The sequence below is a fragment of the Phyllostomus hastatus genome, unplaced genomic scaffold (assembly GCF_019186645.2).
Source record: "Phyllostomus hastatus isolate PE091 unplaced genomic scaffold, TTU_PhHast_1.1 phas_contig_1, whole genome shotgun sequence".
In the NCBI taxonomy this organism is placed as follows: domain Eukaryota; kingdom Metazoa; phylum Chordata; class Mammalia; order Chiroptera; family Phyllostomidae; genus Phyllostomus; species Phyllostomus hastatus.
Window position 1 is genome coordinate 17,743,096 of NW_025333498.1, and position 72,089 is coordinate 17,815,184.

Here is a 72,089-nt window from a genome sequence, read left to right on the forward strand (position 1 = left end):
AAGGTGGCGGGGTGGATGCCTGGTCAGGACACATGCCAAAATTAACCCATGGATACATAAATAAGTGGAACAACAAATCCATGTTTCAATGTTTCTCTCTCTCTCTCTCTCTCTCTCTCTCTCTCTCTCTCTCTCTCCTCCCCTCCCCTTTCTCTCTCAAATCAATTTTTAAAAAGAAACAAATGGAATAAAATATGAGCCTAATCAAATTCTTTCCCTAGAATACCAGGCCCAGGTTAATCTTATAAATGTGTCCACAACCCACGTGCTCCAAATGGATCTCCCCAGCATATCCTGTGCTGCGGGGTAGGGGCAATGAGGAAACTCTCTAGCACTTGACCCTACCACACGGCTCCTGAGTTTGGGGTGGCAAAGAGCCAACTCTATGTACTCTAAACATCGATATCTTTGACCTCTGGGAGGGCTGTGGGTACAGGTTTTTAACTTCTCTTGGAATTCTCATGGGAAAATTTCCTTCAATTGTGCGTGCAGTTTATAATAACACTAGTGAGAGAAACGCACATGCATCTTTGAGAAAAGTTAGTCCCTGTAAGTCCTATCAGTTTCAGGAAACAGATTTTCTATATTGGTAGGCATAGGAGTAGTCTCCCTTAGGGAAAAGACAGACTTCAAATTTACCGCTTTGTCAGCATTCGAAGAACAGGATATGGGACTCGAGGCTTCTCAGTGTGGCTGCACAGTTGGTGTTTGGAACAAATAAACTACAAAGTGCAAGCTGACCTGCCATATGTGGAGGTGTTGCTTGATGCAGACAAAGTAGAAGAATGTTCATTCTGGGATATTGTTTATCCTGAATCAGGCCTAGTACTTGCTCTTCTGGTCTCTTCTGCACCCTCACTCAGGTACAAGGGCAGTGCCATGCCTCCGCATGCCTTTACTTTGTCTATCCCATGCCCCCAAAGTCCATCTATGGGAGGATGAGCGCTGGGCGTCTTCACATTGCCACACAGCAATAAGCTCACCAGCTGCCCTGGGCAATGGTAATGATACTCCCCGTGCACCAAATTTCCATGATCTGCACGACATGCCAGGGCCTGTCGGCTGAGGGCTTTACAGATGATATTACTTGGTCCCTTGCAACTCAGAGAGACAGACTGACCCAGTTTCAAACTCAGGTCTGTCTGCCCCCGGGGTCACATGCTTTTACACAGTGACTGTGGGGCCACTGCTTCCCTTCAGTCCCTTTGACCGTCCATCAGTTTCCACCGGCTCTAAGCGCTCTCCCACCCAGGAATGCAGCTTCCTGTGCATCAAATGCTCCTCTACCCTCCCCCACCTTCCTCTCATCATTTCCCTCCTCTTTCCTATCCTTTGATTTTCAGCTTCAATATCACTTCTCCAAATCAGTCAGGCTTCTCCCTCCCCGGCGCTTATCCCAGATGCTGGGTGTTAGTTTGCACTTGTGTTTATTCAGCGTCTGCACTGCTGCTCTCACATTGGAGCCTGGGGCCTGGAAGGTGCCTGGCACACACTAGGGCTTATTAACACCTGATGAATGAATGAATGAGTGGCCAAGGAAGACTTAAGCAAGGCAGACACTGAGAATAACACTGCAGCTTGGACTGAGTCCTCTACAAATTGCTTCTAGTTTAGCCACATGTGATTTTAATTGTGAAGAAAACTCACAATTATCATTTACTCTTTCCTTCAAAAACCATTTCCTGAGCATGTATCAGTGCTTCAATCAACCTGCCTGAGGAGCTCCTGCCTCCCTTCTGCTCCGGCCTCCCCTGCACAGCCCTCAGCTCCCCAGCCTCGCCACTGCGGCACCAGCCTCTCCAAAGAGGGCTGTTGACCTTCCCTGGACGGTGAAATTCCGGCCTCACGTCCCACAGGGCAGCCATCTTTCCTAGGTTTTCCTGGTGAAATGCAAGGCTGCTCACCATTTTTACTGTTAATGTGACTCAGTCCCACCACTAAGTACAATATTACTCATTAGTTTCATGTACAATGATCATATTATAGTGGTATAATACACTGTGACAATCTTGATACTTTAGTCTGACAAGCCAACAAACCTGACAATCTCATTTTAAGGCATCTGCAATTTAAGGGAAAAATGTACACTCTAATGTCATCGCGCCCTCCCCACGAGAGGAGGGGTCGAACCCACTTGGAGTACGACATTCTGAGATGCTGTCAGAATTCTTAAAGTTAAACAAAAATCCTCTTGGTGTTACAAGTGAGGAGACAATAGCAGCCACCACCTGAATAGATAGCTGTCACTTCAGACGACAGGTTGCCTGCTGCTCAGACATGTTGCTTTCTGAGGGGGACGCGATGCTGAGGCTTCGCAGGAGTTTCTGCAGGCGACCAGATTCCAGCTGCCGGTGGGTGGGAGGCCCTCACCTCCTCGACCAGCCGGCCAGCTGTGGTTCTGCCTGGGAAACAAAGGCTGCCTTGTGAACTGACAGTGTAGCCCTGTCATGGGGTAAGGCTGCTATCCCGCATCAATATTAATGCAGAAAACTGTAGTATGAAGCTGTGTTGAATCATATCTTGTCAAGGTTTAATGTTACCACTTAACTCCGTGAATGTATTTTTTAAAAACTCTGCCTGCCCTCAAATCAATATATTCTGACTTTTTACTTATAGGCTCTCAATCAAAATTAATTATAATAGCCTAGCTCTATGCTATAAATAGAAGAGCAAAAATCCTAGCCGGTTCTGAGCCTTCAGCAAAGGAATAAACCAAACCCCCCAGGAGCTTGGAAAAACCATCAGCTGAGCTTGCATTAGAGCAGGCACCAAGCTCAGCGGCTGGTGTTCAAAGTGTGAGCCGAAACTGCACCTCCGTGGTCAGAGAGGAGCCCCCAGACTTGAAGGGCCGTGTGTGTCTGGAATCATTTCCCAGCCTTAATAAGAAGCTCTGTCTTTCCCCGGCATCGGATTAGTGCTCCTCTGTGACCCCAGCACGCTGCCGGCAACTCCGAGGCACTAAGATGACGCTCACCTTTGGGGAAAAGAATGCTCTAATCTTGGTCCTGTTCCAAGAGTACCACCCTGGTCGCCTGTCCTTGGTCTTGTTTTCTAGTTTGCTTTTGTGGTCTGGGTACACTGATCCTTTCCTGCCTGGGTGAGAGAGCTGTGCGGGGCCTGTGGGGCTCCCTCCCTCGCCTCCTCATCTGGGGAGCAGGCTTTCTCAACCCCCAGTCCTTCTTCACAGGTAGGAAGCACATCACAACTCATTAGTAATTTACTGCTACAGTAATTTTTATAATTACTGCCAGGAGGCCTCATTAAATTTGATCTAATGAATAAATATTGTATTTTTCAACGTGATTACCAGAACAGCTTAAGCTGAGTGCCATAAACAATTATTTTCCTCACTACTCAGGATGTTGGTGACTATTGATTTTTATTTCAGAAAGAATTTTACCGTAGTAATACCAATAAAAATGACTTCAGGAATAGACAATATACCCCATGTCAATTCACAAGCAGCATGCGGCCCCAGGAAGCAGCCGAAGGGGAAGGCTGGATGTCAGAAGGAAAGAAAAATCAGCCTGGAATGAAGGTCTGCTGAGAGTCTGGGGACAAGGGAGGCGAGGTAGGGACAGGCTGGTGCTGTTCCGGCTTGTCATGAGCCGAGATCAAGCTTGTGACTCTGAACATGGTGGTAGCGAGCTCCAGGTAGGAACAATAATGCTGGCAGTTGATTTTTTTCCTGCATTTTTGTAAAATAGAGTCACTAAATTCTGCTCAGTTAGAAATAGCCAAAGTAAAACATGAAAATTGGACTATAACAGGAGTCTCACACCAAACCTGAGTTATGCTCTTGTGCTTCTTCACTTCCCCGAACCTGTGCTTTCCTGCTTTCTCTTTTTTTAGCCTCTAATGTCGGGTAATGGACTTTCACCTCTTAACTAGTGAGATGGGTATTTCCCTACATCTTCTGGTTTTTACTGCACTTAGCATTCCATCCTCTTCATACCTAAGCTACTGTGAAATATGAAGGGATTCTCTGATTTTTTTCTCTTCCTCTAACCAAAGCAGCACTTTGCTGCCCCAGGTGACCCTGACTCCCCCGGCCCATCTCTCCTCAGACCTCTCTTCCACCCCAGAGCAGTCACCCTCAGCCCTGGCTGCGTATCAGAATCACACAGGAACTTTTGAGACATGCTGATGCCTATGCCCTGCCCCACGGATTCTGAGTTAAGTGATCTAGGATGGGGACCGCAGCAACTATTCTTTTTTGAACTCATCCAGTGACTCTTATGTGTAGCCAAGGTTTGATCCTACTGCCCTGGAAGGTAAGTAAGTGAAATCAGGGGGTCGATAAGATGGGAGCCAGAGCTCCAGGCCCAAGACAACCAGAACTGGCCCGAGGGTAGTTGTTATAGGCTGAATTGTCCTCTCAAAATTCATGTTGCAGTCCTGAGCCCCCTGTACCTTGAAATACCACTGTATCTGGAAACAGGGCCCTTGAGGAATGAGGTAAAATGATGTCATATGACTGGGCTCTAATCCAATATGACTGGTGCCCTCTAGAGAAGAGGAGATTTGGGCACAGACAGGCACAAAAGGAAGACCCTGTGAAGACACAGTGAGAAGGTAGCATCTGCAAGCCAAGGAGAGAGGCCTCAGAAGACATCAATCCTGCCAGTGCCTTGATGTAAGATTTCTGGTCCAGAATTGTGAGAAAATACAGTTCTGTTGTGCAAACCACCCAGTCTGTGGTACCTTGTTATGGCAGCCCCAGCAAACGGGCCTGGTGGCTAAAAGCAGAGATTCTGAAGGTAGGCAGAGCTAGGTTCAAACCCAGTCTATCACTTACCAGTTGTACAGGGTAGGCAAAAGTATGTTTACAGTGGACTTGGCTGGGTGGCTCAGTTTGTTGCAGTGTTGTCCCATACACCAAAAGGTTGTGGGTTCCATCCCTAGTCAGAGCACACACCTAGGTTACAGGTTTGACCCCTGCTGGGGCATGTATGGGAGGCAACTGATGGATGTTTCTCTCTCTCCCTCTCTCTTCCTTCACCTCTCTCTAAAATCAATAAATGTATCCTTAGATGAGGATAAAAAAAAGTAGGTTTACAATTGTGAGTACATGAAAAACAGAGTTAATAAAGCTATTATAATAATCAAAACCTGCATGTCTTTTTTTAAATTTTGGTTAAGATTATATTTATTTATTTTTAGAAAGGAAAGGAGGGAGAAAGAGAAGGAGAGAAACATCAATGTGTGGTTGCCTTTCACACATCCCCTGCTGGGGCCCTGGCCTGCAACCCAGGCATGTGTCCTGACTGGGAATCGAACTGCCAGCCCTTGGGTTTGCAGGCCAGCACTCAATCCATTGAGCCACATCAGCCAGGGCTGCATGTCTTTTTCCATATGAACGACAGTAAACCTAGTTTTGCCCATCCCTGTATATGCCTTGATATTCTGGTGATCTACACTATGTATTGAATTACCTCAAAACTTAGTGGCATGAAGCAACTCTTTATCATGGGTTCTGTGGGTCAGGAATTTGGACAGGGCATAATAGAGACTATTTGTCTCTGTTCTGAAATGTCTGGGGCCTCGGCTGGAAAACTGGAAGGATGACTGGCTCTATGGCTGGAATCTAGAATCACCAGACAGCTTGTTTTCACACGTTTGCTGATTGATACAAGCAACTGGCCAGGACCTAAGTCGGCACTATTAGCCAAAAAAGGCTACATGTGGCCTCTTCATGGAGCCTGGGCTTCCTCACTACATGGGGTTAGATTCCACGGGCAAGAAGCCACAGAAAGAGAGACACTAAGAAGCTGTTCCACCTTTTAAAACCCAGCCTCACAAGCCGTGCAGCAGCAATATTGACGCAGCGTTCTATTGGTTGAGGCAGGCAATTAGGCTTCCCAGGCTCAAGGAGAAAGGAAGTAGACTCCAAGGCAAGGGGGAATGGCAGCGTTCTGGAAAAGTGAGGGGACCCAAAATACTGTTGTGGCCATGTTTTGGGAAATGCTATCTGTCACACTTGGGCAAGTTTCTTAACCTCTTTGAACCTCTGTTTCCTCATCCTTAAATTAGAATAATGTAAACTGACTCCTTTGGTTGTTATAAGGATTAACAGGGCAACTTGAGAGCAGAGCCCCTGGCACGTAGTTAAGTGCTCAGGAAATTCAAGTTGCTCTCAATACCTGGGGCCAATGTGCTTATTCTGGTCAGGCTTTGAGGGGTGATGAGAAAGACGGGGGGAAAGGATCAGGGGGTCAAAAGATAGTGTGTAAAATAAATAAATCAAGAAGTGTCAGGAAAGAAATATTCAGAATACGGGGGCTATTCCTCAAAAGCAATAAAAACTTGAGTTAAAATTGTTGTCCCCTGGTAAGCAGGACTGGGGCCCTAAGATTCTAGAAAAGTGGAGGGGGGGGGAAGACATTTGTGCTTTTGATTATGAATCCTTCAGAACTATTTGATTGTTTTAACCAAATGCATGTGATACTTTAACTTTAAAAAAGAAAAAGAAGGACCCATAAAAAGGATATGTCAAAGGTGGCTGTCCCAAATAAATGTAAAGAAATTACTACTATTTCTTATTTTTGTAGTGTATTTAAATTCATGCTTTCTAACAGTTACTGTAATTTAGATGTAAATAAAAAGGTTAAAATTATATAGAAAGTATGATATCAGTAATATTAACAATACTCAGGTTCAGCACTTATGAGTAACCCAGTTCTTAACTGTGGTTATCTGTGAGTAGAAGGATTATGGGTGATTTTAATTATGAAATTCAAACTTTTTAAATTTTTTTAAAGATTTTATTTATTTATTTTTAGAGAGGGAAGGGAGGGAGAAAAAGAGAAACATCAATGTGTGGTTGCTGGGGGCCGTGGCCTGCAACCCAGGCATGTGCCCTGACTGGGAATTGAATCTGTGATGATTTGGTTCGCAGCCCTTGCTATATCCACTGAGCTATGCCAGCCAGGGGTCTGAAATTCAAATTTTTCATAATAAGTAATCAAAGATATTTTATAACCATCAAAAATATATCAAATAAAATACATAAAAATTTTATAATAATGAATATAAGCTTATATCTCATCCTCTTTTGTCTCCTCCCCGACATCTCAGTCAGCACTTTTTTATTGTTTATTTTTTGTTTATTTTTATTTTTTTAATTCAGTCAGCATTTTCAAATGAAGTATTATCTGTGTTTAATTTAAGAGCAGGAACTTCTCGTTAATCAGGAAGTGTTGAAATACTCGTGTTGAAATGCTCGTATCAAGATGAGTAAGACTAAGGAGGGTGATAATGTCTTTTAGCATTTGGAAAGGCTGAGGATCAGAAAGCAACTGTTACCCCAAAGAATTACAAAAAGTTCTCAAGGATTCACTGGTATGAAAACAGTTTCCTTAAAAACAATAATAACTTCAATATACAAAAATGAGTTTTATTTCTATATATAAGCAATAAACAATCTGAAATAAAAATTAAGAAAACCTAATGCACAAAAATAAACTAATAAGCAAAACAGAACCACAGATGTGGAAACATGGAACAGACTAACAGTGACCAGAGGGGAGGGGGAGGAGGACAATGGTGAAAAGGAGGAGAAGCAACTAGTCAAAGAGCATGCACGAATGACCATGGACATGGACAGCAGGGTGGGAATTGACTGTGGGGGGGCGGGGACGGGGCGGGGGGTGAAGGAGGGCCAAGAGGTAAAAATTGGGACAGCTATAATAGAATAACAATTTAAAAATCTTAAAAAAAAAGAAAAGAAAAGAATTTCAGTTACAATATCATCGAAAATGGGGAGGTGGGTGTGGATAAATTTAACCAGGAAGATGTAAGACTTGTACACTAGAAACTACAAAACATTGTTAAAGGAAATTAAAGACCTAAATAAATGGAAAGACATCCTGTATTCATGGGAAGACATAATGTTGTTAATATGTCAGTACTTCCCAAATTGAACTGCAGATTCACTGTAATCCTTATCAAAATTCCAACTTCCACTTTTGCAGAAATGGATGAGATGATCCTAAAATTTACATGGAATTACAAAGTACGCTGAATAGTCAAAAGAATCTTTAAAAAGAAGAAAGTCAGAAGGATCACATTTCCCAATTTCACAACTTATTACAAAACTGTGGTAATCAAAACAGTGAGGAACTGGCGTGAGACTAGACATAAAGATCAATGGAATAGAACTGAGAGTCCATAAATAAACACATACTTTATGGTTAATTGATTTTCTTTTTTTTTTAAGATTTTATTTACTTATTTTTAGAGAGGGGAAAGAAGGGAGAAAGAGAGGGAGAGAAACATTGATGTGAGAGAGACAAACATCAATTGGTTGCCTCTTACACGTCCCCAACCATAGAACCAAACCCACAACCAAGGCATGTACCCTGAGTGGGTATCGAACCAGAGAACTTTTAGTGTGCAGGACAATGCCCAACTCACTGAGCCACACCAGTCAGGGCTAATTGATTTTCAACAAGGGTGCCAAGATTATTCAATCCAATGGAGAAAAAAAGAGAGTATTTTCAACAAATGGTACTGGGACAATTAAATATTCATTTGCAAAAGAATGAGGTTGGATCCTTACCTTACACTATATATAAATTAATCATTGACCTAAATGTAAGAGTTACAACTGTAAAACTTGTAAAAGAAAAACATAGGAATAAATCTTCATGACGTTGGATTTGTCAATGGATTTTTGGATGTAACACCAAAAGCAACAACAAAAACATTGATAAATTGGACTCTATTAAAATAAACTTTTGTGCACCAGAGAAGACAAGCAAATGAAAAGACAGTCTGTCAGTTACTCAAACAATTAAAAATAGTTATTATATGACCCAGCAATTCCACCTACGTATGTATCAAATGGAATTGAAAGGAGGTGTCCAGACAAAAACTTGTAAACAAATGTTCATAGCAGCACTATTCACAATAGCCAAGGGTGAAAACAACCAAAATATCTACCAACTGATGATGGATAAATTGTGGTATACCCATAACAGAACATTATTTGGCCATAAAAAGGAATGAAGTACTGGTATCTACTACAAAGAGGAACCTTGAAAACATTATCCTAAGTGAAAGAAACCAGATACAAAAAGCCACATATTGTATGTTTACAAATGTCCAGAACAGGCAAATCCTTAGAGACTGAAATCCATAGGGGAGAGAGAAAAAGGGAAGTTAGTATTTAATGAGTATCTGGCTTCTTTTGGGGGTCATGAAAATGTTCTGGAGCTACATAGTGGTGCTGGTGGCAAAGCTTTGTGAATATACTTGAAGCCACAGAATTATATATATGGTAAATTTTGTTATACAAATTTTACTTCAATTTTTTAAGTTAAGAAACAAAATATCAAAAAACTAAGCCATAGGCAAAGAACTGGCAAGCTTGACATGGATTATTTTCAAAACCCAGTTCCTCGCTAAAGCAAACTAACTTGCAGTGGAAACTCTCCCTCACCAGAAGCAGCTCTCCAGTTCTTGAGTCCCATGTCTTGCTTTGCTGAGATCAATTAATAGAGTTCTTGGTGTCTGCCCTAATCATCACACAGACAGATAAAATACAGTTAATATCCTTTACTCCCTCCCCAACACTGAAAAACAAGATAAATGGAATCTATCTCCATAATTTTACTTAGTCATTTATTTCAGTAGCATCTGTTTATCATGATTTACAAGAATTTGGCTGGCAACAAGAGTTGCAGGAAGCATTTGCATAAAGGAATTTTATTTACATATTTTCCTCCTTAAGCACTATGGATACTCAAAATGATCATGCCTTGGAAATTCAGGCTAGTTCTAGTGATGATTATTACTTTTTTAAAAGCCATACTGGATCGTCTCCAAGAAGTGAAAAACATTTACAGCTATTCAATTTAGAAGACAAACTTGAGAATCAGTCTATTAAAGAATGTGTAATCAAATAAAAATAAGAGAAAACTGAAATACTGGTTCCCGCTGATATGGCTTGCTTACTAAGTGTGTGAGAAAAAGATTTCGGCTTCCTTGGCACAAGCTTACAGAACAGTCTGTCCTTGGGCGTTTGAGTAAGAGAGAAAACCACTTTCCACAATATCTTTTCCTCTAAAACTTTAAATCTTAGGTCCAGGATAATATATGTGAGTATAATTTATTATTCTTTCTATGGTCATATCAACTATGTGTCTCTCCCATATACTGTATATAATATAGTTAAGTTAAAAAAAGGCATAATAGAGAAAATTATGTAGCATGTATGATGCTGCCATTTATGAAAAGGAAAGAGGAGGGTACAAATATATACACACATTTTCTTACAGTTTTTGAAAATCAAAGTATAAGTCAAAAAATTTAAATGTTCACCTATGGACGGGGAGAAGGATCAGGGTGGAAGGATGGAAATATCATCTAGACTTCTCTAAAAAAATCTTATCCATAAGCTTCACTTTGGAAATATGTAACTGTTTTACATCATTATAAAGCAAAAGTGAATTCTAACTTTTAAAAAAGCAGTCTTTAAAATCAAATGCAAAATACAACAAATGAAACTAACATCACATCAAGTTGGTAACTTAACCACATAGAAAGGAACAGTTTGAAATGATTTTAGAAACAGTAATTTATACCAAAGGACTTACACTAATGACTAAAACAAAAAAATTCTAAACTATTTTCTGTAATAATACTAATATTTTAATAATGATATTAGTATTATTTTGAAGCCATCTACATGCATATATAGTAATATTAATATATTTAGATATAAACACTATTATATAATTGCTTATATATAAGCATATTTATGTAAGTTGTATATAGGTACAGGGGTCTAACACAAATAAGATCCCTTTTTTATTAAAAAATCTCATTGCAAAATCATAAGCAAGTAATTCTGTGACATGATATCACACTCAAGCACATCATATGACATTTTTGGTGAAATGTTCAAATTAAACCTATAAATTATTATACCCATTTTATTACCCTACCAACCACACTCAAGTAGGCATTACTTCTGCTGGGCCTGTAATATAAAATACACAGAAAGATAATATACATGAAAGAAATGTTTTGAAAACAAAACACTTTGGAGAAATGGTTGATTCCAGTTTGAGGCATAAAATGCATACACTGAGCCTGGAATATTTTGTCTTAACAGAAACAAAGGAAACCATCAAAGACTCCTAGGGACATATCAGAAGGATGCAAGAGACTACATGAAGAGGCTCCCATTCGGCCAAAACTGGCTCTCAGTAATAATAACAACTGGGACTTCTGGCCAAGATGGAGGTGTAGGTAGATACACTTTGCCTCCTCGCACAACAGAAGGACAACAACAAATTTAAAAACAAACAAAAAAAAATAACTGGAACTGCCAGAAAATTAAACTGTATGGAATTATGACAACCAAGAATGTCAAAGAAGAAACATTCATCCAGACCAGTAGGGGGGTGGAAACAGGCAGCAGGGGTGCAGAGGACACACAGTAAGGCAAAGACTGGAGGACCGGGGCAGGCGAGGCAGTGGCTGGCAGAGCAGGTGGTCCCACATTTGTGTGTGGATAAACCAGAGGAACAACTGGGGAGCAAGACAGACAGCACAACCCAGGGTTCCAGCGTGGGGAAATAAAGCCTCAAAACTTCTGGCTGTGAAATTCTGTGGGGGTTGCGGCAGTGGGAGAGACTCTCAGCCTACTGGAGAGTTCCTTGGAGAGACTCACAAGGTCCTAGAACTTACACAAACCCACCCACCCAGGAATCAGCACCAGAAGGGTCCAATTTGCTTGTGGGTAATCGGGAAAGTGACTGAAAGCTGGCTGAGAGCTGAGCAAGTGGCATTGTTCCCTCTCAGACCCCTCCCCCATATATAGCACTACAACGCAGTGACCTGGGTTGCCTCATCCTGGAGAATACCTAAGGCTCTGCCCCTTACTACATAACACAAGTGCCTAGACAAAGAAATATGGCCCAAATGAAAAAACAGATGAAAGCTCCAGAAAAAATACAATTAAGTGAGAAAGAGATAGCCAACCTATCAGATGCACAGTTCAAAACACTGGTAATCAGGATGCTCACAAAAATGGTTGAGTATGGTCACAAAATAGAGGAAAAACTGAAGGCTATGAAAAGTGAAATAAAGGAAAATGTACAGGGAACCAACAGTGATGGGAAGGAAACCAGGACTTAAATAAATGGTTTGGAGCAGAAGGAAGAAATAAACATTCAACCAGAACCAAATTAAAACAAACAAACAAAAAAAAAAAACAAAACAAGAATTGTGAGGAGAGGGTCAGGAACCTCCAGCATAACTTTAAATGTTCCAACATTCAAATCCTTGGGGCACCAGAAGGAGAAAAGGAAGAGCAAGAAAACTTATTTGAATAGATAATGAAGAACTTCCCCAAACTGACAAAGGAAATAGACTTTCAGGAAGTCCTGGAAGCTCAGAGAGTCCCAAAGAAGTTGGACCCACCTGGCTGGCATAGCTCAGTCGATTGAGCTCAGGCTGTGAACCAAAGTGTCACAGGTTCGATTCCCAGTCAGGGTACATGCCTGGGTTGCAGGCCATGACCCCCAGCAACTGCACATTGATGTCTCTCTCTCTCTCTCTCTCTCTCTCTCTCTCTCTCTCTCTCTCTCTCTCTCTCCCTTCCCTCTCTAAAAATAAATAAATAAAATCTTAAAAAAAAAAAGAAGTTGGACCCAAAGAAGCACACACCAAGGCACATCATAATTACATTACCCAAGATGAAAGATAAGGAGAGAATATTAAAAGCAGCAAGAGAAAAGGAGCTGATCACCTACAAAGGAGTTCCCATAAGACTATCATCTGATCTCTCAAAAGAAATCTTACAGGCAAGAAGGGACTGGAAAGAAGTATTCAAAGTCATGAAGGCAAGGACCTACATCCAAGATTACTCTATCAAGCAAAGCTATCATATAGAATGGAAAGGCAGGTAAAGCGCTTCCCAGATAAAGTCAGGTTAAAGGAGTTCATCATCAACAAGCCCTTATTATATGTTAAAGGGATTTATCTAAGAAAAAGAAGATAAAAAATATGAACAGTAAAATGACAACAAACTCACAACTATGAACAACCAAACCTAACAAAAACAAAAATGAACTAAGCAAACAACTAGAACAAGAACAGATTCACAGAAATGGAGATCACATGGAGGGTTATCAGAGGGGGGAGAATGGGGGAAACAGTACAGGAAATAAGAGCATAAATGGTAGGCACAAAATAGACAGGGGGGAGGTTAAGAATAGTATGGGAAATGGAGAAGCTAAAGAACTTGTATGTATGACCCATGGACATGATCTAAGGTGGGGGATGCTGGTGGCAGAGGGGGTACAGGGCACAGGGGAATAAAGGGGAGAAAAAAGTGAGATAACTATAATAGCATAATCAATAAAATATCTTTTAAAAATAAAAAAAATAGTCTGAATCTATTAAAAAAAGAAATTGCTACACAATATTCTCTAGCATGAATACACATCAGTTTATTTATTCATCTCTGATTGATGAACATTTTATCTCCCAAATTTCATTATTGCAAATAGGTTGCAATGACTATTCTTGCATATACTTCATTAAGCACACGAGCAAGGATTGTTGGGTAGACACAACGTAAGAAATTAAAGATTCATAGAGTATGTATATTTACATTTATTGGAGTCTGTCAACTTGATCTGTAGAGGAAAGTTGGACTCACTAACAGCCACTCACATTATTATACACCCACAAACAGCCTGTTGAAACCATTGTCTTGACATTGTCAAATATTGTGTAAAGAATTCTGATGCACTTCTCAAGTTCCTTAGCAATACTAAACATTTTACAGTCATTGGGCATTTGTGTTTTCTTCTTTTAATTACATCTTCATGTCCTTTTCTTTAAATCATTAATATTTTACTTAACTTTTTGATACTCCTTATACTCGAGATAGTAATTCTTTGTCTATTACAAATGTTATAAATGTTTTTTCCCAGTGTCTCACTTGTCTTTTTTATAGTATCTTTTATTGTGCCCAAGTGTTTTATTTTGATGGAATAAAATGATCGATTTTTAACTGAAAAAAAAAAATAACAACTGCAATGGACTAGAACAAACCAAATATTTGAAAAATCCCAGAGTTAATATGATACTTTAGGGAAAAAACCTCGATAGGCACCATTAAAGGATAGTAGAAAATGTATTTTTTTAAAATTCTGAAAACCGGGGGGGAAATGAGTCCTTAATATGTCTTTTCTGTACAAGTTCTATTTAGGATAAGTAAATAGTTGATGAGGGGAAGTTTCCAGCTGATTAAGGAAGAGGGAAAGAATTTTCAGGAAATGTTCACCAATGGCCATAGAAACACAAACAGGGAGAGAAGAGAACAGTAGGAGTCTTCGGACGTCAGCACATAGCACTATGGGTGGAGGGTTGTTGCTGCATGTGAATGGGACTGAGCTTCCAGATCTAAAATGACACCATGGAGTTGCAATTCATAAATTGTGGGAAACTGTACAGGAAAAATGACTGCTTTTTCAACAAATGAACTGCAAGGGGTGTAGGGTGGGGGGGGGAAGGAGTGAAAACCAATTAATTAAAAGAGAATTGCAAGGAAAGAAGGGAGGGCGGAGGGAGGGAGAAAAAAAAGAAAAAGAAAGAGCAAGCCCATCAGTAAATGAATGGATCAAAAAACCATGGTACATTTACACAATGGAATTCTATGCAGCAGAAAGAAGGAGCTCCTACCCAAGCTCCATGAAGGAGCTTGGATGGATATGGAGAACATTATGCTGAGTGAAATAAGCCAGGCGGTAAGGGACAAACACCATATGATCTCACCTATAAGCGGAACCCAATCAACAAAACAAGCAAGCAAGAAAAATACACAGAAACATTGAAATAAAGAGCAAACTGACAGTAAACAGAGGAAAGGGGGAGAGGGATAATAGGGAAGGGACATCAAGGAACACGTATAAAGGACACATGGACAAGCCAAAGGGGGTAGGTAGGTTTGAGGGGGCAGAATGGGATGGGTGGAGCAGGGGGACATGGTGGAGTGAAAATGGAGACAACTATACTTGAACAACAATCAAAAAAGGCAAGACAAGAAAAGAAGAAGAAATTGAGACTCCTAAATTCAAATAAAACAACTATATGAATAGAGAGTGAGGAGAGTAGGATAGTGAAAATTTGAATAGTGACTAAATATTTGATATTAAGGAGCTTTTGTTAATTTCAGTAGGTGTAATAATGATATTTTGATTATGGTTTTCAAGTCATCATTTTTTAGAAATACTGAAGTGGTATGAATGTCATAATGTCTGAGATTTTCTTCAAAATAACTTAATGTGTCGGGCAGTAAAGGGGTACAGATGAAACAGTATAGACCACGAGTTGGTCACTGCTGAAGTTAGTAATTGGCACATGGCTGGGGGTGGGAGGTGGGGACGTGTGGAGGCTTTTCTCTTTAAAAAAGATTCTTCTGAGGTCACTTTCCATTGGGCAGCAGAGTCAGGCTGGAGTTGTGAGGGTCGGGGGCACCATGGGGGCCACTGGCAACGCTGAGCAGCAGTGGGGACCCAGCTGGGCAGAGATCAAGGGTTCCTGAGAGCTAGGAACCCTTGGAACATAATATAAAGCACTGGCAGGTGCAGCAATGGGGCCCCCTTTCACAGATGATGAGTTTCATAGATCCTGCCATTTCCACGGACTTCTCCTGAACTGTGCCGCAGCCCACCATCAATGAGGACATGCAGACTGTCCCTAACAAGTACCTGAAGTTCTTCCAGAAGGCAGCACTGAATGTGCAAGACAACCCCGGGGAAGATGTGGATGCAGAGGCACTGATCCAGGAGGCCCATTGGAGCTGCCTGGAGCAGTCTCAACTACTTTTCCAGATGGAGAAAAAGTTACACCCAGATTGACCCATGAGCTTCCCAGGATAAAGCATGGTCAGCAGGCAGAAGAGGAACACACCCACCCAAGAAACCCAATTCCCAAAATGAGAAAGGGACAGCCTCCTAGACATATTTCGTCAGATGGCAGGGCAGCCACCGGCATAGTGTGGAAATCAAAATCCTGGAAACCAATCAACCAAGAAGGCCCCAAGTGGGACCTGGCTCAGCTGAGTGAATCTACCACCTTTGCATTGGAATCTCCAGCCAACAAAGCCCTGGGGATGAAGAATCTACATCAAGCACCCATACCTCTTCGAGTATGCAGCTGACCCCCAGGACAAGACTGGGTGGTCAGGCAGCATCACATGTAGGCAACGAGGGAAGATGGGCTACCTCCTCATTGAGGAGGACACCTGGGACCTTGCTGCCAGCAATGACTTCAGAGGATGCTTGGACCTTAAGTTAGAGGAGCTGAAATCCTCCTTCCTACCCAGTTGGATGGTTGAGAAAATGCAAAAGCACATGGAGACACAATGGAGAGAATGAGCATTGTGCTGTTGAAGCCGGGTCCCCTGGCTACACTGAGCAGCCCTCCCCCAAGACCCTCTCACCCACATGGCGGAGGCCACCTCTGAGACTGCTCCTGGGTGGATGACAGTGGCATTAAGCTGTGCTAGTTTGTGGCGACTCACTAAAGAGCACCGTCAGAATGCCATGTAGTTCTATATTTGTAAAGTTATTAGGGTAAGAAGTAATTAAACAGTTTGTAATAAAAGTTTAAAAAAAGAACTTCTATACACTAAATTTTTGTCACCAAAATTTTCCCCCAACAAATGGATAACTCTTGGAGCTACTACATGTAAAATGATCTCTGTGTAGCTCATTTCTAGCTCAGTAATATAAATGAGAATAGAGGTATTCCTTTATAGTTAATATGACGAACTAAATTGTATTTTCCCGTTGAAAACTATATTAGAAATACATTTTTAAGGAATTGACCATGGCAGGTTCATAGCAGGCTAGGCATTAGATCACAAAGACAGGCTTACACCTCATGAATCAGTATCTTCAGTGTTGGGATCTACCATTATTTCTCCTTCACCATGTTATATCTCTACCCAAATCCTAGGAACTTCCCTACCCAGGACAATCAACTTATTTTTGCTAAATATTTAATAAACATTTGTTGAGTATCCACTATATGATAAGAGTCTTTAGACCAAAGATAGTCTTGCTTTCAAGGACTTCATGGTCTAATGAGGGGAAAAAGCTAAAATAAACTATAAGTGGCAGATATATGTGTCATGATCAAGGTATGTAACCAGATCTATCAGAATACCTTAGAAGGTCCTGGCTGGGTAGCTCAGTTGGTTAGAGCATCATCCCAATACCTCAAGGTTGCAGGTTCAATCTTCAGTCAGGGCACATACAAGAATCAACCAATGAATGCATAAATAAGTGAACAATACATTGAAGTTTTTCTCTCTGTGTCTCTCAAAATTAATAAATTAAAAAAAGAAATCCTCAGAAGAGTGTTTGGCTCTTACATGTCTCTTCTCAGGCTACGAGATAAGCTCTTGAGTCTTCAGAAATTACTTAACTTCTTTGAGTCACCTCATCTCTAAAATCCCTACTATGAAGGACTAACATACACTGTGCCATAGGAGGTGCCCAACTAACTCGCTTCCCTTCTTTGTCAAATATTTATAATGTTGGATTGAGCACTGCTGCAGTCATGCATTATCAGCAGGTACTTTCATCTGACAATGAACTTCCAAAAAATTCAAGTCACAGGATTACATAAAATAATGTTTATTTGGCCAGCTATGCCATTTGTAATCTTACAGGATGAGCCCACCTACAGTGAGACATGCCTCCCATTTTGCCTTCTAGTTAAGTAGCCCCCCTCCTCTCCCTCCAACCTTGGGCTGCAGCCAAGTTCACCTAGAACTCTGGGCAGCTTAGGTCTAGAGACCAGGCTCACATGCTGGAAAATCCCAGCCTTACCTTCCTCCATCCCTGTAATTAAGACTTACTGCACTTTCTAGAAATCTATTTTAACCCAAGATTTAGGCACAATACTAATTACAGCATTACTCATAAAAGCAAGAGACTGTTAACAATCCAGATACCCCAAGATTGGAAATTATTTAAGTAAATTATGAACCGTCCACATAAACAAATACCATATAGCCATTTAAAGTGTTTTGACATTCTTCATGCTACAGAAGTTGAACATTGTGCCCTGGCTGGTGTAGCTCAGTGGACTGAGTGCAGGCCTTCGAACCAAAAGGGTCACTGGTTTGATTCCCAGTCAGGGGTATATGCCTGGGTTGTGGGCCAGGACCTCAGCTGGGGGCATGTGAGGGGCAACTACACAATAAAGTTCCTCTCCCTCTCTTTCTCCTTCCCTTCCCCTCGCTATAAAAAATAAACAAAATCTTTTTTTAAAAAATTTGTACATTGTACATATAATATAAATGCTACCATGTAAAATAAAATGCAGGGGAGATTGATAAAACCCAAATGTTAGGGACTTTAACCTTAAATGGTGTTTCCTTTGTTTTTCGCTTTTTCCTCCAAACAAGTCTTGCATCATCTGCATGGATCAAGTCCTCTACCTGGGACATGTCAATTTCTCTGCGACCAACCCATTCCTTACACATCCCCAAGCAAAGATCTCCAGCGGCCCACTGCCACTCCAAACTTTAGACCCTCCTCCATTCACTCATAGCAACACCACCTTTGAAGATCTTGCCCTCCTCTTAGCCTCCCCACTCCTTCCTCAACTTTGTAGCTAATCTAAGGAGTATTCTCCTACCCACAGGACTTCCCTGCCCCAGTTAAAAAGCCTAAGGGGTTTCCAACGTCTGTGCTGATTATCCAATACCGGTTTCCTACTAGCCAAGCCTCAGTCCCTCCTGACCACTCAGCCCTCGGCCCCCTCCCAGCCTTGCCTGTCTTCCCACTCAACAGCATTTCTACAGCTCTCCAGCCAGGCTTGCTCCACACCCAAGCCCCGCCCCGTGTTCCTGACTCGTATGGCAGGCAAGTTCTGGTTAGTTTAAAAAAAAAAACCTGCCGCGGCTGGCGTAGCTCAGTGGATTGAGCACGGTCTGCGAACCAAAGTGTCGCAGGTTCAATTCCCAGTCAGGGAACATGCCTGGGTTGCAGGCCACGGCCCCCAGCAACTGCACATTGATGTCTCTCTCTCTCTCTCTCTCTCTCCCCCCCCCCTCTCTTCCCTCTCTAAAAAATAAATAAATAAAATCTTAACAAAAAAATAGAACTGGGTCCTGGAATTGTCACCTCCCTGAATTAAAAAAAAAAAAACAACTAACAAAACCATAACATATTAGTTTATCTCTGCCACTCTATATAACATCTGACAGTTGTTACCTTCTCTGGACTTATTCCATCTTTCAGACATTATCCCAGAAATGTGTGGTTAACATTAATAGAACAACTACTGTGACTTTCCTCTCAACATGTAACTCTCCAGCCCGGCTGCAAGGTACTCAACTCCTGCATTCCTCTGGTCTGCAAGTAACCAGCTATCTACCTCACCTGGAGCCATCAGGAGCTCCCTCTTCTTCGTTCCAAAAATAAAACACAGTGGACAGGGCCAAGTGTGGTGACTGGTGGGGGAACTAAATGGTAATGGGAAACAAACAGAATAAAGATTAAAAAATTTAAAAACAAACACAAACCCTTCCTACAGCAGCCTCTACTGCCTTTGGCCCTCTTCATTATGAAATTACCAAAATTATAGTTTCTATTTTATTTCTCAAACCCATAGTAATGGTGATAAAAGTAGACACCGTATCAACCTCAGAGAATCCGGGTGGAGACAAGTACAAAGGCAATTATTAGTTGTTTTGGAGCATGACCGCCATGATGCTAACTTCTCACATCTAATTGTCAGAACTTTTGAGCTCTCTCAACTCCGAGGTTGGTGTGTGGAGCTCTGCAGTGGGGTGTGTGGAGTAAAGCAAGGGGCTCCCACGGCCAAGGCTGGGACTGAGCAAGCGAGCTGCAGTTTCCTCCTCAGCTGGGAGTCATTACAGAATCCTTGGGCCCATCAATGCTGGAAAATGCTTGGTAATGACAAAATCCCAATTACTTTCCCTCTCTTCATGTCTACTCAGGTTGTTTATAGGTTTATGTCTTAGTTCCACCACTAGATTGTAAACCCTGTAAGAGTAAAGGCCCTGGGAGTCAACTGTTACTAATCAGTATTTCTAATGAAAACCACTATTAGTTTCAGTAGCAAAATACAGTACCTCCACAATGTTCCAAACCACCACCAATTTTGAATAATCCTACAGACTTAAGCTTCCCAATTATATACCTAAAAATTTTGGTTAAGATTCCAGTTTATGAAGATATCCAATTCTTTTAGATTTATACAGAATATGAAACTTTAAATGACTGTGTACTGGGTAAACAAGGTTTCTCCTGTAACTCTAGAGCAGGCCATGCTGCCTGTCACATTTTTTTTACAACCTTCCGAAAATATAAAATAAAAACATCCTTAGTTCATGCAGCAGGCTGCAGTTTGCCAGCCCTGTTCTAAAGTACTGGGTTAGGAGCTTTCAGACCATGCCTTGGTCTTCTTAGTCCTGGAATAAGGTTCAAAACAGTGTGCCTTTAATAAATATTTGAATGGTTGATAAAAGCAAGCTAGGTATGGTGAAATTGCCATTAGTTCTTTGGTTGGCAAATGCTAAAGGAAACACTGCAACACTTCATGGGGACATAGTATTTCCCATCCGGTGACCTGGCTGTCTTGGTTGATTTTCTGATCATTGCCACTAGTCATGTAGCTGAGCTCAGCCCTGTTCAAAAGAGCTGGTCTTTGACCTTCTGATCTTCAGAAACTTAACACAAAAGGGAGACCCTAGAAAAAGGCAGAAATGGTCTGCTATTTAGCTATGAGAAAAATCAGAATTGAGTACAGTAAGATTGAGTGTTAAAGATTTAAAAGGCAGACAATCTAGAACAAAAGGTTTTATTATCAAAATAAAAACTTTGTATAAAAGCATTACAGATCAAAAGCTCTATTTACATTTATTGATCCAAGGTCCAATCCTGCATCTAACACTGAACAGAATCAGCAACGGGATGCACATGCAAGGGAAAATGGACAAACACCTAAGACTCCACCTCTACCGTTAGCCATTTCGTGATTAATGCAAAGGGTGGGGGAGGGGGAGACGATACACACAATCTGCCCAGAAACTTAAGGGGGCAGAGATGTCAAGTTAACAAACCGGAAAGTCACCCATCTCCAAAAAGGCACTTCTCATTGTTCTAAAAGTGCTTAAAACCTGAACACGAATGCCTGCCTAGCTTATTTCTTCAAGAAAGCAAAAACTGCAAATTGTAGGTTAATATTGGTATCAATTTTCCATGCAAAATGATCAAGAATTTATTTTAAATACCTTACATTTATGAACGGAAATAAACTTGGCAAACTACCATTACACCAAAGTTTTATACCGTGAATTCAGACCCGCCTACATCTGAAGCCTCGCCATCCTGACTCCCTCGACTGTCTCTTCTCTGACGACAGCCAATCCTGTGCTGCCCACAATCCTGTGGGTCATCACGGTGGGAGCCCAATGCACCACCCAACTGCATGGTGGGAAAAATCAGCAACTAAATCTCTGCAACGACAACTTGTGCAATAAACACAAGACATGGAATATTCTCACGACAGGTGTCCAAATCCACATGCCCCCCTTTCCAACAATTACCTCATCTTTCCACATGCCTTAAGACCTTTCCACCTCGATTCTGTTAAAAATGTCAACTAGTGTGACAACTGTGCCTGCTGTTTTTGTAGAGACCAGTTAGAGGGCTGGTCTCAGTAGATGTCTTTAGTAACACCACTACTGTGTCTCTAAGTGCTTGGTTTTATAGGTGAATTCCAGGGCTGTTTCAACACCAATTAAATCAAACATGATTTCACAAGACTGTCATTTAAAAAGAATTCAGAAACTAGATGGAGAGAGAGACCCCCCTGTAAAAAGAGGGAGAGAGTTTGGGATGAGGGGCAGGGAGAAGCAAAGGAGAAACAGCAAGAGGGCAAAGTGTAGCTAGCAATAGACTTCTGGGTTGCTTGGAAACTCATCTAATGAGATTAGCTGGATTTGAGTTTCCTATAAAGCAGACTGATCATCAGAATTCTTAACTCAGGTTTCCACCACAGGACAAAATGGAAAACTCGAACAAGGAAGACTGGTGTGGTGGAAGGCAGGCAGTAGATCTTCTAGGTATCATGCTTGCATCTCAAACTCGTGCTTCAAACTGAAAAAAGAAAAAGGAATGCATCAGGATATCATTTTCAAACTAAGAAGCCTCTTTTGAAAGCCTAATGCACTCTTTAAAAAATGTTTTTATTGCCCTGGTCAGGTGCTCAGTTGGTTAGAGCGTCGTCCTAATACACTGAGGTTGCAGGTTTGATCCCTGGTCGGGGCATGTACAAGAATAAACCAGTTGAGTGCATAAATAAGGGGAACAAACTGATGCTTCTCTCTCTCTCTCTCTCTCTCTCTCTCTCTCTCTCTCAAAAAGGAAGTTTTTATTGAGTTATAACATGTTTTAAAATAACACATTAAGTGTGCAACTTGAATTTTTATACACATACACACATGCAGGTCACCATCACCCAGATGAAGATGTAAAATGTTTCCAACATTCCAGAAGACTCTCCACGTACCCCTTTTCCGGTCAAAACCTGCACCTCCACCCAGAGATAACCACTACTCTGACTTACACCATCCTTTTAATAAAACACATAAATGAACATGAGACTGAGTGTGGAAAAGAGAAAAACCCACCATTACCTTTTCAGGTAAGCATGCACATTCCCAAAGCCATGGTACTTGGCCAAGTACACGAGGACCCCAGTCGCACACCGCCCATCTCGCTGACGGCAGAAACTGCAGTTGCAGATTCTTCGACAAGGAGGGCAGTGCCAGTTCTAAGGGGCAATGTGAAAGGCACAATTAAATCCAACCTACTCCCTCCCTCTCCTGCTCCTGCTTAAACTCTAAGATGGGTATCATCCATTGCTTTTAAATCTTGATTTTTTTTAATTAAAAAAAATCTTAACATGGTTAATGTCCATTAGTTATGCCTAACATTCCCTTAGGAAATCCAGCACAGAAAGTCTCACAGCAATTACCAGACTGAACGATGAATCCGATTCCCCTGAACAGTAAGGTACCAAGCACTGTGGAAGGGGCTCACACCTCCCAACCAACATTATGAATTCCCCTGCTTTTCAGGGAATGAAAGCGCCACGACACTAAGGGCTCAACCCTTTCGCCGATGGCATCTTTCTGGCCCCATCAGCTGGTGCCTGACCTTCAAGCCCATAGAACCACCCCTGGAAGGCACCTACTGGGTCCAGCAGAGCATCCTTGACCTCTTCTCCGTAACGGTTTCGAAGGCAGGGACCACAGAACTGGCCTCGGACACCCCAGCACTCTGGGTTTCTGCAGTTCGTTTTGGTATCAATGGTTTTCTGGCGGCACTGATGACAAGTAGACCCCTACAAATAAAAAACAGCATGGCTTTCTGTAAAGAAAAATGGCATATTTAAAGACTGTCCCTTATGGATACAATCTGACACATTTAATCTTATTTCATAACTTATGTACACATGTACATGCCAAGGCATACAAAGTATCTCAAGCATGGTGGTTTCACCAGATTGGCAGACTCAGTATTATCAAAACTACCTTTCTTCAAGTAAAGACCTTATCAGGCAGAAACCCCGGCCCCAAGTCCTTTGTCTTCAGCACACCATGTCCCCAGCACCCATCGAGGCAGACACACAACACTGACACACAGTAAATGCATGCTGGATGAATCAATTTCTAAATTAAGAGAAAAGATTTAACACTGCAGAAGACTGGTTTAGATCGTCGGCCAGCCTCTAAGGACAGAAGCCACTGCTCCTCTCCCACAGACCTTCGCATCATCAGACATAAGGCAGAGGCTTTTACCAATGAGCGGCTGTATATCTTCTCCCGAGAATTGTTGCAGATGTTGTCCAGCTCCTCCTCGGTAATTTCTTCCACCGGGCGAATTACGTGCGGCAGGGTCATGGATCCGGGGCGGCGACCTCTACGCACATCGTCTTCCTGCAAAACCGCAAGCACGGAACAGCGCTCTCACTGGCCCTTCCCAGCTCTGAATCTCAGACACCTGGTTTATGGTTCCTTCAGGGAATTCAATCTGGAAATCTTTCTTATGGAGAGGAGGCAAGTCCAAAGTTTACAAGACACTAACATGGAAATGATTCCTCCAACTATGACAAACCAATGAAAAAGAAAATTTCAACTTCCTCACCTGCTAACAAAATCCATCAAATATTCCAGACATTCACAACTTGGAGGCACAAGAAAATCATGTATAGGAGAAAACTTAAAAATGTAGTGAGTGTGGTAAAATCTTTAGACAGAGTTCCAATCTACTCAACATGAGAAATTCTATAGTGGAGCAAAACCTTCCAAATGTAGTGTGTGTGTCAAAGCTTATACCCGATTTGCAAGGCTTACTGAGCATCAGAGTACTGAATAGAAACATCATCAACCTAATTTATATGACAATGCTTTTATTCAAAGCTCAAGCTTTGGGGCTCATCAAAGAATTCAAACAGAAAGCAACCTTACACATATGATGGAGATAAAACTTATAATGCAAGTGCTCAAGCCTTACTCAACATCAAAGACTATCGTGGAGAGAGACCATATACTAGGTTGGCAAAAAATTTCATATGGCTTTTTTCATAAAATAAAAGACATGTTTTTCATTTTCACCAATAACTACTGATTTGGATTTTTTGAGTATGTTGGCTATCTCCCATGTGGTATAATGTTGATTATTCTCAATTAATGTCTCAATTTGATTGCTATCAACTTCAGCTGGTCTGCCTGACTGTGGAGCATTGTCCAGCAAGAAATCTCCAGCATGAAACTTCACAAACCACCTTTGATATGTTTGATCAGTCACAGCACCTTCTCCACACACAGCACAAATCTTTTTTGCGTTTCAGTTGTTTCACCTTTCTTGAAATAATAAAGCATAATATGCCGAAAATGTTGCTTATTTTCTTTCATCTTCACTATTAAAATGGCTACACAAAAATTCACCAATTTTGGTAAGTGTTTTTTTTTAATGCATGCTGATAGGACAGCTGTCACCATACAAACTAACAAAGTGTTTTGAATGAAGTTAAAGACAACTAAGCACTACTAGAGTATTGTACAGAAGAAAACAAACTTTTTGGCCAACACAATACAACTCACGCATGTGGCAAAGCCTGTACGAGGGCTCATACCTCACTTGGTATCAGAATATACATCTTTGAGGGAGAATATACACAAATGGTGAGGCTAATCCAAAGTTTATGCCTCATGGAACATAACAGAATTCTTACTAGGGAGAAACCTTACAAAGGTATTAAGTGTGACCAGCTTTATCAAAAATGTACAACTGTGGTCACAACAGAATTCATATAAGATGGAAACCATACAAATGTGTCAGGACCTTTAGCAATGACTTGGATATATATACCAAAGAATTCCTACTGGACAGAAACATTACAAAGGCAAAATAAAATGATAAGTTTAATTATTCTCTCAATGAACAACACAAGAAAATTCATACTAGGGAGCACCAAGTCTATTACTTTTCACCAACATTGGATGTTAAATTCCAGGGAGAATTAAAGGTAAAATTATTTAAAACTCAGGAGAATGCTGTGTCAATGGAGCAAGGAGAGCTGGGTATGGAAAGGTCTAATTATCTTCAGTTTATAAAATGTTTTGGTTTTTACTCAATCATTTGAGGTTTCTTGAAAAGGCTACATTGTTATTGATGGCATGGAAAAGAAAAAACCCATCAAGCGCTGGCCAGTGCAGGTCAGTTGGAGTATCGCTCAGTGGCCGAGCGGTTGTGGGTTCGATCCCCAGTCCAGGCACGTGTGGGAGGCAACCAATCGGTGTTTTCTCTCTCACACTGATGTTTCTCTCTCTCCCTTCCTCTCTCTAAAAAAGCAGTGAAAAGATGACTCTGGATAAGGATAAAAAAATTTTTTAAATCATCAAATAAGTTGGTGTGACATTAACAATTCTGAATGGGTTGAGAAGAATGTTTAATGCGAATCATTTGGAGTTGAGGCTGGTGCATACTTGTGTTGTGTATGTGACACTTAGCCCCCAGAAGACGAAAAACAGAGGAGCCAGCATGAATGTGTTCCAGAACTCACGTTCATGTAGCCGTCCATGGTTTTCCTCTTTCTCACCAACATGTACTTGTCCTCCTCTTCCTCCTCCTCCTCCTCCTCCTCCGTGGGTAGGGTGCTAACGGACCCAAGGATCCGGGACCTTGACCTGGTAAGAGGACGCCCTCTCCGGTCAGGGTTTCTCCTAAGAGTAACACCTGGGAAGGTACGCCTTCGGGGTGTCTTCGACCGCTAAACAAAACACACATTACAGAACCCATTTATGCCAGAATGAAGAAAAGTGGCACCTTCTCCTTATGTACGTTTTTAAGTAAAAGCAGAGCTCCAGTTTCTAATCCTCTCTGTGCTTTCTACAGCGCATAGAAAACGAGCCCCCCAAAACAATATGGCCCTTGAGCTTTTGCTTTTGTGACACCAAGCCCAGTTTCTCTCAAGCTGAGAAATACTTTACTCATTCATCTACATAATAAAGATATAAGAACAAATCTCATTTTCCACAACAACCTTTTTCTATGACACCTCGAGCCCTGGCACATACTCACTGTTTCTACATTGCACAAGAGAGAAATGTTTGTGCGGCTGTCCTTCTTCCGCTCCTGCTCACTTCTTCCCTTTCTCTCCTCAAGGAGGGATGGGGAAAGAAGGGCTTGGCTTTTGTACCACAGCAGACACATCAAACTCCCTGAGTTGCATCAGCTTAGTTCCTCAGGATATAATCACACACATGCATTAGGCTATGACTTGGCTAAAAAAATCTTTTTTCCTTCTCAAATTTTAAAAACATCTGTTACTACGCATCTACCAAGACAAAGCAATGTGCTAATGCTGGGAATACAGAAAAAATGTTTTCCTATCTTTATTCCTTGCCCTTAAGAGGTTCGGTCTAGTGAGAAAGAGAAATAACGGAACAAAAAGGGGGTGAGACTGCACGAACACGGCTCAGGGAGGCCACACCTTCCCCAGGACACAAGGAGACGCTCCCAGAGGCTACCCGAAGGTTTCTTCTACTTCCTCTGTGTCTGTAAGACCACACGAAATCAGGAGACTGGATTTTCTCAAACATTGTAACAAATCTTCTTTACACCTGCCCAAAATATTACTGCTGAACGAGCGAGGATTTGCACTTACGGAACTGGGGCCTGGGAAGGAATGCCGTCCAGGGAACGAGCCCGGCAAACTTTCTAATTCCGACATCAGTTTTGCAAGCTAAAGAGGGAGGAAGTGAGGCAGAAATTATTGGTTTAGAATAACTGCTGAAAATGAGGAACTTCTGGAAATTGCGGTAGTACATCTAAAAGAGTCTCCGATTTCCCCTACACATTTACCAAAACTTTAACAGATTTTTTTTTAAAAAAGTCAGGCCCCTACGCCCTGGGTGGCTCCCGGTGGCCCCTCCCACCCTTACCCTCGGCCTCCCCGGCGCCGCACAGTCCCTGCTGGCCACAGGCTGACCACCCCTCCCTGCCCCGCCCATGAGGTCCCCCATTTTCCCACGGCCGCCTCCCCCAGGCATGGCGCAGGGCCTCGCCTCACTATGGCAGCAGCACTGCACAGCACGCTCGACCTCATGCTCAGGGCCAAAGCTGACGGCGAGACCATTCTTAAAGGGCTCCAGTCCATTTTCCAGGAGCAGGGAATGACCGACTCGGTGCATACCTGGCAGGACCATGGCCATTTAGCGACCTACATAAACAAAAATGGCAGCTTTGCCAATTTAAGAATTTACCCACATGGACTGGTGTTGCTGGACCTTCAGAGTTACGACGGTGATGCAGAAGGCAAAGAAGCTGAAAGTCTTTTGAACAAAGTAGAAGAAAAGAATGAAAGAACTGAGTCAGGACAGTACTGGGCGGGTGAAGCGGTTACCGCCCACAGTTTGAGGAGGGTCCATTGATAGGTACTGGCCCACTGCTGATGGCCACATGGTTGAATACGACATACATGAAGTGGTGTATGATGAAGATTCACCTTATCGGAACATTAAAATTCTGCACTCGAAGCAGTTTGGAAATATTCTCATCCTTAGTGGGGATGTCAACCTTGCGGAGTGATCTGGCATATACCCTGGCTATCATGGGCAGTGGCGAAGAAGACTACACTGGCAAAGACGTGCTGATTCTGGGAGGCAGAGATGGGGGCATTTTATGAGAAATAGTCAAACTGAAACCAAAGATGGTCACCATGGTACAGATAGACCAAATGGTGATTGATGGATGCAAGAAATACATGCGGAAAACGTGTGGTGACGTCTTAAACAATCTTAAAGGAGACTGCTATCAGGTTCTAGTAGAGGACTGTATTCCAGTACTGAAGAGGTACGCCAAAGGAGGGAGAGTTTGATTATGTGATTAATGATTTGACAGCTGTTCCAATCTCCATATCTCCGAAAGAAGATTCCACATGGGAGTTCCTCAGACTGATTCTTGACCTCTCCACAGGGGAACTGTGTCAATTTGACTGAAGCCCTGTCACTCTATGAAGAACAGCTCAGGCACCTGTATTGTCCTGTGGAGCTCTCAAAGGAGATCGTCTGTGCCCCTTCATACTTGGAATTGTGGGTGTTTTACACCGTGTGGAAGAAAGCTACACCTTGAAGATCAGCTTCCCCTAATCATGTGTGCTTACAAATAGCCTTCCTGACCATCACGTGCTGTACATGACATCCAAACAGGGCAGGCAATTGATTGTGAATCCCTCCCAGGTCTTCTTGTTTAATTATTAATTTTAATTTAAAAAGGCAAATGGAAAATGTTTATTTTGATGACCTAGGGTGTTATTTTTTGAAAGTCAACTGAAGGATGATTAGATAGCATAGCAAAAGGCTGCTAAATGCATGGAACCCCTAGAATGTGATTTTCATTACTTGTTTTCCTCCCCTGTGTACGCTGTTTTTGTTTTTATTTTCGTAGACTTTGAATTTGGTTGTTTGGAAGAATGAACATCATTGTTTTGTTCTGGAGGGGAGTTCTTGATGTTGTTTCTTTCCCCCAAAATTGACTTAGATGATTAAAAATTTGGTGCTTACATGAAAACTACAAAATAATTAGAAATGCTTTGATTAAAATAACAAATGAGGAAAAAAAAGTCAGTGTAGGGAAAGAAACACATTTTAAAGGATACCTTGGTAAAGACTTAATAGCTACACAGAAAACAATTCTTGACACAGAGAAGCAACAAGTGGTTTAGAGAAAAGCTGGGAAGAGTGCATTCTAACACATTCCAAGTCAGATACCTACCATTGCTTTGTTTTGCTTTATATTTAAAGCCCTTTTCTCCAAAAAGTTCATGCCACTTTCATCTTCTGAATCAGAATTGGGATCAGTCACAGATTTCTCTGCAGGTGCAGGGGCAGCTGCGCTTTTGCTGGCTGTTCCCCTGGTCCTTCGAGTCGGAAACGCCATGGCCACCCGGAGAGGTCCAGACCGCCTGCACTGACTGCGGGTCCTACAGCCTGCAGGGTCTGACTGTGACCTCTAGTTAATCAGAACAATTGAGTCGTTAAGGACTTGTTTGTGGAACAGGCTACATCAGCAATGACTACAAAATCCTTTGAACAAAAGACATTTGCATCAAATACAGTTTAATTGACCGCTTTAATTGTCCATCTTAATTGATAGCTCTGAGTAACAAAATCAGGAATTACAAATACATACAATGATCTGAGTGTAATTTAACTCAGGTAGCCTATCTGGGACACACTGTTAAAAGCCTCTTCACAGCCCGTAGGCCAGTGGTTCTGGGCCATTTTTTTAAAAATGTGAAAATTCCAACTCTCTTTTTAATTTAAAAATAGGTCTTTATGTATTTTAAAAGAATTCCTACAGGAACATTCTTCCATAAACATGGTTTCAGTGCTTATGGCAATATTAAACTATATTAAAGATGCCTTGCCCTGCCTGGTGTGGCTCAGTGGATTGAGCACCAGCCTGCGAACCAAAGGGTCGTTGGTTTGATTCCCAGTCAGGACACATGCCTGGGTTGCGGTCCAGGTCCCCAGTGCGGGGGCATGTGAAAGGCAACCACACATTGATGTTTCTCTTCCTCTCTAAAAATAAATAAATAAAATCTTTTTAAAAAAGAAGCCTCAAGGCTTTAATCTACTCTTTTAAAAAATTGTGGTGAAAATATACATAATATAAAATTTACCATTTTAACCATCTTTTAAGTGTTCAGTTCACTGGCATCAAATACATTCATATTGTGCAACCATCATCTCCAGAATGTTTTCACTTTCTCAGACTGAAACTCTGAGAAAAATGAAAACCCATTAAACAACTCCCATTCCATCTCCCTGCAGCCCCGGCAACCACCACTCTATTTTCTGTCTCTCAGAATCTGACTACTCTAGATACCTCTCTAAGAGACTTTTTAGAAGACTAAAAATTTTTTAAAGTTAATATTTTAAAGTAATACAGATTTCCATCATTAAATATGTACTAAAATTAGTCATTGGGGAAATGCAACTATGAATCACAAAATACCACTTCGTATCCACATACATTGCTGGTTGGAATGTAAAATGGTGCAGGCACTTTGGAAAAGTCTGTCAGATCCTCAGAAGGTTAAACAGTTACTCTATGACCTAGCAGTTCCACTCCTAGGTATATACGCAAAAGTATATGTGCCCTGGCTGGTGTGGCTCGGTGGATTGAGCACAGGCTGCGAACCAAAGGGTCGCTTGTTTGATTCCCAGTCAGGGCACATGCCTGGGTTGCGGGCCAGATCCCCAGTGTGGGCCATGTGAGAGGCAACCACACACTGATACTTCTCTCCTTCTCTTTCTCCCTCCCTTCCCCTTTCTCTAAAAATAAACAAAATCTTAAAAAAATTTTTTAAGTGTATTCACAAACAAAAACTTGTACATGAGTGTACATAGCAGCCTTATCCAGAATGGCCAAAAGGTAGAAACAGCCCCAACACCCATCAGCTGTTGAATGGGTAAGTAAAATGTAACCTGCTAACACAAAGGAATATTATTGAGCAATGAAAAGGTACGAAGTACTGGCACATGCCACAAAACGGAAGAACCCAAGTAAAACGAGCCAGTCAAGAAGGACCACACACTGCACGGCACACTCACACAGAGCGTCCAGAACGAGCACACATCTGCAATGACAGGAAACACGCCGGTGGTTGCCAGGGACTGAATGTGTTGGGAGAGGGTGCAAAACAACTGGTTTCAGTTTGGGGTAATGAAAATACCCAAGAATGGATTGTGGTGATGGTTGAGAAAAAAATAAACAAGAAACAAGAAAAAATATCCCCCATAAAGCCCCAGAGAGGCAAGACCCATTTTTAAATTCAAAAATTTCTAAAATCCCCATAAGCTTTTACTATTCTTCATATACTTTCAGTGTGCATGGATTGAGACTACAAAATGACAAAAAAACTTTTATGAGTTCTGAAGACTTTTAATTGATTGGCATTGTATTGATTGCAACAATCAGCCTCCACAAAGAACTGAAACAATGCCCAGAAGTGATTCAGACTGTACACAATGTTTGGGTCACATCCAGATTTTCAGGCCAGCCCTTGCATAGCTCCACCATGCACTGATTTAGACCAACATTACTTATCACAGGAAATATTATTACAGTACCATGAAGTTAGATAGTGATAAAAACATTCCCTGGCCAGGCACTCTCACTTATGTCAGTGTCACTCAAGTGTGGTCCCAGGCAGTCAGACCACATTGACCTGAATAGCATGCACCTGACTGCAAATCAACACACTGCTTCCTTTGTCAAGAAAGTATTGCTAACCAGAAAACATCTGCAGAACGGAACAGTATGTTCAGGGAGAGTGTGGGACTGAGGTGCAGCAGCAGCAGCAGCAGCAGCAGCAGCAGCAGCAGCAGCGGCCTGAGCAAGAGAGGTTACAAAGGTAAAGAAAGCAGTGTGCACAGGAAAAGCAAGACCCAGGTGCCAAAGTGGAAGCGGGAAGGGCCCTAATTGTCATTATCTGCAGTCAAGTCCCTGCACATGCGTTATCATGGGTTTTCCCAAACACATAGGTCCACATGGGAACATTTACCAAAGGCCTGGTCTATGCCAAGCAGTGGACTGGGACTTAAATGCAAATATAACTCATCTTGAAGACACGTTGCTTCTTCTGATTAGGCTGAATTTCTGTAATGGAAACCTGGAGGATGGCCAATTTTATCTTACCAGTTTCCAAGATTTTCAGAGCCTACAAAATGTTCAGCCTTTACAAGTAGGACTACTTTAGTAAAAATTGCTTTAAGACATAAATACTCTTTAATTTTAAAAAGATCCACAAAATCTCGGGCATGACTAAAATGAAAATTACAAGAAAAAAAAGCTTTTTTAAAGCAAGGATGTCATGCCTCAAAATGCACTTTACTCCTTGATATTGGTGAAATTTTCAAACTCACCATTCCATCTTGTATCTCACTCTCTGAGAAACCGCAAAATGATTCATCGTCAGAGTCGGCGTGAAAAATACTGGCCAGTTCGTTAGTGACATCTGGCCTTGGTTTCTGTAAAAATCCACAATGGTCTAATACATCTTGCACCTCACTTTCTGAAAAGCCGCAGAAAGATTCATTATCAGAGTCCTCATAAAAAACATTTGCCAGTTCTTCACTGATATCTGACCTGAATTTAGGTTTCTGTAAAATAAATAAATAAATGTGGTTGTGCATTTCCCCCTTTTCCAAGAACCAATTTTCCATAAACCGTGCAGAGAGCAAATCACGTTCACAAGTGCACTACAAGAGAATAGCTTTTGTTACAAAGAAAAATGGTTCAGAGGTTTACAAATGATTTCTGAGTTGTTATGGCAAATCATCAAGCATGTTAGGTTAGGCGACATTTCAAAAGGATAGAATAAGTAGCTAATCTACCTCCAACAATTACTACCTAGAACCACAGCAAAAAGTGAAATGAAATTACAGTGCATACTGTATTTTCATAACGGCTGTATAGAAATGTAGGCAAAAAGCAAGCAGTTTTAATCACGCACAAAGCATTTGGGGCATTTTGAGCACCGCAGACTCAATTCTGTTTATTCTCAGGCAGCACTTACCGTGTTTGCAAAATTATCAGAAGCGAAGCTGTCACAACTGTCATCAGAGGATGACAAGGTTTCCATGGAAATCAACTTCACATAGCTGAATTTCTTGAAGTTCTTTACTCTGCGACCCTTTTGCTGCAAATGGAAATGGCAATACTGTTAAGTGGATGCTCACTATAGTATCTAACTAAGGGCACCATTTTTTAGTTTAGTAAGTTCAAACAGCAGATATGTCCACTTCTTACGCCCTATATAGAAAAGGAGGAATTTGCAACTGCGACAAAAAATTTTTCAAAACTAGGTACAATCCTAAAAAGGGATCCCTTTGAAGGAAAACTGTAATATTTATCAACTTATTCAAACATTTGTAGAGCTACCCCTGTACCCACCTGAAGAGCCCCCAAGCTCTTAGCATTATACTGAGCTCCCATGGAGTTTAATGCCAAACTCCTCAAATCTGGCCTTTAACAAAAAATTAGACTGTACGTCTAAAGTACAAAATGGTGGAATCATTTCTCTCCCTCAGCCAAAATCAAGTTAATGAGGTTTTTTTTAATGTAAGCTTTAGGCTATGTACTATGAGGCTAAGTTCCCAAACTACAAAAACAGGACAGTACCTCTACTTCAAGATGGCAGGCTTTCAAACAGGCCTTGTTCATTTGAGGTTGGGGCGGTAGTGATTTCAGTACAAGTCCTTGCAAATCATATCTATCAACCCAGTGAACAAATGTACAAGGAGCCAAGTTAAAGGTCAAACAGCACTCCAAACCCAGGTACAATGCCTGATCCTACTCCAGCACTGCATTAGCCTGGTCCAACTTTCAGCTCTTACACAGTCCCCTTGCTATATAAGTCTTAAGATTTTAGAAGTACTTTCATAGGGCACAAATTACTTGTAGATATGAAAATACTTCTTTCATACATAAACACTTTACAGCCTGGCGCTGCTCATCAGAAAATGCAACTGGTATCTATCTCATGTAAAAAACATAGCCGTTTCTGGCATTTAAAATGTAGTGAGATTTCTTCATGTTTTATTAGTTCCTATATTACTATTTTCTTAAATATAGCCATGGAATAGAAGTGACTCTCCACAATGAGAACTTTGAAGGGCAAGCACTGCTATGGGTCCCATCAGATAACACCAAGACATGAAGGTTTGGTGAACACAACATTCTTGACCTTCCTTCTACACCTAGCATTATGCATTTCATTGCAGTCTCTTACAAATAAAATTATTTCCATGGTGGCAGTACCCAACCACCACCCTATGCTCCTAAATAGACTCCATTCTTCAGTCATCTCAGAAAGTTTATGTCCTTTGTCCTTTCTTCAGAAAGGTAAGAAAATTTGATAAAAGGTAGAGCTATACTAACTACTAAAAGGGATCTCAGACCCTGGCTGGTATAGCCCAGTGGATTAAGCACCAGCCTGTGAACTGAAATGTCACCAGTTCAATTCTCTGTCGGGGCACATGCACGGGGCCAGGTCTCTCTCTTCCTCCATCCCTTCTCCTCTCTCTGAAAATAATACATAAAGTCTTTTTTAAATAAATAAATAAATAATTAAAAAGGATCTCAGAAACCCCCCATTTTCCAGATGAGGAAATTAAAGACTCCAGGGAGATGAAATAGATTATCCAAGATCACAGGGGTGGAAGAACTCAAACCTGCAATCTTCTAAAGCGGAGTGTTTTTGCATTACTGCAAGAAGTATCACCACTTACTCATCAATTTATCTGCAGAGGCCCAAGACAGATCAAGGGAGGCATTCTACTGGAAGCTGTCAGGGAAATACTCGTATATGCTGGGCTTTTAACATGTCAGCACATACCAAGAGTTAAGTTACCAGGCAAGTGTTATATTTGGAGTAAAAGTCATAGAACAAACAAGCAAAAGTCATGGTTGAGATAAATTTTTTTTGGCAGGCAGGTAATAACTAATAGCGCTTCACAGGTGTTTTTTTTGTGGCAGGCATTAAGTATGCTTTCACATTATGACTAACCTTGCAACAAAGTTGTATCATGATTCCCATTTAACAAATGGGAAAACGGAGGTTCAGGGAGCTGCAATGGATTACTGAAGTCACACGATGGCCTAAATTTGAACATAGGCACGTCAGATTCCAAACTCAGGCACACATGGCTTCTTCATCCAGAAAGCCAAAGCCTAGTTCCAGCGATTTCTGAAATCATGCCCCCAACACGCTCTCCCCAGCCCCCAGCCCCCGCATTTGTGAGCCTTACCCTAGATATTTTAAGCATGTCAAGCTCTTCCTTTTCACCCAACCCCCACCTTCTAACCTCTCAAGGGGCAGACCCTACGTTCCGGTTTCCGTTAAGAGCAAAAAAGTAAGGTTCCATTCAGGCAGCATCCTGCAGTTTTGAGAATAAGGTTGGGGGCTGGGGAAGGGAATGGGCAAAAAGCGAATGGCTGAAAACAGTTCGAACCGCCAAATCCTTCAACTGTACTTAATCACCGCCTGGGACTAGAAACACCTCCGCCTACGTGCGCAACCAAAGTGTTTGCAGGACCTTTAAACTTCAAACTCATCAACTTGAGCTCTTAGAAGCGGCATGGCTGAAGCTGAAGCAAAAGCGGATGGGGAGCTCGCCAAGGTCCCCACAGTGAGCGCGGGTGGAGCCTCCCACCCTCCCTGAGCTAAACGTTGTAAAGGGTTGGTGATGCTGTAGGGTAAACTCCCAGGGGGCCCTCTCTGTTCCACAGGCCAGGATCGGGCCCGCCGACAGTGAGGAGCTCGCGAACACACTGAGGAGGCCGGCCGACCAGGGCTGCAGTCCCGCGCGCGTGCACCTCGAGCACACATGGCCTTGGTTTCCCCAGCGCTGCCTACTATGCTGTGAACCCCTCAAATCTTCAAACCGCCGGCGCATCGGTTGCGCACGCCCCCAGACCCTGAATTATGCCAAGTGCACAAAATCCGGGGCTTGCCTAAACGCACGCCGTCCAGGCCGGCCACCAGTTGATAAACCCTCAAGTCCTAGTAGTTGGAGGGAGTCGACCCGCGCCCAGCACCCACCATGCCCGCCCCTCGGGTTTGCCCGCCAAGCCCTCACCGGCACGCGGCGAGTATCCATGCTGGCAGCAGGGGCCCAGGCCCGAACTTGTGGAGGAGAGACCAGAGTAGCCGCGCGCGCGCTGCGGTCCCACCAAGCTGCAGCCGGCCGGGCTAAGCTAGCAGACCCTGGCCCCGAAAGGCGGGGCTCAGACCGGCTTTCCCGCGGTGTGGCGCAGGTCCTGCAAGCTGTGGTAACGGTCTGCCCGGGCGCGCGACCCGCTCAGCCTCTGACATAAAACCGACCCCCAAATATTCTGAACTCAAGTGATTGCCTTGTAATTCCCTAAAATCAGTCAGGAAATGTGGCGTTTTTAGAGCGCCAGTACTTCCTTCTTTTTTACGTTACTGCACGGTCCTGAACGAACGGCGCGAAAGTGGTTCGTATAGCCCGGGGGTTAGCAAGCTGATTTGCATGAATTCTGGGGCTGGGAGAAGAAAAGTGAAAAAGAGGGTAATGGAAAGCACCGCGAGGGTCTTGTGGGTCTCTGCACGTAGCACTTTCATTGCGGCCTGTAGCTTACATTATTAAAGATAAATTTCAAAAAAGTCAAGCATGAACTCCACCTTTTATTACCTCAACCACTGTCTGCGAGTGTAGCACTTATTATCTGGTAGCCACGCCATTATCTAAAGCAACAAAATGTGTTCAATCCTGATCTTTCTTACAACAAAGTACAGGAAGCCGCGTTGTTTTACCTGCCTTGAGGTTGATTAAATTAGAAACCTGGCGCTGTTGTTAAGACATATCTATGGGACAATTACCTCTTTAGAGGTAATCTGTTGTGGATAGAAGCTACAGACAGTATTAGTGTGGTTTGGAGATCTTCCCCCCCGCCCGTCGGAATTTAGGATTACTCAATTGAGAATGAACGTGAGCTATTTTTCAGTGCTCTTTTACTCAAATCTGACATTACAACGAAATCAAGTGTGAAACAAATGTTTGTAAAGGGCAGGGAAAAAGTTTTTAAAAGGAAAAGTAAAATAAACTGGATTGTTTTAAAAGACTCCAATTTTAACCTTACATTTAAAACAGGTGCTTGAAATGAATGCACTCCATTTTCTCCCTTCAAAACTTTTCTCTGGAATAATTCCTTTGCAATAAAAGAGCACGCGTGAACACATAGTGTTCCTTTTCCGATGCAATTAATACAAAAACTTGTGAACAAGTAATAATACACGAGAACAATGGATTGGAAGAATTGGAAAGAGCTTGCGTCCACCCTTTCTAAAAACACCTGCCCAGGATCCTGGTGCCACCGTGCAAGGGACAAAGAACTCATGGTCTCTAAAGTAGGTGCCAGGAGAGGCTGTTGGTCTGTCTGGTGAAATTCCTGACAGTAGGAGGAGACCTCAATATTTATTGAGCAAATAAGCAACTATCTAAATGGTGAATGAACTAAAATTGTTAGTGCTATGTCCTTGGGGGTACAACCTTGTGCCACTGTAATTAAATATATGAAAATTTGAAATTGTGAATTGTGTAAAATGGGAGAAGATTAAGTTACTTTGTTTATGAAAGATTCTGACAGGAAAACTCTTAGCCCTTCAGACGCACTAGAAAATAATTTAGTTTACGTACTTTTTAAAGGACCAGATCTGACAGTCTTTTTAGTAATCAGGCAAATGTGAATTAAAACTAGGAGACAGTTTCACTCAGACTGGCAAAAATTTAAAAGCCAGGTGTTGGCTAAGGATAAGAAGAAATTCTGATAATGATGTTAGTAAAGTGCAATTCAAGAGTGATTAGTAAAACCCCAAAAAACACTTCCAGAGTTTTTAAAAAATATTTTATTTACTTATTTTCAGAGAGAGGGGAGGGGAGAAAGAGAGGTAGAGAAACATTGAGGTGTGAAGGAAACATCAGTTGGTTGCCTCTCACCCGTCCCTAACTGGGGACCTGGCCCACAACCTAGGCATGTGCCCTGACAGGGAATGGAACGGGGACCTTTTGGTTCACAGGCCTGTCTGTGCTCAATCCACTGAGCCACACCAGCCAGGGCTAAAACAAAGGTTTTCATACTGCAGGCTCTACTTAGTAGTTGCATCTAGCATATTTTTTCTTTTATCTTCCTTTTTCAAATAAAATTAAAAATGAGTAGTGTGAGTATTGTTTCCTGAAACATTTGCGTCACTTGCATGTTCGTGTGCATACGGTATAAAAACTGTATTTCAGGTTGTGCTTCACCATCAACAGAGTTTTCAATGTATTGTCCTGGAGAATGTGCATGAGTCTCGTACTGACGTTCTCTCATTCAGTCAAGGGTTGCCGAGTGGCAGTTATTCGAGGTACAGTTCTGAGTACCAGGACTCAAAAGCCAGGCAGTTTTACATGCTAGTAGAGAAGCAGAAATAAACAAATAAGATAAATTCAGGTGTGAAACCTTCTGAATAGAAACATAAAAGCTGCCTAAGGGCACAGTAAATGAAGGAAGTACCAATTTAGAAAAACAGGAAAGACTTTTCTGAGGAATGTCTGGGTCAGAAACCTGAACAATGTAGGAGAAAAAGACGAAGAACATGCTGGCTTCAGCGTGAACAGCTGGTTCATAGCCCCTGCGGTAGTGACCAGGAGAAGCCCTGTATGCTGGACCAGAGAGAGCTAGGGAAAGGGATGGAGAGGGGACAGATGATGTGGGGTCTTCATGGCAATGGGAGGACTTTTAGATCTTATCCCAGGTCAGATGGGAAAGATTCTGATGAAGGGAAGACCTGATCTGCCCCCATGAGCAGTGTGAACTGTAAAGTGAAGGGGAGCAAACGTGGAAGCTGGAGACGCTTAGGAGCCCCTGGGGGAGAAAATGATGGCTTGGCCTGGGGTCCGAGAGGGATAAGGAAAAGTGGTCAGATTTAGGATATATTATTTTGAAGATAGGGCTAATCGAACCTAAGGGATGGATGGTTCATTCACACTACATTGTGTATCAGGAAAATATTGCAGACAATCTAAATGCCCTCAGAAGGGAAACGGGTTCATGACCGGTGGTATATTCGTGCAATGGAATTTGAACAGTAGTTCAAATGAATGGCATGGCTTACTTGCATCAGTGTAGATAAATATCTTTTTTGGAAGTTCTTAGTTTATTAATCCTCTCATGAAAATCCCACACAGTTCACCACAGATAAACTCACTGAAGAGCCTTTACTTCTTTCACCAGCACCACCCCTGGCCTTTGCAGTCCCCCCGACTTTTTCCATTTCTTGCCTGTGTTCCTTTCATTGTTTTCTTGAGGTCTTCATCTCAGACAGGACGTGCCATGCAAGTTTATGTTTGGGTTCATTTTTCTTTGCATAACCCAAGGAATCATGCCAAAGCCAGTTGTCAAAATGCCACCATCAAAATGGGTTCTGATTCCAAATACAAAGATGATGTCTTGTACGTTTTGGCTAGTTTTTTCCAAATTTCTGTCTTAGGTACTGTTGCCTTCCCAAGATGAAGGCTGTAGATCACTGTTTGTTTCTGCTGAGGTCATGTGTTGGTCATGAACTTCCTCGTTCAGACAGTTACCCTGTCATTCATGAAGCCAGCCGACCCTTAAGCAGCCGGGGCAGGGGGCAGCGGGGTGGGACGAAGGTGTAGATTACTCTCGACAATGTTAAATGAAAAAGCAAATTGAAAATACGTCTGTAAGGTATACCCCTTAGGCAAAGTTTAAAAATACAATACATACATAAGTTGTGATCTTACAAAAACATGGACGAGCCCCGTAGGGTGGAGGTAAATTCCGAGGAGGGGAGGTGGAGGAAACGGGAGGGTAATGTCTGCAAATCTGTTCTTAATGTTTTCTTTAAAAATAAATGGTGTGAAGCAATTTGGCAAAGTATTAAATGTGTTAAATGTGAGGGGTCTTTTATATTTTTACTTTCCATGGGTTGTGTTTTTTTTGTATGTGTAACATGTTACAATAAAACATTTTTAAATTTTGAAAGATTTGTCCTGTCAATCAAGATATATATATATATATATATATATATATATAGTTAAATATATAATCCCTTCATAGGGTCCTATAAATGGGAATACACATTTGTCCTGCAATTTTAGGTACCCCATAAAGGTTTTAAGTTAATTAAAACTATGTTAATCATAGGCTGGTAAATATGTTCATTTTGAATGAAAGATACAGAATCAATAAGAATGGAAATTCAGCGTGCGGGGAATGATGGGGGGCCCAGGCCACAGCCACAGGTAGCAGGACATTTCATAAGCACATACCTGACATACACTGACAGCATTTGAGAGAAAGGCTGTCAATACAACAGTACTCAGCAAATACTGGCTATCAACTAGAATGACTGAGATGGAATTTGAAATCTGGAAAACATTTTAAAATATCAGCCTGCTGTTCAAGAGCTTTGAATTCTTCAAAATGGTATGAACTTTAAGGTTTGTTGTGTTGTCCTGTAGCTTTTACTCACCTTGCACAAAGAATTCCATTTCCTTCCAATATTAAGTTTGAAACTTGGCCCTGAGGTTCTGAGAACCCAGCACTTACATAAACATGTGAGCTGAAGTCAAACTTGAACTGAAGATGATGGGTTTTACAACAAAGAACAACACTAGTAAGATGTATCCTTTTCAGATGCTATTTCAAAGCAAAGTTAATGTCCCAGTAGATGTGCACGCTCAGCCCCACACACCCCTCCAATCAGACAACATCCCATGTAACACGAGCCCAGGCAGCTCTGCAACCCTCAATAGACCATACACACCCCCAGACAAAGGACTGGAAGGAGTTTCCATTGTTTATGGATACAGACAGATTGCAGTCTGTCAGGTCGCAAATCTCTATTTTAAATAAACCCCTAATTATAGATTTACCTCCCCGTGCCGGCTTTTCAGGGTGCACAAAGGCAAGAAACCTAAAAGGCCTTAAGTTACCCAGCCACTGTGTGGGAGGGCGCAGCCCCTTACCACCCGGGGTTCCGTCTGGTGTAGAAATCCAGCCTCTCCAACTACATGGGTATGTTTGCTTTTGACCACGTGTCCATAACCTTTTAAGTAGGTCAGTTTGCTGACATCTGATACTTGATTAGAGAAAGAAGTGTGGAAAGATGAATGCAGTTGTAGTCATTTTGAACAAGAGAAAATATTTGTTTTTTCCTGGATCAGTAATGTTCATTGTGAAATATTTAACTGCTACTATTAAAACATCATTAACACTGGAGGAGATAACATTGAGTTTTAGTTACTGAATCAGTCAGTTCCAACTTTATGGAAGCTAAATTATAACTATAACCTAGCTCTGCCACCATTTCACTACCCAAAATTCCCCCCCAACTTCTTCTATAACATTTTTTTTTAAATTTGCACCTGGCAAGATTTTTTTATTGCGGTGCAGATATCTCTTTGAGATAGTGACTTCATTTCCTTTGGATATATATACGCAGAAGTGGGGTTGCTGGGTCATATGGTAGTTCTATTTTTAGTTTTTTGAGAAATCTTCCTTCCAATTTATATTCCCACCAGAGTATACAAGGGTTCCCTTTCTCTACACTCTCACCAACACTTGTTGTCTCTTGTGTTTTTTCTCTTGTCTTTTTAATGATAGCTATGTAACAATAACTTTTAAAAAAATACAATGCAAGGAGGTAAAAAAAAGACTAGAAAGATACATGACAAAATGTTAGCAGAGATTTCTTCTGGACTGAGGGAGTGATTTTTCTTTTCTTTTTCCCCTTTCTGTTCTTTCCAAATGATCTAAATTAGCACAAATGATTTTGAGACATAGGAAGAAGGTAAAAAGAGCAGACCCTGTCCTTAAAATAATAAAAACAAACAACGTGGTGGGAGAGAGGCTGAGGTGAGTTAGGGTGACTTGAAGAGGATGAAGAATTAGAGGGAGCAGTTGAGTAGGGACCAAGACGGGAAGATTGGGTCAGGGAAGCGAGGGCCTGCTGCTGGGGGCAGCCAGCCACAAGGTGCTTCCCAGTCGTCCTGGGGGCTGCCCTGAGCAGGCTCTGCATTGCCATCCGTAGGCATCTAGCAAGATTTGTGTTTGTTTTTAACTAAGAGCTTTGTGTTTGTTTTTAATTTGATCATGCTCCCCTTTAGAAACAACTATGGTATAACCACCCCCCCTTCAAAAAAAAAAGGTATGAAAAATCTCTATTTATCAAACAGGTGAATTATTCTAAACTGTCCTAGTTGTGAATTTCTCAGGTCACTGATTTCTTCATCAGATCTGTTCCTTTTAAGCAGCTCTTTGGAAAGATAATTGTTGCGGAGAGAGGAAGTTTAATATTAGCCAAAAGGAGATTTACAGATTGTCTGTAGACTGGTTAATTTCTGGAGTGAACAAAATTCAAGATGTTAGTGGGGGCCCGAGAGAAGAGCTTGATCTGCACTTGACCTGCAGTGTGCAAAACCAGTTTACAGCAGTCCTCAAAAAATTAAACAGAATTACCAGGTGATCTATCAGCTCTACTGATCAGATGGCTAGATTTCAGCCTTTCCTTTATTTTTTCTCTCTGAGAGTCCCTAAAGGTAACTGTGAATAGCAATGGTTCATCTTAATCTAATTGTTTTGTAAGCAGCTTTCCATTGTCTTCAGATATAAAGCACACAGCTTTACCAGTTGCTCTGGGATTCCATATATCCCAGCCTACAGAATTCATTAAACAAAAGAAACTGACAGACCCCAGAAAGTTTACCTTTTCTTAGACTTTCAGAAAAACAGTTGGTACCACACCCAGAACATCCATAGTGGGTTCAGTGGTGCCCCCCCCCCGCCCACAAATATATATGTCCTTGTCCTAATTCCCAAACTCTGTAAATGTTATCTTCTTTGGAAAAAGGGTGTTTGCAGATGTTATTAAGGATCTTGAGATAAGACCATCCCAGATTACTGGAGTTGCCCTAAACCAATGGCAGGTGTCCTTATAAGGGACAAAGAGAAGTTTATGTGAGGACGGAGGCGGAGGTTGCAGTGAGCAGCCACAAGCCGAGGAATGAAGACAGCCACCAGAAGCTGGAAGAGGCAAGGAAGAGACTCTGTCCTTGAGCTTCTGGAGGGAGCACAGTCCTGCCAATAACTATTTCAGACTTCTGGTCTCCAGAACTGTGGGAGAATACATTTCTGGTTTTTTTAAGCAGCCTATTTTGTGGTAATGTTTTACAGCAGCCACAGGAAACCAAAACGACACCATTGGCTTCCAGTCTGTAATACAAAAAAGAGGAGTCCAGGCAGAGCCAACTCCACCAGGGCTCTTATCTAGAGACGGGATTGCCATCACAACTCCGGTGACAACCTAGACTAGGTCTTTAAGACCTTTACTCTGAAAGGAAATAGCTAGAATAACAAAGCTTTGCCAATTTCCAACTAGTATTCATGACTTACTGAACCAGTGCTATGGAGTGAATGTCTGTGTCCCCACCCCCAATTCCTATGTTAATGTCTAATCCCTAAGGAGATGGTGTGTGGAAGTGGAGCCCTTGGAGGTGATCAGGTCATGGGGCTGGAGCCCTCATGAATGGGATTAGTGCCCCTAGAATAAGAGACATGAGAGAGACCTTGTTTTCTTTCCCTCTCTGCTCTCCACACAGGAGGACACAAGGAAGGGACAGCCATCTGCAAACCAGAAAGCAGGCTCTCCCCAGGTCTTTCGGCACCTTGATAGTGGACTTACTAGCCTCCAGAAATGTGAGAAGTAAATGCTTGTTGTTTACGACACCCAGACTACAGTATATTTATTATAGCAGTGCGAACAGCTGCTGTAACGGTAAAAACTGAACAGCCAGCTTTACCGTTTCTAATTTTCCCAAGTTTTGGATAGTTCTCCTTAATACTGTCTTACTGGTCATTTGGTCTCTTGTAATTCCTCATAACACTGATTCACAGCAAACTTTGATGTGTCATGCACTCAGAGCATCCTTTTGCCTTTGATCTTACCATTGACCAGCATTATCTCTTAGTATTAACAAGAGATTAACTAACCAAAAGAAAGAAAATGGTTGGCATAGTGAGTTCATCTTGTGTATGTCTATATGGGGCCACTAAGTTTTTGTGGATCTGCAGACCCTATGTCAGCGTGTCCAGGCTGTGGTGCCTGGGAGCAGGGGACATTACCGCGTGGTGTCAAATGTGGTGCTTAAGCAGCGGGGACTGGGTATTCGGATGCTGTCTGGTACAGTATAAAGGTAAAGAGTTTGGATTCTACCCAAGTGCTAACAGTATCTCTGACATCCACATGTTTTATGACCTCAGGCATGTTAATTTCTCCTTATCTCAATTTTATTCTCCAATCTATATACTGGAGATAATCATCCAAGTTGCCTCATAGAGCTGGTGTGTTGGCATATAGTAAGTGCTCAATACATCTGAGCTATTATTAGGGCTTTAATCTGCCATTTAAGCTATTTAACTTTTTTCCTTATTTTTATTTTTATTTTTTTGCTTCTGTTTTGTTTTTCTGCCTTTCTGTGGGTTACTTGAACAATTTTAAAATTCAATTTTGGTTTATTTATAATATTTTTAGTGTATCTCTTCATTAGTGTTTGCTCTAGGTATTACATTATCACAGGGCACCTATCAAAATCAGTGGGTGTTTTCTACAAGTTTAAGCTATTATTGTGGAGCCTGATGAACACATAACTTTTCCCATTCTGCTGTTCCAAAGGTATCTTAGACTAACCTGATTCAAACATCACGTTTCTAACCATAAGCTCACATTTCAATTCCCATTATTTATATATATATATATAGTTTAAAGATTTTATTTATTTTCAGAGAGGGAAGGGAGGGAGAAAGAGAGAGAGAGAAACATCAATGTGCGGTTGCTGGGGGTCACAGCCTGCAACCCAGGCATGTACCCTAACTGGGAATCGAACCGGCGACACTGTGGTTTGCAGCCCGTGCTCAATCCACTGGGCTACGCCAGCCAGGGCTTCATTATATATTTTTTAAAAGCTCCTAAATGTATATCCAACTACTGTATCTGGATAGTAGAGAGGATAATATGGGGCAATGTTAAAGGTGCTTGTCAGTCTTAGAGTTTGCAACCTGCTATCCACACCATCTCTAGTTCTATTACAACCCTCTTCTGCCATTCTACAGCCTGTGGAATAAATGGTACCTTTGACCACCATCAACATTGCTGATACAATATTTATTAAATATTTATTATTAATATACTTATTAAAATATGTGAAAATACTAAAATATTTAAGTATATACATCTCTATAAAATGAATGAGGACATTTAAAAAATAAATTTCTGAGAATTAAATTAATTGTAGGATGAGCTCAGCTTACTATGAGCCTTGCTCCAAGAAAACCAGATCCCACATTTTCCTGCCTTCCGTTAACACATTAGCATAGCACTGGGTACTCTCCACGGAAAAGGCAGGTACACTGACGCAAGATCCTTGCTGTATGTTGTTATCACCCCAGTAATTACATAATTTCAACTCAAGACCAATGTTGTACTTTTTTATTTCTAGCTTCTTTCGTTAGAGTCACGGTTTTAGCTTTCCTCATGGTTTTCAAATACATGTATCCAAACTTTCACAGCATTATGAACATAGTTCTTTGGCTTGTTTTTGAGGACACCAATTAGATTCTCTTCCTTTTAACAACAGCACTCTAAATCTCTTTTTTAATCCTATCATTTTACACTCCTCTCTCACTGGTTATAGTCTTGCTCTCTCTGACCTCCTAAATATCTCTTATATCCAGTTTTATGCTCACCCCTTCCTCTGAGCCTACCTGAACAATATTAACTTTGACCCTCATCATTTCATGACTGGAATAGCTTCCAAGCTGTTCCCCCAAAGCCAGCTTTCTTTGTCCCTTCCTGTGTATCATCCATCTGCTGCCAGAGTGATTTTTCTAAAACACAAATTTTATTATATTGTTTCTTTGCTCAAAACCCTGTTGCCTTCAGGTGACAACCCAAACGCCTTACTTAGTTAGGCCTTTCAAATTCTAGCCCAAGAGGCTCCTGCGACCTCCTCTGTTTCCATGAAACCATCCCTGGTGCACCTGCCTGCGCCTCTTTCCTTCTCTCCTGCTTGGTGGTCCTGATCAGCAGAGCACCTTGCCATTTCCACACACGACACCTCATCAACCCCTCAGTCACTAATGCGGTTGTTTGGTGACACTTGTAGCTGCAGATGCTGGTCTTGCTGGGGAGGGCAGAGCCTCTTCCCCATCCCCCAGCCCCCCAACCCCGTTTTTACAATTCTTTCATTAAATCACAAAAGAAGCAGCCCATTCTGAGTGACAGCTAATGAGAGACCAGTGTCACCAGGCCCGCTGCGAGACCATCTGAGTGGAATCTTTGTGTTCCTCTCCAAAGCAGCCCTCTGGGCCCCAGCTTCACGAGTGTCCTCAGAGATGCCTAACCTAGCCTGAGTGCCCTGTCAGAGTCATCACTTTCTCACTAAGTGACATTTACCAAGGGAAAGGATTCAGATCTTCCAAGGCTGGACCTGTGCCCCTGGGCCAGATGACAATTCTGGATTTCTTTTCATTTGGTTCTGACAGCTCATGAAGTGAGTACGTGTTTGTGGCTATAGAGATTATATGCCGTGATGGTGAAAAGTATTATTTTGGTTTACTAAGTGTAACTATTAAACATTGTCATAGCAAAAAGGAGCTGTGAATGACGATGACTGCGTGGACTATTAATAATTCTACCGCATTTCCAACAGCAGTTTCTTCTCTCTGGAAATCTGGGTGAGGGTGGGATGGGGATGTGATTCTCCTCCTCATTTCCACCATCTTTCGCCTGACCTGTGAGTTCTTGTGGAACTCAGATTTCTAGTGGGCTGGGTTTTGTTTTGTTTTTTTTTATTATTGCTGTTGTTACTGTAATAAAATATACATAAAATTTACCACTTTAAGTACAATTCCGTATCACTGAATACACTCACAATGTAGTTCAACCATCACCATTGTCTGTTTCCAGAACTTTTTCGTCATCCCGAACAGAAGCTCTGTGCTCATTAAATAAAAACTCCCCATCCCCTCCTCCCTTGCCTCTGTGCCCACACTCTACCCTTAACCTCTGCTAATGAAATCGAAGGTGTAGTTTAAAACTGCCCACAAAAGACACGTGCAGGCCCACACAGTTTCACTGGAGATTCTATCAAACATTTAAAAAATTAAGACAAAATTAATTAAGCTTAAGACAGTTTGGGGGAAGATATTTACAAACTACATATGTGATTAAAAAAAAACAGAATCTAAAATATATAAATAAATCTCAAAACTCAACATTAGAAAAGCAAATAATCTAACTTGAATGTGTACAAAACACATGAGGACACACTTTACAGAGAAAGGTAGATATCTGATATTTTTTAAAAAGCACATAAAAAGACATTTAATGTCATCAACTGTTACGGAAAGGCAAATGAAACCCGAAATGAGATGACCACTGTCCACCTCACGGAGCAGCCACATTGAGCATGCGCGGAGCCGCCCACCAAAGGGCTGCGAGGGTGGAGAAGGGCTGCAGCCGTGCCCGGTGCCGGTGCGAACACAAAACGATAGAGCTGCTCCAAGGGAACAAAGCAGGCGAATGCCAGGCGGCCCAGCACTTGTGCTCCCTGGGCATTTATGCCAGAGAAATAAAGACTAATGTTTATACAAAACATCTACGCGAATTTCCATAGGAACTTAATTCATAGTGGAACACTAGAAAAAAATCCAGGCTTTTTAATGTATTTATTTTTGTTTGTATTATTTTTAACTTTTATGAAATTGTCCTTTTTATGAAATCAATACAGGTAACATCAGATGTCCTTTAATAGCAGAATGATTAAAACAACTGTGGTATACCCATACTTGGGAATACTACTCAGCAACAAAGCGGCACAAACTACAGATACATACAACAACCTGGATGAATCACGCTGAGGTATAAAAGGAAATCCCAAAAGGTTACATGCTATATGACTCCATTTATTTTTGAAATCATAAAATCATAGAAATGGAGAACAGATTAGTGGTGGCCAGGGGTTAAGGAGGGGATGAGGGCAGAAGGGAAATAAGTTCGGCTGTAAAAAGGCGTCATGAGGAACCATTGTGATGACGGAAATGTTCTGTATCTTGACTGCATCAGTGTCAGCATCCTGAGACATTGTACTAAAGTTTTGCAAGAAGATAACCTTGGGAGAAACTTGGTAAAGGGGCATGGGGTTTCTATTATTTTTTTACAACTGCATGTGAATCCACATTTATCTCAAAAATCAAAAGTTTAATTAAAAATAAAGCTGTTAAGCATAAAATTACTGAAGTTATCTGTAAAGTAACACTTAAAATAAAGCTACTGTTCCTAAAGCAGGCCAATCTATTTTTTTTTTTTCTGCAAAGACGTAGAGACAAATCAAATCAAATCAAATAGCCTAAGAATAAAAGCACTTGTGAGGTTCTGCTCCAATATGGTGTAGAAGCTCCAATAGGACCAACACTTACACACTATATAAAAATCAGTTGCCTGAAGGTACTACAGAACAACCAAAGCCAGCAGAACCGCAGAGTTGAAAGGAGGAAATAGCTCTGTATGAGTTTCCCGTTTTCATGACTTTTCACCTGAGGGTAATCCTTAGTTGGCATCAGACAGGTTGGCTAAAACTCGTACAGAAAACTGCAGTCTTGCTGGTTTGAAGAACCAGAGTTTGAAGTGATCATAGCAGCTGGAAACCAAGGGGAAAATCTCAGCAGGAAAAGAATCATAGAGGGCTAGCCTCAAAGTCTGCACATGCCTTCTGCCCAAATCTTTGCCTGATTCCTCAACTGCGCACATGTCAGACACATCGAAGAAGTTCATCTATGGTTAAAAGAACTAAGCAGAGATTTCAGCCACTGCCAACTTCAGGGGAATCTGAGTATGAAGTTCAAAGCAGGCCTAGTTAACTTTCTGTTAAAACAATCAAGACTCTTTGAAAGAATAAAACAAAATCCAGTGTCTCTACGATGATTATTTATACTATCTGGAATAAAGTCCAAAATCACTAGACATAGTGGGAGCAAAAGAAAACATGAGTCATAGGCAATCAATGCAAACCGACATCAGGAGGCCCCACATGTCGAAGTTAATGAACAAAGAATGTAAAATAGCTATTATAACTATGCTCAATAACATAAACGATAATATCTTGAAATTAACAAACAAGAGATCATGAAGAAATCAAAAGTATAAAAAACAAATGAAAATACTAAAGCTGAAAAATAAAATAACTTAAATACAATATTTAATGGATAGGCTGAATAGCAGACTAGAGATGATGTAAGTATAAGTAAACATAAAGATAGATGATTAAAAATTATCCAGTCTGAAGAACAGAGAAGAAATGTAATTGAGGAAAAGATTAGAACAGGGACTTAGTGACCTATCAGACAATATAAAACAATTTTACCCTTTGAGTAATTGGAGTGCTAGAAAGAACGCAGGGAGAGAATAGGGCATAAAAAACAGAAAGAATAATGGCTGAAAATTTCCCAAATTAATAAATTCAAGAAGTTTAGCAAACCCCATACAAGATAAAAACAAAGAAAACTATATCTGTGATATCCTTGGTAAGTTTTCTGAAAACCAAAGATGATGAGAAAAATTAAAAAACAAATGTTTAAAATACATTATATACAGAAGAATATAACACAAACGACCATTAACTTCTCTTTAAAAGTTTTGTTATTCAAGTATTCCAAAATATGGGTTTTAGTGTAAGTCAATTTTCGCATACGACCAGCCAAAAAAGACAGTAAGGACACATGTCATGAAACCAGGACCTGAACAGCATTATTAGGAATTTTTTTTCTTCAGTCCCATCCTTCAAAATAGATCAAAGAACAAGTTACTCCACAGTGGACTGACTAAACCCTAGCTACTTGAGAAAATAAAATGTTGCCTTCATTATATATAAATAAGTATTTGCACCATGTTGTCATACCAACCCTTGAAAAGCTGGGGTAGAAAGAACTGGTAGCAGAGCCTGCAAAAAGGATAGCTGATTAATTGGATTATCGCCCTGACAGCCCCTTCTTCTAATCTCTAGTCAAGCTGTCTCCCTAGGGGTGTATTTTCTTTATGTTCTTTGGATAATAAAAGTGTTACTATTCAGGTTATATTGACCTGATCCAGGACTAGAGTCAGATGACTTAAAAGAAAAAATTTGTAACTCTCCTCAGGATCAAGATCAATGTAGAAAAAAAGAAAGGTATTCTTTTATATAGATATACCTGAAATTGAAGTTTCATCAGGCACATTCAAACAAATGAACTTACAGTGGTGTTTTAAAGCTACCTCCACCATGGTTGGAAATAGAAAGCAAAAATGAAATAAAAAAAAACATAAATCAGAAGTGGAATTGAACAGGTTATATTGATTCTTACAAAATTTGACAGTCTCTAAGGATAAAAACATCTCAGGGAATCAAAGACAGAAGAACATAGAATGGCTGTATTCTCAACAACGTCCACATTAAAGTCGTAAAACCTGGCTCGAACAATGGCAGTGGGCCGAGGGCTGCAAGCCTTTGAATTCTCTAATCTCTATTTCCTTCTCTGCTCAGCTCTAGTACTGCTGCTCACCACTGTCCCCTGGTCAGGGGAAGTCTGTTACTGAACAGTATTTTTCTGACTTCAGTCATCCTGTCATGGTTGTCTCATGTTTTGCCCCAACTGTATAACCCTTGTATTATTAGTTCTCAGTAGATTTCTTTATACTGAGAAGAATGTTTCATGTTTACCCAGCCTTTACATTATATTCTTCACATTTAACTTTTTTTTACTTGTATAAAACTTAAAATTATAGCTATACCTGGAAAAGCAGTATAATTAGCCATCAATAAAATGACAGATGGATAAAATATATAAAACATGAAAAGGCCCCACATAGCAAGAATAATCCTAACAAAGAAGAACAAAGTTGGAGAAATCACGCTAGTATCAAACTATACTACAAGGCCATAGTAATCAAAACAGCATGGTGCTAGGATAAAAACAGGCACATAGACCAATGGAACAGAAGAGAGAGCCCAGAAATAAGCCCGCAACTTTACAGTCAATTAATATTTGGCAGAGGAAGCAAGCACATACAATGAGATAAAGGTACTTTATTCAATAAATAGTGTTGGGAAAATTGGACAGACACGTGAAGAAAAATGAATCTAGACCGCTTTCTTACACCACACAGAAGAATAAAATCAAAATGGATCAGAGACTTAAATGTTACACCCCACTATATAAAAATCCTAGAAGAAAACGTAGGCAGAAAAATCTCAGACATTGCTTACAGAAATTTTTTATTAGCTATATCTCCCTAGGCAAGGCAAACAAAAGAAACAATAAACAAATGGGCAACATCAAACTAAAAAGGTTTTGCACAGCAAAGGAAATCATCAACAAAATAAAAAGACAACCCACAGAATGGGAGAACATATTTACTAATACATCTGATAAGGGATTAATATCCAAAATGTATAAAGTACTTACAAAACTCAACACCAAAAAAATCCAAACAACCCAATCAAAAAATGGGCAAAGGACCTGAATAGACACTTCTGCAAAGAGGACATACAGACGGCCAATAGAAATATAAAAAGATGCTCAATGTCACTAATCATCAGAGAAAAGCAAATTAAAACCACAATGAAATATCATCTCACACCTGTCAGAATGTCCATCATCAATAAATCAATGAACAACAAGTGCTGGAGAGGATGTGGAAAAAGGGGAATCCTTTTGCATTTTTGGTGGGAATGCAGACTGGTGCAGCCACTGTGGAAAACAGTGTGGAGATACCATACTGCTTTTGACCCAGCAACCCTGCTTCTGGGACTCTGTTGTACTCCTGAAACTAATATAATATTGTAGGTCAACTGTAATTGGAAAATAAATTAATTTTTAAAGATTTATTTATTTATTTATTTATTTATTTAAGACAGGGGAAGGGGGAGAGAGAGGGAAAGAAACATCAATATGCAGTTGCCTCTCTCATGCCTCCCACTGGGGACCTGGCCCGCAACCCAGACCTGTGCCCTGATTGGGAATTGAACCTGCAACCCTTTGGTTCACAGGCTGGCATTCAATCCACTGAGCCACACCAGCAAGGACATAAATTAATTTCTTTTATAAAGGGCAGATAATTTCACAGGTCACAGGATAATCGCAAGTGGGAGTAAATGATACCCAGGAGCAGTGCATTTGTTCATACACTCTCTCCGTGTAAGCCAGGCTGCCCTAGAATTTAACTTGCAAAGGCTCTCCAGTCTTTGCAGTGGGCCTCATAGACTTCATGGCTCAGCAACAAGTGTCTCACTCTGACCCTCTCCTCCTTGTACTTAGTTAGCCTAGGCTAACTCTTCTCAGAAAGTAGACCAGAAATAGCGGCCAATGAGAAATAACATGTACTCTTTGTTTTAAATGGTTTATTTGCATTTTGAGAACTTCCTTCTTAGGAAATACTGGTGTCAAAGAGCTTTTGCCTCACAAAGGAACATGCTTTGAAAGGACAGTTTCTTTCTTACTTTTCTAGGCTTTGTAACTGTTCAGAAACCTTGTTTTCTTTACTCTGCTCCCCCCTTTTTTTGGTTGTTTTCCTTTGACTCAAACTGTCTTTACCCAGTGCCCTGACTCACCCACCTCCCTCTCCCTTGCTTAATCGTTAAGCCCTCAGCACAATGAGGCTCACGTCGGCAGCTACTAGTCTTAGAAACAAGGTCCTGGGTCTACTGACTACAGAGACACAGTTTTCTATCAAACTAAAGGTAATATCTTGGCCTCAGTTGCGTTTTAGCTCCAGATCCAGGAAGGCAGAACAATCCTACCAAACAAACCCTGGCAAAGTCAGAAAGGACAGCCCCATGGCTGACATGGGGACCAGAAGCAATGGCCAGTTACCCCCTACCCTGGCACCAGCCAATCAGGTCAGACCACATCCCCAACTCTCTCAGTCACCGTGATTAATGATTCTCCCCACCTTCCCCCATACGGCCCGTTCCCTGGAAGCCACTGGGGAGCCAGGTCTTTGAGCATCAGCTCACCCATGACTCTGGGCACACTGCCATCTCCTTCAAGTCCTTACTTTCTTGGCTGCAAACTCCTGTTCATGTCTTACTGGGCTTTAATGCACACAGGCAAACAGACCCTTCAGTCCAGTAACAAGTTCATTAGTGTGGACAGAAAGGGGCTTTGGAGAAAGTCACCGCACAGGGTGAACTGATGAAAAATTCCTAACTGGGGAGGCCACGGTGGGTAGCCATGCCCAGGCATATAACATTTTAGTAAAAGGTTGATCTTTGCCTTAAGCAAGCCCTGTCAGTTGTTTCTGTGCAAAGGTTAACTCGCCCTTGAAATAAGCTGTACCTCCGCTCAGTGGTGCATACCATCTTGCTAACTGTCCTGTCATCCAGTCCTCACCCTGCCTTCTCCTACTGCCATATAATCTTCTTTATGTTCTCTCCTTAATTTCTACTGCATAAAAGAAACTGTAAAACTGTTATTCTCCAGGGCATTTGAGATTTTGCTCCCCAGCAGATGTAGCCAGTTTGGCTCCACAAGCATGAAAATTCTCTCCAGGTTTGGTCGCTTCTTCCAGCTCTGTTTAGTGTTCCCTTTCTGAGCCCCCATCAAGAAGACTATATCATCCCCTCAACTGATCTCACCCCACCCATTAAGATCCTTGAAAATAGAGACTTTGTGTTCCTGATGCCCAACACAGGAATTGCAAGGGAGTTTCTTTTTGTCTTTTTCTTTCTTTTTTTCCTTTAAAAAATAATGTATTTGATGTTGTTTGAGGTGATGAAAGCCACAGAGTGGAGTCTGAATGCTGTTGAAGACAAGGCCTTCTTCTTTTTATTTTAATCCTCACCTGAGGACATGCTGGCTGATTTTAGAGACAGGGGACGGGAAGGAGAGAACATCAGGGTGAGAGAGAAACATCAGTTGGTTGTTGCCTGTATGCTCCTCAACCGGGACCGAGCCCACAGCCTGAGCGCCCTGACTCAGAACTGAGCTGAGACCCTTCAGTTTTCAGGACAACACTCCAACTGAGCTGCACCAACCAAGGCAAGAGTTTCACTTTCTGAGTATAAACTCTGATGAACTGGAGCACTGAGAGTGCTACTGATCCTGGGGTAGGAGAGGAGAACCTCAGCCACCTGACTCTAGCTTTCTAGGGATCAATAAAGTAATGAATTAATGGTCACAACAGTGCATTCTCCCCTAAGTCTTCATCCTGGCTGAGAGCTGCCTCTGTTTCTTGTGTACAAAAACAGCCCTGTAGACCTCCGCCTTTTCAGCGAGAAAGAACTCTTCTGACCCTTCCATTCCTGCAGGAATGACTCAACGCAGCTTTCAGTGCCTGAGTGTCCTGCCAAGCCCAGCCCCCACCACCACAGCCTGACCAACTCGAGTCTCCAAATGACACCCACCAGCTTTCCACAACACACTTACCACACAGGAGACGTGTATGAATTCTCTTAGTTCTCATTTCAGTCCACCAGTCTCTAACTCGGAGGCAAAAGCCGCAGCTCTTTCAGCCCACGGTGGCACTGCCCCACCCACACCTCACTTCTCTGGGAGCCGAACACTGCTGTAAAGATCATGCCGGTGAAGGCTAGAGTCATTCTAAATTTGTGACGTCTAATATACCGTGGGTTCTCAATGCCACTAATGAATGCTTCATAGGTTCCAGATCAGTTCCTTTATTAAATCCGCGGAGACTTACCAAACCATTCATCCTCCCTCCACTCTTACTTGTTTTGCTGAGGATTCTACCTCCTACTTAAGTTGGAAATAAAGATGCAATTTCTCACCTATTTTCCACCTAACAAACATCTCTGCAGTTTCATCTATTCTTAACTTGCCTCCTTATCTTCTGTTGTTCAAGACAGTCTCCACCTATGGTTTAAATCAGTGTCCTCTGAGTGTGGTTTCTGGCCCATAGTTTTAGCTGGGGTCTTGGAACTCGTTAAAAATGCAAATTCTTACAAGTTCCACCCCCCACCCCCTCCTGAATCTTCCACTCTAGGGATGGGCCCAGCAGGCAGCTGTAACAAGCTTTCTAGGCTGCTCTGAGGCAAATAAAGTTTGAGAATCTCTGGTGCAGACTTCGTGTTCTGAGGATTTGCTTGTTCTTTCATCGATCTTTACTCTCCCTTCTTTTCACATAATATTTTCTCTTCTGGAAATCTATCCTAAAGACATAATCTAAAATAAAGACATGGTTTCATACATAAAGATGTTCGTTAAAGTATTATTTATAACTGGGAAAAATTAGAAGCAAGCCCGATGTCCATGATGGTGAGAAATTACTAAGACAGGACAATGGCATATAAGCATTAATTTAAAAAAGTTCAAGTTTTTATTATACAGAGAAATTATGCCATAATATTAAATTTCAAAAAATTTAAAGGACATATGAATATACAAAGGCTAGTTGAAAAGGTTTTATTTACATATTTATTTTAAAGTTTGGGTTTTTAAAAAAACAAGACTTTATTTATGTATTTCTGGGGTGGAGGGCAGGGAGGTAAAAAGAGAGGGATAGAAGCCTTGATGTGAGAGAGAAACATTGATCAGTTGCCTCTCGCATACCCCCAGCCGCAGACCCAACCCAAAACCTGGGCATGTATTTCAAACCTGCCTGGCCGGGAATCAAACCCTGCAGCCTGTGACTTTGCAGAAGGATGCCCAAACCAACTGAGCCACACAGGTCAGGGCTAAAGGTTCCTTTGATACCAGTAATTAGCTACTGTATTTTGCCATGTAGAATGCACACTTTTTTGCCCAAATTTCAGAGAGAAAAATGAAGATAGGCATTATACATGGGTAGTACTAATTCCATATCTACATAAAGGCTTTTAATTCTTTTATTTTTGCTTATGCATTAAAAACATAACTTTAGAAAGCAATAACCTTCTCCATATGCAAAATAATACCCTAGAATACAAAAAAATCGATATTGTTTCTAAATATAAATTTTAAAAACTGAATTAAAAAATTAAAGTGAAAGGTTTTTTTCCTGAAAGTTTGGGTCAAACACGTAGGCACACATTATACACAGCAAAATATAGGTGTGTTTCCTTAGCAAACCCCACCCAACTCACAGTAACCGGGGTTTCTTTTGTCTTTGTTTTTGTTTGTTTTTAAAAGAGAAAACCACAGGATCAAAGAGATTAGGAGAGGAAACAAATGCAAAAACAGTGTAGAAGCTGCAAAAGAAAGTGGAATGTTAACCAAATGAAGAAAATGGGTTCCTTAGCTAGGTATCAGTGAAGAAAACATGGAAACAGATCCGTTTACAGGTATGGGGGTGGAGGAGGGAGCAACTTGACCTTCAGGGTTCTTTCAGCTGGTCTGATAATCAGAGACACAAGTCAGATTAGCCAGGGCAAATGAGCAAATAAAACTACGTGCATACACATGGGAACCCTGCATACACGAGGGGGTCAGGGAGTTCACGTGCACACCAGGTTCTGAGACAGAAAGAAAATGTGTTACATGTAAGTGACATCCTGAGCTAGAGATGAGGCCAAGGCTGAGCAGCTCCAGAAGGAATTGCAGGGAGAGCATGTGTTCAGTCATCAGTAGTTTGCCCTGCCATATAGTTAGGTTATCTCTAATAATCTCTTAAGGGCAAGGGCCCTAATTAAAATTCTTCCAGGTAGTTAAAGCTGGGAGGGGGCACAGAAGTTTGTCTTGAGCTCACAGGGTCTTAGTTGTCTTTAGTTAAAAAAAAAAAACCCATACACAACAAAGGCACATCTTGGGGTGATATGTGCTCAACCCCCACACAGGGCAGAATTCCCAAAAGATTGAGGAGCTGATAACATTGTATTTCTTTCAGAGTACAAGTGAGCTACAAACAGGAAGAGTGATGGAAACTCAGAAGCAGCTGGAGCCCCAGCCCCTCCCCAGAGAAGGGAGGGTTTTGGTCTGCTGTGGGTAACACAAAGGGCCACTGAGGTGAGGAAGTCCACACCTGACAACAGGTGATTAATGACAGTTCACACAGAGAATATCGAAGATCAAGGCCTCCAGCTTCCACCCCTATTTTGACTCCTAGAGCTCTGGCCACCAGGCATGAGGGCCAAAAGGGAACGTGTTTTGGGGGTACTAGTCAAAAAGGTCCAAGAGATAAGGTCTGGCCAGGGAATCCCCAAGAAAACAGGGCAGCTAAACACCTCTACCAGTGTTTTTCAAGTTACGGTGACAAGGTATTACTGTGTCATGAAATCGATTTAATTAGGTTTGTTCATAAAATGGAAAGGAGCATATGAGAATGTATGCCATATAATAAAATATTGCTCAAGTATCGTGAAACTTTTATTTAAGGCACACACATTCACATACAAAGGGTTATTATGTAAAGTGAATTTCTTAATGTTTACTTGGCCAGAACTGCTCTATGGTGAGATCACAGTTGATAAGCGACACTCATGTGTTCTGAGCTTCCCATCAGCTTTTCTTCCTCACTGTAAAAGTTGACATTGAAGGAAAGCATGTCATATGAAAGAGAGAGACGGAAAACCAACACAGAGAGAGAGACCAGCTTGGTAAAAAGAGACTGCAGAGAAAAATAAAACATTAAAAATGACATTAATATCCTCAGGGAGATGAGAGGATATTAAGCAAGAAAAAGGGCTATAAAGAAGAAATGAATATTCAGATAAAATAGAAGGAAAAATTTTCAAAATAAATAATAAATTATGTGAAAATCTCAATTATATGTGTTGGAAGATAGATTTGAAGAAACTTTACTTACTACCTTTGTATCCCTTGCTGTCACCAAGTCTACATAACTCAAATAATAATGAAAGATTTGTTAAATGACTGACTCCCTGGACTAATGACTGTAACACAGAGAGGTTAAGTAATTTGCCCGAGGTCACATAGGGAATTTGCAGGTATTACAAACCAGGTCACCAGGTTACCATATACCACAACAGTATATAAATATCTAAATATTTACGTGTACTTTGTTTTATAGAAGGACATGCTGTGTTTGCCTTTTGACACGTGGCAAGAAAGAGGGGGCTGCCTGGTCTGACATCTGAACACGGGTGTTTTGATCTGAATTCACGGTCTTGTCGGTCAAGTTGAGAGTGTCAGCTCCTCTGTGTCTCTTACTTCTGTGGAATTACTGGATGCTCAAAGGATATTGTTAATGACCGATTATCAGGGGATCAGGAGGGAGCTATTGTGTAGTGAGAAAAGATCAACCTACAGAAACAATCAGCGCATCTTAACTCTTTATTACATAGTCTGTGTTAAAAGCAAGTGTTACATCGCCTGCCCTGGAACCTACAGACGCAGCAGTGGGGCACTGGGCTGCCTGTGGTCCTCAGCCTGCCCCGTTCCGGCGCGCTCCCGCTGGGGCTGACAGTGGGCCTGTTCTGTTTTGCCACACCACATGTTTACACATGGTTCAATACAGTCTCCACAGACTGTTGTTAACTTTGAACATCCCAAACTCCTCCTACATAACCCCCAATTTGTCACAACCAACAGCACAATTCTCAGAGCTCTGGAAGTTTGCTAGAATAAAAAATTAGACAAAAATGCTTCCACATCTCACATAGCCCCTCACCAAATATTTCAGGCACTATCCATTCCCCACCCCACCCACCCAGGGAGCATGGGATTTTCTTCCAATTTATTGATATAAAATGTCGGGAGGTCTTTCTGGCTCAAGTTTTTCCTCTCAATTACCAAATATAGCAACTTTTCTAGCTCAGGGTAATAATAATAATTAGGTCATAGGGCATTTCACTCTGGAAATAAAAATTCAAATGAGAATCTTTGAAGCACATCCTCAGTATCTTTGGGAGTTGACTTTGCAGAAAATACAGGCTTAAAAGGCAAAGGTCTGATCCTCGGCAGTATCGTTTATACCTGGTAACAGAACGGGCCCGGGTGCTGGTGCACAGAGGTCCTTGTTGTGAGTGACTGCACACAGCGCGGAGGGAGGAACAAAGCCTGTCTGAGGAACTCGGTGCCCTTCAGTCAGCTCAGCAAGTTCCCAGCTAATGGTAGGGAGCAGTTTTGATGTGTCCACTTGTGGGGTATGCTTCTGCTGGCCTTCCTCAAGTACTTCCACAGGCCTGGGGACATCTACTGGGGGAGGCTGGAATAAAGGGAGTAGAACCGGGGATTAAACAAATAAAAAGAGACTCAGCATTCAAACACATCTGAGATGACTGAACTGGACTGGTGGCAGAGTCAACCAGTTATTACTGCAGTTTCTTGGAAACCCCCAAACTAAGTTTCTCCATGGGAGAGGATAATGTTCTGTCACTCAACTTCCAGTAATATCTGTCATGCAGAAATTACTCGAGACTGTATGCTGTGTTCTCTTTGCTATGACAATTGTACACACATTTAATGCTTTTCTGACAATGGTTGTCATTTGAAACAGAATAATGCATGTAGGCAGTTCTCTATTCTGATGGACTGATGGAGCTGCAAATGTTTGTGAAGTCTAGCTACTTACTGTATGCTGGGCTCTCACCATTCTAAGCACTTTACCTTATTAGATGGGCTACATAGTATACTGCTGCAGAAACTGAAACACAGTGGGGTTAAGTAACTTGTCACGGAGTTTGAAATGGTGGGCTACAATTTGAGCTGAGGCAGTCTGCTTTGAGAGACTGCGCTTTTTAGCCTAAAGAGTTTTAGAGGCAGAGACTTAGAATCTTCTTTCAAAAAGATTCAGAGGTCTTGAGAAATCTGAAAATCAACACTGTTCGAGAGATATTTTATCAACTTAATTATTTACAGAGGAAGCAGCTCTTGAAGAATACAGGTGGTTAATAAATTAGAAGCATAAGCAGGACAAACACTAAATTATTTAGGGATTAGCAGTAACATTTATGATTTGGTAGTCATTTTAACAGCTGCTAAATCACTCTAAGCAGCTGAACTAAATACAGATTTGAGATATCTGTGTTTCTGGGTGTCTGTAAAACAGTAGTATCTGAAGAGGTGCATGCATCTTCATCATTTCAACACCAAAGGAGTGCAGCTGGTTCCTGTTCGCTGGCAAGGCTGGCCGGGTGCAGGAGGCCCTTCCTTTCAAAGATGCTCACACTTAGGAGGTGGTGGAAAGGGCCGTTGCACGTACAGAGAGGAACTACAAGAATGGCTACCATGTGTTCAGTGCTGCTCTTGCCAGGCACTTGGTTTGAAGTTTTTTTGTTTTTTTTTAAGTGACACTTTCTTTTTTTATTTTAAGATTTTATTTGTTTATTTTTAGAGAGGGAAGGGAGGGAGGGAGGGGGGGGAGAGAGAGAGAGAGGCAGAGAGACAGAGAGACAGAGAAACATCAATGTGCGGTTGCTGGGGGTTATGGCCTGCAACCCAGGAATGTACCCTGGCTGGGAATCGAACCTAGGACACTTTGGTTCCCAGCCCGTGCTCAATCCACTGAGCTACGCCAGCCAGGGCGTGGTTTGAAATTTTATACTCATCTCTAATACTCATAAATCTCCCGTGAAGTCAGGATCCTTGTTACCACAGGTAGGGAGCTAATTATTAATAATTAATGGGAGCAAATGGAATTAAACATTGAGCTTAATAAACTAGAGAGCATAAGCCTGTTTGCTTCACAGGGACGCTACAGCTTCACACCCCAGAGGATCATAGCATAACTCTGCCAAGGGGATTAGCTAACACTCCTCCCTTCACCGCCGCTGGTATGAGGTATTTTGGAGGTTACAGGCGATGCTGTCTGACCACAGAGGCCTGTCAGTCTAACTAGGGGATGAACCTATCAAAAACCTGCAAAAGCTTGGGAAGATCATTGGTTACTTTGAAAAGCATCTGGTCTGTCCCAAACCCAAGCCCATATAATCCCAGGGGAACAAATAAATTCTCCCTTTCCTCTCGCGCATCCCCTCGGTGGCAGCACACTCACCCCACTGCTTGCCCGATCTCTCTCACCTGGCTGCACCGACCGTGACCACGTGCGTCCAGCAGCTCCGGGGCCCATGGCAGGTGGTGTGGGCTCCGAAGGCCTGAGCTTTAATATGAATCAGAAACTCTGGACCTTAGCTTTTGTTTTGGCCTTGCTGAGGACACAGCTGGACTTTTTCCACGGCAGGACAGACAGATAATAGGACATTGGAAACCAAGGAGGCATCTTCTATTTCCACCCAAGTAAACCATCTTGCCACACCACACCTCCCACATGTGGGTCCTTGAAATACTTTCTTTGCTATCCCGTGAAGAACCCAATTTCCATCAATGACACTTGCACCCATTTTTCAGATGGAGAATGTGTGTCTAACATGGCACAGCTCCTAAGTGATGGAGGAAAATTTGGGGATATCTCAGTCCCAAAGGTGAAACTGTCAGCTTGCATCTGACAGAACAAGAGCTCTGAGAATTTTTCAGTGGCGTGGCGTGGCATCTATTGGCGCCAAGGGTTGGCGGCTGCCCCTTGAAAACGCCCGGCTGGCAATGGGGGTGCAGCAGCACACAGGGCACATCCGAGATCACTGGTATTGTTCCTTCAGAGCCAGGTGAGAGCCGAACAGAACCCACCAGGCAGAGGAGATGGAAACTGCTCTCTGGTAGATTTATCTACAGATATTAGACTGTAATATTTAATAAGTACATTTTCAGCTAACTAACATGAGATACAGGTAATTTACCTTCAAATTTTGAATAAACAGCAGAAAAGACAAAGTGCCTGGATCCCACCACCCAGAGATAAAATTAATGTTTCACTGCATTTTTTCCAGACTTTGTTTTCAACACACACAGTGTTTTTGTTTGTTTGTTTTAACTGTAGTTTTTAATGTTATACTATCAGATTGGAATCTTGGGGATCTACCAAAAATCTACAGGATTGTATTTAATTTACTAAACCACCATAGTATTTAGTGTTTAGGAAACTACAAACTCTTGTACAACCAAGACCCTGACACACAACCTTTTTAAAACAGCCAGGGCCTGGAGACAACAGGTATATTTATTTGGGACAGGCCGGTGGGGAGCGGGGGTGAGAAGTTGACTACATGATAAGATTTTAAGAAATTAACAAACGAATTCACTACTAACACAGTATCTTAAAGCAATATACAAACAGAAGAAAGAAAAGGCCTGCGAGAAGGACTTGAACAAAAGAATGAACGAACAGACTGAAACGAGAGTGTCAGTGCCCACCCGGGCAAAAGCTGCCCCGTGCCTATCGAAGGCCTGGCCGTGTGAGTCTCAGTTGTAAGAGTGACTAAGGTGCCAACAGCAACAGTGATAAAGGTTATGATGTATTGAGCCCATTGCAGGTGCCAGGTCTAAACTGAGTAGTTTACATATATATCTTTTCATCTTTTAAAGATATTTATCTCACCCTTTTTTTTAGGGCCTGGTATCTGACATCTGGTATTTTATTTTTTGTATTGTATTTTTTCCCATTACCACTTAGTCCCCTTTATACACCTCCCCCTGCGCCCGCCCCGCGATCACCACACTGCGGTCTGTGTCGGTGAGTCCTTTTCCCTTTTTGCTCACCCCCTAACCTCTCCCCCTACCCCCCCCACTCTTATTTGTGGAGTTATTTTAGTCATCTCAGACTAACATGAGAAAAATAAAACAATTTTAATTACTTACATTGTAACCCACAAAAAAAACATGAAACCCAAAGGCGGCAGGGGGAGTGACATTTATATGCCATTCTGAGCTAAGGACCTGGAGAGGCGCTGGCACTTCAAAGGGCGCAGCGATTCCAAGCAGGTTGGGAAGAGGGATGTTTGGTAAACAAAGGCTGCAGTAAGTCCCTCAGGTGAAAAAATCACCTGGGAACAACTGTCTTCCGGGGACAGCCCCCTTTCTAATGTAAATTTCCTTTATAAATGTAGATTTCCCTTACACAATGGTAATTTCTATTCTGTTTTCAGAGCTTCTCCTGCATCTGCAGTTTCTTAACAATAATTAGCTCAAAGTAATCCTTGTACCAAAGAGGTGTATTTTCGGGTGGCACCTTCATCTACCCTTCAGTAAGGAGAAGAATAATTATCGGCAGAATGACCTTTTAAAAATTAGACATCTTTATTTTGTTGGGTTTTAATCTTCTCAGTTCTGTTTACTTTGGTGAGTGAGCCAGAACTTTCAGTGTGGGTCTAAAAATAAATAAATAAATTCTTTAAAAAAGGATAAATGATTTTATTTATTTATTTTTTAGAGAGAGGGGAAGGGAGGGAGAGAGGGAGAAAAGCATCAGTGTGGGGTTGCCTTTCCCATGCTCCCTACTGGGGACCTGGCCTGCAACCAGCAACCCCCTGGTTCACAAGCAGGCATTCAATCCACTGGCCCACACTAACCAGGGATGTTTTTGTGTTCTTAATTGTTTGTTTTAAAAGTAAACTTGTGCCCTGGCTGGCGTAGCTCAGTGGACTGAGCATGGGCTGTGAACCAAAGCATCGCAGGTTTGATTCCCAGTCAGGGCACATGCCTGGGTTGCAGGCCATGGCCCCCAGCAACCACACATTGATGTTTCTCTCTCTCTCTCTCTCTCCCTCCCTTCCCTCTCTAAAAATAAATAAATAAAATCTTTAAAAATAATAATAAAAAAATAAAAGTAAACTTGTTACTTGAAAGGGGACCTGGCCCTGAACTGGTCAGCCTTGAGCTGGCAGGTAGTGTGTGGGTTCTTGACTTTGTGCAGGAAAGACTTCACAGCAGGGGTCCAGGGGAGTTTTAGAGGACTTGTATTAAAGCTGAAGACATCGAAACAAGGAAGGGCTTAGGGATAGAAGAAGCAACAGGAGAGCCTAGGTGGGGCTGTTTTGGCTCTCTGGAAAGTCAGAGAAAAGGGGTTTTGGGGACAGGGTCAGGGGGTTAGCCCAGAAGGTATTGCCACTCCCCATTGCTCTCCCATGGCAAGTCTCATAAGATCCCTTAGAGTTTAGGAGATGCACGTGCCTGTGGGGGGAGAAGAGCAGAAGGGAAAGGTGTGGTCCACTCCGGGAAGGAAAGGGCTTGCTGGGGCCTTTGTTTTGAGGGTTTTTAAAGGCTAGGGACTTAGGGGAGGTCCTGGGGCAGTTCTCCATAGAATATTCATCAGCTTTATGCTGCTGTACTAAAATGAGATTTATTCCCTTAACTTTACCTGTCCTTGGGTGTGGTTGGCAAATGGGACTGATTGGATTTCTGCTATCTATCTCCGTGAATTGGGTGATTTAAGCTATTTACCCTCTGGCTGGGGAGATGTCCTTGGTTTAGAGAGAACAGGATTTACTAGATGGCTGCAAGCTGCTTATTTAACTATGTGTTTTCCTATTACACTTATCCTGGCTTACTAGCCTGTCTCAGAATTAATGTTACTTTTAAAAAATCTTGATATAACATCTATGCTGGGGAGCTGCAGAACAAATATATCTTTTTAAAAATTATTTTAAAAAGATTTATCTATTTATTTATTTTTAGAGAGGGAAAGTGAGGGAGAAAGAGAGGGAGAGGAACATCAATGTGTGGTTGCCTTTCATGCGCCCCCTACCTGGGACCTGGCCTGCAACCCAGACCTACGCCCTAACTGGGAATTGAACCAGCAAACCTTTGGTTTTCAGGCCAGCGCTCAATCCATTGAGCTACACCAGCCAGGGCCAAATATATCTTTTAGAAAAGCCTAGACTTTATTTAGTAAATAACTTGTTAACAAAAATTTGAGATACCCATCCCATATGATAGAACAATTGGCAAAGGGGATTTTTTTTTCTCAGAAATTCTCTTTTAAGACATGCATAAAATTAAAGAGGGAATTTTTTTCATTATTATAAATTGTATGCTTTTCTCCTGTTTATCTATCTTTGTCAGTGTCATTTTCCAACCCAGGGATCCTATGATGGTCAAGGAAAACTTTTCCACCAGCTGTAATGTTTTTTCTGTTGCCATGATTAGAATCAGTCCTGCAATGACAGTATTGGGAATGGGGCTGGAATGATCTGAATTAAGGGCTAAACTTAAGTTCTTCTGTGTTCCAGTGGGACAGCACTCTGGATGTTTCTAACACCTGTGCCCACCGCAGGGGCGACTCCCGGTTGTGGGGCCTGGGCATGGGTGGTGTGGTCGTCACATGCTGCATAAAGGCAGAGCACTTTCCTTGTCTGTGATTGAGAAACACGTAAGGTCGACATAAAAATGATCGACTGAGAGAAGAGAGGGGTGTTTTCTTTCAAGGAACCTGGCTAAGGAAAGTAGCTCACAGCATGGCACTCAAAAATACAAAGGTTTCCACTAGCACGTAAACTGTCTTTTATTAAGAACCCAACCACAGCCTTATCTCAAGTGCAATGAACTGCTTCTCTCTAAGGATAACAGAAAGCTCTCAAGATAATGACTATACAAATGTCATCAATTCATGAACCCCGTAAATAGACACAATAACCTGATTCGGGTTGAAAGTGACACCCTTCGGGAACACTCAGGGACCATTCATCCTGAAAGACTGCCTAGCTGAAGAAACTTCTTCAACCAGACAAAGGCATGGGAAACACAATGGCAAACAAAACAAAACTGAGGACAACTCAAGATCTGAGGAGTTGAATTCAGCATTACACCAGGTAATGCTGATGAAGCACTGAGTACATAGTAAGCTACGGTTAAATCGTAGTTACATGTATTGCTTGGTTTACATTTGTGACTAAGAATAGTGTTACAGAACAAACGGGGGGGGTGGTGCTGGGACGATATACTATTACTGAAAGAAGCCCCCAGGTCCGTTATGTCCACCACCAGAGGAAAGACGTCTCTCAATGCCAGAGATTCATGAAAAGGAAAGGAAATGTTTATTTAATACTATACAAATTTAAAGTAGTGACCTAATGTCTTTATCAAAAAATCCTAAAGTCCCTGAAAACACCCACAAACAGACACAGTCCTTCCTTCCTTCCCCCTTTGCCCAGTCCAGAGTACCATATCTCAGGAAAGGAAATAGAAGTCCATGACTCAGGCAGTCCTCTGGTTATTCCCAGTTAGTACTCCATCTTGACTGGGAGACCTCCCTGGGTTCCCGGCACCCTCAGCTGAGTCGCCGGGATCTCTGCTAAAACCAGGTGGTGGTTCCCCCTTCTAAAGCTGCAGGGGTCCCCACTCTGGCAAAGGCACGTGGTCCTCTCTCCCAGGGCCATGGGAGTCCCCACTCAGCCAAAACCGCATGCTTCTCCCCTTACAAAGCTGTGGGAAGGGAGAGTCCCCACTCTGCCAAAGCTGCGTGTTTCTCTCTCCAATGGCTGCCGTGTCTTGGTTTAAATCCCCGCACCAATCTTCCTCTGCAGCCCCATTTCTGACTCCTCCTACACTCGGGCACACTTGCCCTCAATCTGCTGTCTTTTCCAGCTTTTCTGGTCGCTATTGTGTGTCTGGGCAGGTACGACCCCATGTCATGGAGCCAATCTTCTCCAAGCTCCCACGTAGGCACTGTAACTCGGGGGACCTGCCCCCCAGCCACATCTTGGGGGAAGGTCCCTTTCCATCCCCCTGGCCTAGAGCATGGCTATAGCTATTTAGCATATCTAAGTGACCAGCCAAAGGCTATAAGGTATGCTAAATGACCATGCCATGGATTAGCTGCAAAGCTGCCCTGAATGTTCTTGCTCTGTGTGCCCCTTCCCCCAACTCACACCTGTGGGGGAAGGGGTGAAGACATCTTAAAATCTCCTGGACACCTTGAGTTCTGGACCCCATTTCAAATGCCTATTTGGGGTCCCTCCTCTTGGCTGCACCCTGTAACAATAGGATGAAGCTACAGTAAATAGGGGGGGAACAGTAATGGGACAGAAGAAAGGTGGGAAAAGTTGGAAAACCACAGAAAGCAAATGGGCTGTGTTGCTGGTGGAAAGTGAGGCTCTTTCATGGGATCGTGAGAAAAGCATTTCACAGACAAAAGCATTTCACAAACCCACACGTGGAGGTTGTGGTGTGACAAGATTTATTTAGTTGGAAAGAGAAGGCTGCCCCTGTGTCCCACCTCTGTCCATCCCATCTCTGTCCATCCCACTGTAGAGAAAGTCCAACCATGTCTTCAGCAAGGCCAAAACAAAGGCCAGTGTTCACAGTTTCTAGTTCATGTTAAAGCTTAGTACTTTGGAGCCCGTAGGCAGCTGCAAGGAGGTCGCAGTCCCAATCTAGGTAACTAGGTGGGAGTGCTGCTGTGCCCAGACTCCCACCTGGAGGCTGCTTTTGGAGTCTGCAAGGTTGCTAGACCTGCATGGTCGCTAGGGAGAGAACTTTTGCACAGATAGGGCCAGTGTGTATGCCTCTGTGAATGAGTGAGAGAGAGAGAGAGACTGCTTATTTGTTAAGTTGAGTTATATTGGGCTTGGGACAGACCAGGTGTTTTTTCAAAATAACCAATGGACTTCCCAAGCTTTCACAAGCTTCTGATGGGTCCACCCCCTGACGAAACCATCCCGACCCAGGCTGGATGGACAGGCTTCTCTGGTTGCTATTTTGCCTCCTCGTTTGCATGTCTCATAGACGCACATTTGCCGGCTCCCTCAACAATCCAGTACTGGAGGGTGGGCTCTCACTGTGTGTGTGTGGGGGGGCAATGCTACTACCTCCTGGGGAGTGTGTGAAGCTGTAACTTCCTGGTCAAACAAGCTTATGCTCCCCAGTTTTATTATATTATGCTTAAGAATGTCTGATTCCCTTTGCTCCCTTCCTTTATTAACATCTAGCTACCTCTGCTAACAGAGGTTCCTAAAACAATTAATTAAAATAATCTACCAATTCTACTTCTGGGTGCAAATCCAAAGGAAATAGAAACAGAATACTGAAGAGGTATATCCCTCCCATATTTATTACAGCATTATTCACAATAGCAAAGATATGGAAACAGTGTAAGTGCCTGCCAATGGACAAATGGATAAAGAAGATGTATGTAGATACATGGAATAATATGCAGCCATAAGAAAGAAGGAAATAGTGCTATTTGAGGCAATATAGAGGGAACTTGAGGACATTATGTTAAGTGAGGTAAGTCAGACAAATACAAATACTATATGATATCACTTACATGTGGAATCTAAAAAAGTCACACTTATAAAAACAAACAGTAGCCCTGTAGCTCAGTGGATTGAGTGCAGACCTGCAAACCAAAAACAAACAGTAAGAAAGTGGTTCCAGGGGCTAAAGGAGAGATGTCGTATAGGGGAGAAAGTTTGCAGCAAGTGGTAAATAAGGCCTACAGATCTAATGCCTGGTATAGTGACTATAGACAAAAATATTATATTATAATCAAACTTGCCAAGGGACTAGATCTTAATTATTCCAACCATTAAAAAGAAATGATAATTATATGACATGATAAAGGTGCTAATTACTGTTACAGTGGCAATTATAATAAATAAATGCATTAAACCAACATGTTGTACACCTGAAATTTACAATGTTATATGTCAAATATATATCAACTAAAAAAAAGTCAGAAAGTCACAGTCAGGTGGTTCAGATATGCAAGGACTGGCAAGCCCCCTAGGGTGGGGTCGGGAACGAAGACAGGTGTACAAAGCCAGCGTTGGCTCTGTCAGCAGCTCGCTGTGGTCCTGGGCACTTGACTTTAATAACAGTTAACTGAGGATCTAAATTTCTGGAACCTGGAATGAATAAGTCACCATTCCTGTCTCTAAGTAGCTCACAGGTTTCTTTATATTTCAGGGTCTTCTTGTGCTTGCCCTCTGAAAATTAGCAGGGCTGACCTAAATCAGTATTCTCCAAATTTGAGTAATGCACAGTATCCTTTTAAAGGAAAAAAATTAAGTTCTACCAGAATTACTGGATTAGTTTGTTTATAATGTTACTTTAAAATAAACACAACCACTTAAAAAAGCATAAGCCCCTTACCTTAAAATTGCCATTCAACTATACAACTGAAACAAATTTACAAATTATATATTTAAAACAATCAAACTTGAGAATATTAATTGGTTATGAAAAATGATGTTTTCAGTGGATTTGAGTGCAGGCTGCAAACCAAAGCATCGCAAGTTTGATTCCCAGCCAGGTCACATGCCTGGGTTGCAGGCCACAGCCCCCAGCAACCGCACATTAATGTTTCTTTCTCTCTCTCTTTCTCCCTCCCTTCCCTTTCTAAAAATAAATACATGAATAAATCTTTAAAAAATAAATAAATAATTTCGTTTAAAAAAAAGAAAAATGATGTTTTCTGAAGTCAAGTTTCTGTTCTCATCATGAATATAGTGCCTTTGCTCATTCAATTCCATCACCTTGTCCTCTGTTCAGACTACTGGGAAACCAAACCACTCCATGCAGTGAGTTTTGGCATAAATACAGTTCATGTTGTTGGGGAGGGGAAAAAAATTTCCTCTGTCCTCGTAAGTTTTCCAGCTGTGGTCTACGACTAAATTGATTGAAAACAAATTAACAGGAGAAAATCAAATTTGACTAAGCCCAAGGAAATAGTTCCATAAATATTTTCTCCTGCTAATCTAAATTTAGAAAGAGAGAAGAACTCACCCCTTTTGTTTCCCCAAGACCCACAGACAGAGATCCAGGTCAGAGGTCCCAGGATTTCTCAGCTACAGCAGCCTTTTCGGGGCAAGGGGGTCTGGCCATCAAAGTTGCTTCTGCCAACTACACCAACTATACTGTTAAGAAGGACAATTTTCTCCTCTACCTTTCTAGGTTCTTCAAGCTGGTCTAAGAAGTAAATTGACATGAGACAGATTAATAAAAAATCCAAATGTAATTTCATACGTACAGGGCTTCATAAGAATATGGGGTCACCCTGGCTGGTGTGGCTCAGTTGGTTGGAGCATCATGTCGTAGACAAAAAGGCTGTGGGTTCCATCCCTGGTCAGGGCACACACCTAGGTTGTGGGTTGAATCCCCCCCCACACCAAGTCAGGGCATGTACCAGAGGCAATCAATCGATGTTTCTCTTTCATATCGATATTTCTATCTTTCTATTTCTCCTTTCCTTTCTCTTTAAAAAGCAATAAAAATGCCCTTGGGTTATGCGGAAAAAACAATATGGGGGCCCACAAAGAGTCAGGCCATTTGGGCTTATATGCTATTCTGAACTAAGGAAGAGGGTGGCAGTGTGGAACTTCACAGGGGAGGAAGAAAATTCACATGAAGGTGGAAAAACATGTGCTTGGTCAACAAATGTTTGCTGGGCCATGCAGAGACAACCACACAGAAATGACTTAGGCCTCTAAGCCCTGCTGAGTTCCCCCTGAGTTCCTTGTCACACCTAGCCCGCATTATTTTGTAGCGATCTCTGGTGATAGCTCTTCTTCCTGGAACAGGCCCTCTATCTGTATTCTTTTTGATCATTAGGGGGGAGGTGAAAAGCTCTTCTTGTTTTTTGGGGTCTCAATTGTCTTTAACTTAAAATAATCCATATGCCAGGGTAGCACATTGTGGGAAGACTTGTTCTGAGCTTATGCAATGTGTATTACTAAGTTTTCCTCTTTCATCACTAGCCCATCAAAATTCATGCTGATGCTGTTTAGCATCAACGTAAACAGACTCACACACTGAAATTCCATAGGTTTGAGGTGGCCATATAAATGATCCAATAGATCTGTATTTGTTTTCGATTATTATTGGAATACAAACACAAAACTTAAAAAAATTTTCTTAAAAATGTGTGACTTTTAGAATATATCTGACCCCAGTTTGGGGAACACTGAGTGATTCCTAAGTCCTTCCTAGCCCTCAAATTCTACAAACTCTATTCCTACTTTTAAGTTGTCCTTGATGTTACTCATAGTAGGTACTTGATTAAATATTGGCTGAGATTGATTACACTTTGGTATGTGAAGCTATTCAACTGGTGAAGCTGCAGAAAAATTGTATGTTAGTCTTTGTCCCCAGTTCTTGGCACAGAGCTCCTAAAACCCTTGTAATTTCCTAAGCGATGAGTACCTAGGAACATCTTTTGTTCTAATATTTGGTCTTTGACTTTGGTTCCTGAGGCCAGCCTCCTACATCCCTTGGGATTTACTGGGTGATAGGAATGTCTTTTGTTTTAATGAGGTAACCCTTGGTCTAGGTAACCCCTAGATTGGGGGCTGGTTACAAGAAAAACCAAGGCATGATTAGAAGCTTGGAACTTTCAGCCCTCCCCCACCCCCATTCTCCAGAGAAGGAAGAGGGGCTGGAAATGGAGTTAATAACTGATCAAGCCTATATGATCAAGTCTCCATAAAGCCCCAGTAGTACAGGGTTTGGAGAACTTCCCAGTCCGTGAACACGTGGAAGAGCTGGGAGAGTGATGTGTCCGGGGAAGGCGTGGAAGCTCTGCTCGTACCATGTCCCACGCATCTCTTCCTTCTGAGTGTTCATCCGCATCTCTTCCTTCTGCATGCTCATCAGCATTCTTTATCATATCGTTTTATAATAGACTGGTAAGCAATAAGTGAACTGCTTCCTGAGTTCTGTGAGCTGCTCTAGCAAATATATCGAACCTGAGGAGGGAGTCATGGGAACCTCCAACTTGTAGCTGATTAGTCAGAAGCACAGGTGAGATAACAACCTGAACTTGGAATTGGCATCGGGTGTTGGTGGCCGGGGTGGCAGTCTTGTGGGCCTGAGCCCTTAACCTGTGGGATCTGATGCTGTTTCCAGGCAGACAGTGTCAGAATCGGGTTAAATTGCAGGACAACAAGCTGGCGTCACAGGATTGCTTGGTGTGGGGATGAAAGCCCACATCCGATGTTGTTAGGAACGTGATAGTAAATAAGAAACACAGGAAGAGTTTAGGTTTCCTACTCTCAATCCAATATTTTTTAAAAAGCAGACATTTTTTCGGTATACTTTTCTTGGTACAGTTCTCATAAATGCCACATAAAAATATTTATTACATTAAAAATTATTAAATTCAGCAGATTTGTTTAATTATGCTCTTCTAGAAAACAGTGTAGATTAGACATTAGAGGATAAAAA

At 41.8% G+C, this 72,089-nt stretch overlaps 1 protein-coding gene and 2 pseudogenes across 3 annotated transcripts; 2 read left to right on the forward strand and 1 right to left on the reverse strand.

Annotated features, from left to right (window-relative positions):
• Nucleotides 1–15,499: 15,499 nt before the first annotated feature.
• Nucleotides 15,500–16,509, forward strand: LOC123815811 (annotated as a pseudogene).
• A 4,342-nt stretch (nucleotides 16,510–20,851) lies between these two features.
• CDCA7 (cell division cycle associated 7) lies at nucleotides 20,852–36,359 on the reverse strand. Of its 3 annotated transcripts, none has more exons than XM_045831666.1 (10): nucleotides 36,227–36,359; nucleotides 35,155–35,246; nucleotides 33,163–33,285; nucleotides 29,352–29,588; nucleotides 27,244–27,321; nucleotides 26,140–26,346; nucleotides 23,873–24,010; nucleotides 23,266–23,415; nucleotides 22,706–22,842; nucleotides 20,852–22,166 (listed from the first exon to the last, which is right to left on the reverse strand). In XM_045831666.1, exons 2-10 carry the CDS (start codon nucleotides 35,182–35,184, stop codon nucleotides 22,136–22,138), a joined length of 1,131 nt encoding a protein of 376 aa, XP_045687622.1. In that variant the 5' UTR covers nucleotides 35,185–35,246; nucleotides 36,227–36,359; the 3' UTR covers nucleotides 20,852–22,135. The 3 variants fall into 3 exon arrangements, with proteins under 3 accessions (XP_045687622.1, XP_045687640.1, XP_045687631.1); XM_045831684.1 differs by lacking the exon at nucleotides 35,155–35,246 and adding an exon at nucleotides 32,510–32,746 and having other exon boundaries at nucleotides 36,227–36,356; XM_045831675.1 differs by lacking the exon at nucleotides 35,155–35,246 and having other exon boundaries at nucleotides 36,227–36,356.
• On the forward strand, nucleotides 27,650–29,010 carry LOC123814104 (annotated as a pseudogene).
• Nucleotides 36,360–72,089: the final 35,730 nt, after the last annotated feature.

What these genes read in the sequence shown, in the direction of transcription:
- CDCA7 (XM_045831684.1), bottom strand. Translation starts at nt 36,247, where the DNA reads ATGGATACTCGCCGCGTGCCG. An exon ending in GTGAGATACAAGATGGAATG is followed by an intron (nt 29,589 to 32,509) that starts GTGAGTTTGAAA and finishes CTGATTAACTAG; the next exon opens with AGGTCACAGTCAGACCCTGC. An exon ending in GTGCATGCTTACCTGAAAAG is followed by an intron (nt 22,167 to 22,705) that starts GTAATGGTGGGT and finishes TTCTTTTTTCAG; the next exon opens with TTTGAAGCACGAGTTTGAGA.